General features: G+C 44.6%; 7 protein-coding genes and 1 long non-coding RNA gene across 13 annotated transcripts in view; 4 read left to right on the top strand and 4 right to left on the bottom strand.

Moving 5' to 3' along the window:
- Positions 1–11,752: 11,752 nt before the first annotated feature.
- Positions 11,753–13,429, bottom strand: LOC120700069. 2 transcript variants are annotated; one of them, XM_039984228.1, is made up of 3 exons: positions 13,112–13,429; positions 12,798–12,888; positions 11,753–12,302 (listed from the first exon to the last, which is right to left on the bottom strand). In XM_039984228.1, the coding sequence occupies exons 1-3, from the start codon at positions 13,364–13,366 to the stop codon at positions 12,028–12,030; spliced, it is 621 nt and encodes a 206-aa protein (XP_039840162.1). In that variant the 5' UTR covers positions 13,367–13,429; the 3' UTR covers positions 11,753–12,027. The 2 variants fall into 2 exon arrangements, with proteins under 2 accessions (XP_039840162.1, XP_039840163.1); XM_039984229.1 differs by having other exon boundaries at positions 12,798–12,858; positions 13,112–13,424.
- A 2,337-nt stretch (positions 13,430–15,766) lies between these two features.
- On the top strand, positions 15,767–17,192 carry LOC120700068 (zinc finger MYM-type protein 1-like). The gene is made up of 2 exons (XM_039984227.1): positions 15,767–16,484; positions 16,566–17,192. The coding sequence occupies exons 1-2, from the start codon at positions 15,826–15,828 to the stop codon at positions 17,005–17,007; spliced, it is 1,101 nt and encodes a 366-aa protein (XP_039840161.1). The 5' UTR covers positions 15,767–15,825; the 3' UTR covers positions 17,008–17,192.
- A 16,112-nt stretch (positions 17,193–33,304) lies between these two features.
- Positions 33,305–34,775, bottom strand: LOC120700066. The gene is made up of 2 exons (XM_039984226.1): positions 34,324–34,775; positions 33,305–34,167 (listed from the first exon to the last, which is right to left on the bottom strand). The coding sequence occupies exons 1-2, from the start codon at positions 34,412–34,414 to the stop codon at positions 33,434–33,436; spliced, it is 825 nt and encodes a 274-aa protein (XP_039840160.1). The 5' UTR covers positions 34,415–34,775; the 3' UTR covers positions 33,305–33,433.
- A 366-nt stretch (positions 34,776–35,141) lies between these two features.
- On the bottom strand, positions 35,142–39,752 carry LOC120700065 (serine/threonine-protein kinase STY13-like). The gene is made up of 7 exons (XM_039984225.1): positions 39,458–39,752; positions 38,734–39,133; positions 36,617–36,738; positions 36,237–36,445; positions 35,952–36,126; positions 35,667–35,801; positions 35,142–35,563 (listed from the first exon to the last, which is right to left on the bottom strand). Exons 2-7 carry the CDS (start codon positions 38,987–38,989, stop codon positions 35,357–35,359), a joined length of 1,104 nt encoding a protein of 367 aa, XP_039840159.1. The 5' UTR covers positions 38,990–39,133; positions 39,458–39,752; the 3' UTR covers positions 35,142–35,356.
- A 2,715-nt stretch (positions 39,753–42,467) lies between these two features.
- Positions 42,468–43,319, top strand: LOC120701597. The gene is made up of 2 exons (XR_005686172.1): positions 42,468–42,625; positions 42,800–43,319. It is a non-coding gene; the product is annotated as an uncharacterized LOC120701597 (long non-coding RNA).
- Positions 43,320–44,281: 962 nt separating this feature from the next.
- On the bottom strand, positions 44,282–50,296 carry LOC120700064 (methylcrotonoyl-CoA carboxylase subunit alpha, mitochondrial-like). The gene is made up of 16 exons (XM_039984224.1): positions 49,849–50,296; positions 49,326–49,447; positions 49,094–49,241; positions 48,781–48,918; positions 48,576–48,671; positions 48,369–48,428; positions 47,875–47,967; positions 47,648–47,759; positions 47,255–47,359; positions 47,038–47,174; positions 46,364–46,589; positions 46,115–46,278; positions 45,542–45,655; positions 45,209–45,451; positions 45,029–45,124; positions 44,282–44,631 (listed from the first exon to the last, which is right to left on the bottom strand). Exons 1-16 carry the CDS (start codon positions 50,224–50,226, stop codon positions 44,614–44,616), a joined length of 2,250 nt encoding a protein of 749 aa, XP_039840158.1. The 5' UTR covers positions 50,227–50,296; the 3' UTR covers positions 44,282–44,613.
- A 6,576-nt stretch (positions 50,297–56,872) lies between these two features.
- LOC120700063 (protein tesmin/TSO1-like CXC 2) lies at positions 56,873–63,708 on the top strand. 5 transcript variants are annotated; one of them, XM_039984223.1, is made up of 11 exons: positions 56,873–57,022; positions 58,024–58,193; positions 58,276–58,996; positions 59,513–59,916; positions 59,997–60,068; positions 61,257–61,437; positions 61,516–61,611; positions 61,691–61,757; positions 62,564–62,729; positions 62,822–63,238; positions 63,366–63,708. In XM_039984223.1, exons 1-10 carry the CDS (start codon positions 56,975–56,977, stop codon positions 63,210–63,212), a joined length of 2,316 nt encoding a protein of 771 aa, XP_039840157.1. In that variant the 5' UTR covers positions 56,873–56,974; the 3' UTR covers positions 63,213–63,238; positions 63,366–63,708. The 5 variants fall into 5 exon arrangements, with proteins under 5 accessions (XP_039840157.1, XP_039840155.1, XP_039840156.1 ...); XM_039984221.1 differs by having other exon boundaries at positions 62,819–63,238; XM_039984222.1 differs by lacking the exon at positions 56,873–57,022 and adding an exon at positions 57,195–57,508 and having other exon boundaries at positions 62,819–63,238.
- A 1,432-nt stretch (positions 63,709–65,140) lies between these two features.
- Positions 65,141–68,430, top strand: part of LOC120700062 — a 4,449-nt gene continuing 1,159 nt past the window's right edge. Inside the window, exons 1-5 of the mRNA XM_039984217.1 lie at positions 65,141–65,505; positions 65,637–65,702; positions 66,187–66,337; positions 66,428–66,520; positions 66,606–66,669. Of these exons, the coding sequence (XP_039840151.1) occupies positions 65,267–65,505; positions 65,637–65,702; positions 66,187–66,337; positions 66,428–66,520; positions 66,606–66,669 (613 nt within the window). The 5' untranslated portion in view covers positions 65,141–65,266. The remainder of the gene's footprint in view (positions 65,506–65,636; positions 65,703–66,186; positions 66,338–66,427; positions 66,521–66,605; positions 66,670–68,430) is intronic.

Raw genomic sequence — 68,430 nt, 5'->3', positions numbered from 1 at the left:
ATACTATAGGCACGTAGCACATGAACATGAATCAATCTAGTTATCACTTTGAGGCTCTCAAAAAATTTCTTCAGTGGAGACTTCCTTGAGCACTTGTAGAGATATCCAACTTATCGGCGGAAGACCTTCAACCCTGGGAAAGCGGCGTGGGCTCGAAACCCTCCGCCGCGGCTTGGCGGCCCCTCCGCGTCCGCCGCCGACTAGGAGTAAAAGGCATTTGCGCTGTCTGGGGAGGCGAACAGCTCCACCCAGACTATCTCGATTCGCTTCCCCATCGCCGCCGCCGTTTAGCTGCCTCTGCGAGCGAGGTGCGGAGGAGGGGAGGAAGAGAGATTTTGGGGGACTGAATTACATATTTGCCGCCACGGCGCGCTGCCAGGGCAAAAAGCCTCCAAAACAACTTGGCCTGGCCTGTTAATAGTATGAAAACAATTTGGTCCGGCTTACTAATAATACGGAAAACAACTTGGCCCAGCCCGCTAAAATCGTACTTTCCTATTTGGGAAACTTGCTCTTCTATATGAGCATGGCGATCTGGAGCTTTGGAGGGAGGTTTCGTTCCTGCAATCTTTGCCCTCGTCTGTCTGTCGCAGATGCAGAAGAAGATATCGTTGGAGAAAGTTGGAGCAGTTCATGTACGTCAGAACTCAGGCTGCCATCTGCTTGACCCTTTTCTTATTTTCTAAAAAAGGAAATTGTATGGGTCAACTGCTATTAAACACTAATGTTGAACTCATTCTGGTGGCTTATTCCGAACAGAGGGATTAATATCCACAATCCCATACAAATCTTACAAGGCTGCCGTCACTGTATAAAAACCTTCTGTCCACGGGCCAAAAGACTTCAGGTCTACTACTTGTAACCTGTGTCCAACTGATGGACCGGAGGGGAAGAATGAAGGAGGCTTGACTAGCTATGATGCATGCATGGTTAGTGTTGTTGGTTTGAAACCTGCAGAAGAGCTAGCTAGGTCTTTGCTCTTCACGGCAAATTTTGCTACAAATCTTGCTTAAAGTTTGGGCCCGAGGCATTGATTTTTCTTTTTCTTTTTAAAAAAAGCTTTCATACTGGACGATGCAAAGTTAAATTATGGATATACTGCAGAAGACACTAGCTTCACTAAAATACAGCACTTCATAAGAATAAAGTTCATGTTCTAAAAAAAATAAATGGCAATATGGTTCAGTAGATTCTGTACTGGATGTTTGTACTAGGTGGACAAATCTCTAAAAGCCTCAACCATTTCTTGATTACTTCCTCGTGTTCTCCATAGCGCCATTAGGGATTTGAACTGCGATCATCATGGGTAAGCATACTATAGGCATATAGCAGATCAACATGAACCAATCTAGTTATCACTTTGAGGCTCTTTGGGCACTTGTAGAGAGATTCAACTAATCGACTTCAAGGAAGCTTGCCTTGATTTCTCCAAGTAAATATGTTTTAGTACTACTCTGCTAGCAGCTAGCTTCAGATATTCAAACAAACAACATAGTTCAAGAGAAACCATAATAAGTGAGTACATTACAAAACCTTAAACACCCTCAACCCCTAAGAGTAACCAACCTTATTCAACACTAATGAAGCATGTTGCTGGTATTGTTTTGTGCAGCAAAATACATTAGCTTCATGGGCAAGACTTCTATGAGCAGCCATTCCATCCTCATGTCCATTGGAAGTGCCATAAGTGCTCTGAATAGGCGATCGCTACGGATAAGTAGACTATAGGCCCTCAGCAGATCATCTCGTGCCAAGCCAGGAATCTCTTTGAGCGCCTCAAAGATTTCTCTAGGGGTGGCTTCCTTCGGAGCTTCTAGCAGGCGAGATTCAGCTGAATTTAAAGGATTTTGGAATGATTTGGTGTCCTCCTCCATTTTAGGTGACTCTGGGGAAGCCTGAAGTGTTCTGGGGTCTACATATAAAAGAGTCACAAATCAGAAAGTACACACAATAGATGAAATAAAATAATCATATTCAACAATCTAGCTAATGCACGACATCAAAAAACACATGATAGAAACAAACAAATGTTTCGAGATGCCATTCTTCTTGAACTCTATAGCTGAAAACATGGGAATAAGAAGGAAAGGTCTTTGGTAGAAATACATGGGAATCAGAAATCAAACTTGCAAACTTCTGCTTCCCATCATTTGAATTTCAATTCATTTTCTTACTGTGAGCAAAGTTCGGTAATTTTATCTCCGTATATGCTCTAGGATATGGGCAATATAAAGACTTCAAAGCAAGGACAAGTGCCAACATGCTATAATCCATCTCTAAATTTTGCATGTCTCACTTGCAACTTCGTGTACCCACTCACAAAGCATGGCTAATGACCACATGGTGACAAAGTTTACTATACAAATAGTACTTGTATCAAGATCTATGGTCACCACACAAACACAAAGCAAGATGTGTGAGCAGCAGGTTCTACTACCTGTATTCTTTCCAATTGTGGATAAGCTTCCATAGTGAAATTGGCTAGTGTCTTTAGGGAAGAGCAAGTGGAGTAGAGTTCAAATCCTAGTTCCTCACACTTGTTCAGGCGGGGTATTTAATATCTCTTCATAGCCTACATCATTTTTTTATTCTTTTCCAAGTGCTATGACCACTTTTTTATTTTTTTCTCATCGAATTGGGCTACAGAGTATTAAGAAATCTATTCCTTTCCTTTTTATTAATGAATCAAAGATGACCATTTAGGTGAAAATTTTTTAGAAACTAGAATCCTACAAAAATAGCATAAATCTTATGCCTACTCCCTATTCCAAACAGGGCCTTGAGTGTTTGGGAATCAAAGCAAATAGTTTTTGCTCCCTAAACATTTTACATGGATCCATATTCCAAATCTATTATCATCGCATTGATAATAGAAAAAAGATTAGCTACACACAAACTTACCACCATAAAGGTCAATGATACTCCTCAAACGGGCGCCGATCGGCATCTTCTTGGAAGATCACTGGCAATGTAATGATATCAAGGGGTTCGGGATTGATTTACCTGACCTTTCAGGGGATGGGGTGGGGGATTCGTCAGATCTACTCTTCGGATCAGGTGCTAACGAAAAGAGGGATAGGGAAAAGGGGTGGATAGAAGTGATGCAGGCAGCAACACCGAAGTGGCAATGGATGAAGCACGGATTTAGGTGGGGCGGAGGGGTTGAGAGGATGGCGGCGGCGGCGCAGGAGGTAGGTATGAGGGTAGGGTTGGGTGAGATATATAGGAGCAGCAGGCCGGGGCGGATCCAAAGGGTGGGCCGGGTGGGCCATCACCCACCCTAATGAAAGAGCATCTAGGCCCCTAGTGGGTTTTGGAGTATTGATTGACAACACGATTAAAGGACTAACTTGTTTGCATGAGATGATGAACATATATTTAATTTGTGGAATGATATAGCTCATGTATTGCAAGCAAAAGTGTATGTCCCATTGGCAATCATTGTATGTGACAAGCTAGAATGAGAAAGAAAAATGAAAGAGTAAGGTAGTCATGTATGATATGAAAGCTCTAATATTGTGTTGAAGCTTGTTAATTTATGAGGGACTCAAAGTGGCAAGCAAAGTTATAAAAGGAAAATTGTGAGCAAGGTATTCATGGTTGATATGAGTGCTCAAATATCTATAAAAGGCTTGTTCAACTTGTGATGGGATTCATACGACAAGCAAAGGTTATGTGAATGAGACATAATATGTTGTTGTATAGTCTCAGGTTGGGATGACTTGTCATATGAGATGAATATTGTTGTACAAGGGAAGCAACCAAGAGAAAAGTGAATGAGACATGAGTTGATATGCATATGTTGTCTCAAAATTGGAAAGCTTGCATACGAAATTAAATGGTGAATTTATATTGGTAAAGAAAATTTTATGCATGACACAAATCAATGAGAAGTTCAAAATGGACGGTTAGGATGAAGGTAGAGATGACCGAAAGGCGTGTTTCAAGAGGCTACACAAGTGACGGCTTGGGGGGAGCAAGGAAACCGATACGGGTCAAAGTACCAGAGATCCTAGAGTCATGGAGAGCTCTATGTTGAAGAGTGTCATTATTTGGAGAATGGAAGTGACTTGTGAATCAAAGATGGATTTCATTCCTATATGAAGCAAGATTCAAAGTCACTAGCTCAAGCAGGCATGCTCACTGAAATTAAGGAGGTTGACAACCTCAAGATATTGATTGAAGAAGTTCGGCTTGATCAAGACATAAAAGCTCAAGTGTTGTGTATGTCATTTTATGTGAACTTGAGTATAGAATGCCGTACTATCAAGGGGGATGCAACATTAGTGGTTTGACATAAACAAAAGTGCTCATAGCTATCCTATGTGAGAAAAATCAGAGAGAAACACTTGGGAGAAAAATACCTAGTGTGACTGGTCTGATCGGTCCAGCCGACCGGTCTGACCAGTCGGGTCCAACAGCTAGTTTATTTGAACCGACCGGTCTGACCAGTCTGGGGGACCGGTCTGACTGGTCTAACACTGACAGAGCAACGGCTAGTTTTTGAGAGAGGGGTATTTATACCCCACACCCTCACCCATTCGTGGTTGCTGATGCCATTGTGATTCTAAGCCATCTCTGAGCCGTGAGAGCACTTGAGAAGTCCTCCCCAACCTCTCTTTGTGAGATTTGAGTAAATCAAGATTAGATCCTTGAGTTGGGTTGAGTGAAACCTTTGCTAAGAGAGCATTTGAGCAGTGAGAGCATAATCCCTAGCTTGAGCACTTGCGGTTGCGTCGCCAACTTGGTTGAAGCATTTGTTACTCTTGGAGGGGAAACCTCCTAGACGGCTAGGCGTCGCCGGCTAGCTCCCAAGCTTGTGGTGAGCAGCGGCAAGTTTGTTGCAGCAGTGATCGTGTGTCACGAGGACACATGGTCATATAGTGGAAAGGAGGAGATAGCTTGACCTTGTGGTCACCATAAGCTTCCTCAACAGAGAGTAGGATTCAGACGTGGTGAACGTTGTGAATCTAAACTTTGGTGAAACAAATCTCTGTGTCTCCTTTGCATCATCTTCATTTGGTTTGCCTCACACTTGTGCTCTAGCTTTATTTGTGCTTCCGCTTCGATCTACTCGATTGTGTTGTTTCTGTGTGTGCAGGGTTGTGAAATATATTCATTGACATCTACAGAAGCACCACACCAAGTTGCATTTGTGCTAGAGCTCGTGAAGGGGTGGAATAACACTTTTGTGCAGGATCTGTGTAGGACCGGTTTGACCGGTCTGCACAACCGGTCTGACCGGTTGGGTTGGTGATCTGTTTCTAAGTCTAGGACCGGTCTGACCCGTCTGTCCGACCGGTTGGTGACTGACATCTGTGTTAAGTGTTTTGATCTGCAGGATTTGTTTTAAATGCCTATTCACCCCCCTAGGCGACATCAAGCGATTAAGGTCCTTTCACCTAATAAATAGCCCAACAAATATATTAATAGTCTTGTATTTCATTAGCTTATTATGTTTGTTGGGGGGTGAGGAGGAGGAGGAGATGTGGTGTGTTTCAACAAAAACAGGCCAGGCATAGCAAAAGAAACTTGTTAATACATGATAGATATGTAGTGGCTCCATTTTATAAAAAGATGTTGTGTTGGTTTCAATTTATTAAAATGGTTGTGATGGTCTGCTTTATTACACAAAAGGGGGGATAATTCATAGCTCTATGTTCCATAAAAGCTAGAAAACCCGCATCTAATCATCACTAAGCTAAAGTTGATAATAATAGAGATTGTTTGGATCCGGACACATTTTATGGATTGGAATTTTTTTCTTGTGTCCCAGTGGACTCTACTACTAGTAAGAACGCGCGATCTAGTGATGATAAACTTGTCACAAAATTGCTCCGAGAGAATTGTGGCTTTATTTACCTTAATGAAAATTGTTTTAAAGCTACAAATAGTGTGTGTGTGTGTGTGTGTTTGTGTGTGTGTGGTGCTCAATTTTTTTAAAAAAGTAAATTTCGAGTGAAGCTGGAATGAACATAAATACCCCATATCCAGGCAAATTTTCATGAAGGTAAATAAAGCTGAAAACTCCATGGTTACTACTACATTACACATGTACTAGGTAAAGGCCCGTGCGATGATACGGGCATGTAATTATTTCACTGCTGCTTTTGTAGTTAAGTTCATAAAAATTGGAATTACGGATCTTTTACTTTCTCATTGCTCCTAGCTATTTCTCATTGAATCACGTACAGGCATGGTGCATATGTACTACGATGTTCATCAAGATTTTGCGGTCTATGGAATTTCTTCTGCTGCCACACGAATACCCCGACAGGGTTGGGTACGGGGCTAATTTTTTCCCCGGTTTGTTGTTCTAGCAGACAAGCCTCCCCTAGCTCTAGAGCCATATGGTGTTGACGCAGACACTAAATTTTTAATAATGGTAGAGATGTGCTTTTACAAGTTCCTACATAGGCTTTGGAAATGTTGTGAGATGTGTGCATGCTTTTAAATTTGTATTTATGAAAACCATGGCATTTGGGGAGCCGATTTCTCTGTTCTTTCTTTTTTTGAAGAAAACATGTTGAGTGTTAAGTTGATCATGATTAATAATGTAGTATGATTAGGGCCTCATGAGGCCTTCCTGTAATCAGTGCATAAGAGCTCTTTGGCGCTGATATCTTTACAAATTTTGCACTACAGAAAGATCAGGAACGCATGCAATGACCTCGACAGAACGCAACCCATGATTGCCCGCTGATGTGTTGCAGTGTTGGGGATCGGCAGCACCCTGACCTCAGCAGCGATCTTTGCCGGGTGATTATGAACATCAGAAGGAATAGGGAGCAGAAGAGAAGGTGTTTGTCGAAAATGACGGTGCTCCACTGATATGACGAGCAAGTTACAGTGTGTGTTTTTTCTCTGTCGAGACCTGTGTTAGTAATTCCCTTTCTAGTGATGCAATGCAAGGGTGAAAAGACTAATCGTTTGGCAGTCAGATGATCGGCGGCCGCGGCGTCTCCCAGCAGATGTCGAACACGTTCTCCGTGCTGTGCAGGGCGAAGAGGCGGTTGCCGCCGATGGCGCCGCGCCGCCGTTGCTGCACGGCGGCGTGGACATCAGCGCGTACGTGGTCGGCACCGCTGAACACAGAGATGGTGTCGCCCGTCGACGCGAACAGCTGGCCGCCGTGCGCGGCGAGCTTCGGGTAGCAGGTCTTCTCGCCGCACGCCTTTATCTTTCCGCTCATCGTCAGCTTGCTCCGCGATCTCCAGCTTGGCCACCATGATAATATGGTTGAGGAGAAATAAACCGTACCAGATGTCCTAGGCTGGGTGGACCAACCTCTACACTACAAGCCTCATTTGCCTCCGATTTCCATGAGAGCGAGCAACCATTTCTTGATTCCTTCTTCATGCTCTTCCGGAACGCCATTAGGGATCTGAATAGGGTAAGCATACTATGTTGGAATAAACCACGCCATTGTGTGGCTGTGGCGTGTGTGTGTGTCGGGTCCGTGCCGGAAATATCGCGTGTGTGCGCAGGAGGCGTTCGCGTTCGAGTCTGTTAGGTCTGTAGGATCGATCGAGTCCGTAGTTAGGGTGCTCGCTAGTGCACAAGTTCGTGCTTGTGTTTGGGTCCAGCCAGTGGCGGATCGACGATTTGACCTTTGGGGGGGCTCATCTCCCTTCTTCTTCCTCCAGCCCCCCCTTTCTTCTTCCTCCCTCCTTTCTTTCCCCTTCTTCTCCCTCTTTCTTGCCTCTACTTTCCATGAACGAAGGCGCATCAGGTTGGTTGCCGGTGTGGCCGTGTTTCAGGGTGCGGCGAGCTCGTGTGCGGCGCGTGCTCGCCTGTCTGTTGCAACCAAGGAGGACCGAATCTGTGAGAACCGCCCAATTTGATACTATTTTAAACGAACCGCCGGTCATTATCATCCAGATGAGAGTTAACACGTGCTTGCCGGAGAGCGAGCCACGTGCTATCCCACATCTAGAGACACGAATAACCGACACGTCATTCATCCAAAATAATATCAAATCCGGTAGTCCCGGTATGTGCTCCAACATACGCCCAGAATCAACATATGCACATACCGTTTACAATCGAATACATCACCAAGAATCCACAAAGAGCAGTTTTACACACTTAATATTACAAGTTCAATATAGGTGGGTTTCAAGCTTCACTTATAAGACTTGGGCTCACGAAAGTCATATTAAACAGAAACATAAAGTTTATTGCATTTACATACTCTCACGGAGTTCAGCTATGATAAAACATACTTAAGATGATGATGCCTTGCTCAAGGACTTCACCACAGCCACAACGACCTACTCCTCCCCCGCGTTTGGATCAGCGGGGTAGAAGTGGCCGAACACCACTTCCGGCTCACCTGCAACTAGGTTTAGAAAGCACCCTGAGTACAAAGGTACTCCGCAAGACTTACGCGATTAAATAAGCAAGGATCATGCATTGGCTCAAGTAAAAGCTTTAAGGTTAAGTAATTATTGCATAAGCATTGGCTCTCTACACTATCACCTATCAGAATTAATTACTCTTGCCCACCCCAAACACTTTTAGTTGATTAAGAGAGTAACATAATACTCAACAGATCATTGACAAGACATGAATCCAAATCCAACAATACCGAAACTCTCTAAGAGAAATTCGGCGAACCAAGAGCTTACTCATATCCGAGATCACGGCAATTCGAATTGATTATAACCTTGCAAGGGTGTACTACTTTACCCACACGACGCGAGGACCATGCGACTCACCCAACCGATCACGTCAACCGTTCCCAACAAGGCTCGATCATTGAACCTCACACCTAGATTACGAGTAGAGACTTAGTTTCACCAAGGACATCTCTAAACTTTCCTACACATAGGTCCGCCTGGGGACACACTAAGCCTCTCTGCATAGCCCGTAGCCACGTATCTAGGACTGCACATCAATGATCAAGTCAAAGAAGGTAATTGGCTCATCCGTTCCATTATATTGGATATGTGGTAGCACAGAAAGGTTCTCAAGGCCGATGGCATCCACTCGGTCCTTAATCGATCCAAGCGGACTATGCCCATGTGACTTCATTCTCTAGGCCCTACCATTCCGCTCGAATCTTGGTACTACCAAACTCTACTTGCCCCAGTTGCTCAAGTGCGATCAAGGATAATCAGGTAAGTGTGATACTCCAAACCATTCCTTTCTCGCAAGCAATTTATTATTCTAAGCAGGGCTAAGCTTCTAGTCAAGTTTAAGTGAGTAACTGACTAATGTGTGGCAAGGACATGTTGAACATTTCAAGGAAGGATAATGCATCAAAGTAGGTACAAGCATGCAATACACACATAATATATATAACCATACCTTACCCGGTGAGATAGCTAAACTAAATCAAATTAAATAGGTGCAAGGAATATGCTTAGCTGCTTGCCTTGGTTAACTTCCGGCTCGACCACGAATGGGATCCCGGGTTCAAGCTCGACGGACTCGGTGGGCTCTTCGGGTTCGACCTCCGACGGTTCGGTCACTATAATGCATGAATGCGATGCAAGAATTAAGAAATGAACTAAAAAACAAGAATAAATCATGAAATAATTTGAGCATGCATAGAAGCAAACAAGGAACTCATGAAAATTGGTTTTGCAGCAAAGACATTTTCCTATAATTAACCATAAATATGTGAGTTTTCAGCCACTCTAAACAAGGTAAATCAGAAAAGGAAATCAAACTGAACTAAACAAATCCAAGAAAATTATCATGGATACCAGGAATGAAAACAAAGCTAACAAAACTAGTTTTGCCATTGTATCACTTTCCAACAAGAAGTTCTATAATAAACCGTTTTCAGACAAAGTATAAGAAAACAAACTAAAACTTTGATAAACAGCAAGGAACCATGTGAACAAGTTGCACCACTGAAAACTACACCTCACAAGGAGTCTAAAAAAATTTGGTTTGGCATTTTTCGAGCAGTACACAAATAACTAAGCATTAAACTCACTTTTGCAAGATAAAACTATAAATAAATCTACAGAAAGGTAACATACAAAACAATATTTTTGTTGAGTAGATCTAAGCTAGAGGAATCCAACAAAATAAGTTTCACAATTTTTGGAGCTATACATGAATTTCTATGGATTTTGCAAGATTGCAGAAATATAAACCCTAAGAAAACCCTAGCTAAATCGCTAGGTGCACCCGGATCCCACACACGTAGGCGCTTACGAGTGGGGCCCGCTGGCCAGCGGCCCACCAGCCCGAGTCAAGGCCGACCAGGGGCCTTGACCCGCGGCAGGTGAGGGCCGGATGAGGGCCAAAATCGGAGGAGGAGGGTGAGAGGGAGCTGCTCCCGCGTGGAATCGGCGAGGGGCTCACCGAGGGCGGCGAATCACGGCGGCGGGCGGCGAGCATAGCTCGGGGCGGCGCCGGTGGTGGAGGGGAAGGGCTAGGGTTTGGGGCGGGGAGCGAGGCCGGCCGAGCGCGGATAAGGAGAGGGCGAGGGGAAGAGTGAAGGGGCGGCACGGCTCGCGAGGATGGCCGGCACATGGCACGGAAGCCAGGGTTGACCGGCGGCGGCGACGCGTGCGCGCGGCGCGCGGAGGAAATCAGAGAGAGGAGAGGGAGAGGCTGACAGGTGGGCCCGGCTTTGGATTTTTATTTTCTTTTCTTTTTTTTCTTCTGGGCTGTGACAGAGTCAAGGAGGATCGCGGCGGCAACGTGATGGGCACCACTTGGCTAGCGGATGAGGATGGAGGCTGGGTCTTGCGTGGAGTTCGTTGCTCAGAACGTGGAGAAGGCCGGGTCGCCAGGAACGTGCGTATGTGGGCGCAGTACTCGCCGGAGTGTGGTGGCGTGGGAGCTGTGGTGTCTAGGTCTATATATGGTCTTGTAATCCTTGTGTTCTAGGTTGAGTCAGTCCATTTTATCAATACAGGCCGTGTGGTGCCCGGGGCGTTCGTCTCCATTGTTGTGCAAGTGCACTGTTCATCTTCTTCAACCTCTGTGCAGCGCGAGTGTGTGGCGTGAGGAAGAGAGCGAGCTGTAGGCTAGACTCCAACCATTGTGTGGTCGCCGGATCGTTGTGTGTGGTCGTCGGGCACATGCACGTGGTCGCCGGATCGTTGCGTGTGGTCGCCGGGCAGTTCGTGGTGGTCGCCAGGCAGCAGCCGGTGATCGCTGGGCTTTCTGACATACTAGCTATAGGAGCATAGCTGATCAAGATGGACCAACCTAGGTATCACTTTATTTGAGGCGCTTAAAATTTTATTCAAGGCAAGCTTCCTTGGTTGGGCACTTGTAGAGAGATTCAGCTGACTTTAGAGGAGCTTGAAATGATTTGTTGATTTCTCCAAATAAACGGAGAAGCGTATTTAAGTAAGCATGCTCTACTGTTAGCTTCAAACATGTAAACAAATACATAGTTTAGGAGAAACCATACTAGGTGAGTACATCATCATTAGAAAACCTTAAACATGGTGCAACGAAACTTGTTGTCGAGTTCCATTAGAAGAGGCTAAGAGATCTCAATTAGCTATCTCTGACATGCTGTCTCGAAGCCTCATGTGTTTCCAATTTCCATGAGCAGCCATTCCTTCCTCATGTTTTGACAGATTTAGTTCTTAAAACTTATCAAAAATTTTTACAGTAGGGATCGATGTAGCATCAATATCTAGATTTCTTCTCATATTTCTTACACAGTTAATTATCACCAACACATTCAGCCGCCATCAAGTGGTCCTACCCCAAGAACACCCTCCTCTGCCCCCCACCTCTGCATGTTCCCACAAAATAAACACCATTGTAATTGAAGAGAATAAAGGATGTTTCCACACATTCTCACGAATAATCAACATTACACTTGTGGAGAATCCGCAGTAGCTAACGACATTAGAGTTAGACGTTGCACAACTAGTAACATACAACTAGGAAAGAACCACTGAAACAAGTTCCCTAGAAACACCATTACATTAATATGCATGGTATGCAGGGCAAACTCAACAAGTCTCACTTGTTCCCGAGTTCCATTAGAAGGCTAAGAGATCCCAATCGGCTATCACTAGCATGTTGTCTCAATAAGCCTCATGTGCTTCCAATTTCCATGAGCACCCATTCCTTCAACATGTTTTTGGGGAGTGCCATAAGAGATCTGAACTGACGATCATCCCGAATAAGCACACTATAGGCTTGCAGCAGGTCGGCACGGGCCAATCTGGGTATCCCTCTCAGCGCCTCAAAGATTTCTTCAGGGGAGGTGCTTTCTGGCACCTGTACAGGTTCACCAGACTTCAAAGATGCTTGAAGTGATTTGTTGACTTCACCAAGCATGTGGAGAAGTGCATCTTCTTTCTCAATATCTACAAACAGTAAATGAGCACAGTTAGTCCTAGTGGACACTGCAGCAGAACAAATACCTCTTTACTTTCTCTATTAAGTCCATATATGCTGCAATTTATTTTCAGAGTTGTCATTCAGTTTATATTGTGCAAAATGATATTATCCCGTTTACACATCTCAGGAAGCTGCTTGTTAAGGATAAGTGACATGAAAAGGCAGAAAATGAGGTTATTAAATTATATTTTTGTCACTAAAAATGAATCTGTTGTAGTGGATGGATGACCAAATTGAAGCTCTGATAAAAGCTAGATCCATGACTACGCATAAGCGAAATTGGAGTTGGATCAAATCTTATCTTGGTGTTGCTTTTTTGTTGGTTTAGTTGCTGGCAAGGATCAAAAGATAGAAAGGGGACAAAAACTGATAAATCAGAGGAAGGTGTGTCTGCTCATCAGTGAATTTGACCCGTCTTGGAAACCAATCATACAAACAGGCCCCAGATGTGAAACTCATACCAAGCTTGCGTGATTTCTTTGCAGCGGATGCAGAGGTACCTTCCCCTTCGCGCTCATCTCCCTGAAACAGGCATTCCCCGACATCATCAGCCTACAGACAGCACGAAGAATGGGCTCAGATTTCCCTGAATAATGGAACAATGCAGCTCAAAAAAAAGGGAGGGGGGACGAAACCCACGCGCACACCTGAGGAACATTATGCGCACTGAACTCCCACAAAAGCACCTCCGCAAAGCTAATCGATTCATAATCAAACACCCCAGCTCGATTCAACCACACACGAAAACACATGAGCGGGCGGCAGGCGCACGTACCTTCGCGGCAGCGCGCGTCACCCGGCCGGGCGCCCCGTCACCCGCGACCACGCCGGGGCAGCACTCGCGGCGCCGCTGCTCGAGCTTCCCGCGCAGGCCCCAGAGCCTCCTGGTGGGGTAGGGGGGCCCACGCCGCTTCTCGGGCCTCGCGGTCGGGGACGCGAAGAAGACGTTGGCCTCGCGGTCGGGGGACGAGCGGGCGCTGGTGAAAACCTCCTGCCAGTCGATCTCGATCCGGCGGCGCACGGGCGCCATCGCCGCCCATGGCTTTTTAGTTTGCGCCGTCGCCGCCGATGGCTTTTTTTCTTTTTGACTTGCAGTTATGAGGTTGCCGTGGATAAAGTTAGTATAATTATTATATATTCAATCTACATGATCAAATCACGAAGAGGGAATGATCGGGCTCGTATACGGGGTATCCATCTATCAATAACATAGGCGGCGAACCATCTCCTCCGCCCACGACTTGATCACATAGATATATACAAATTAACACACGGACACCAATACGTATCTGATACTTATATCAACTTTGTCCGTATCAACACGACATAATTGCCTTGTATGAGTAGAGTACTATGTATTCTGTCGGCCACTCGGGAGAATCGATTGTGAGGCTCGTCAGGCCCGTTACTACTCCCTCCTTCCCAGTTTATAAGGCATACACGTATATCAAGATTCAAACCTTCTTATCTTTGACCAATAATTTGACTATTAAATTTTTGTTTTTATAATGCAAATTTCATATGATTGGATTCATAATCAAATATAGTTTACAATGATTATAAGCTTATAATCAAAAGTGATATAATATATGATAAATAAATGGTCAAAGTGTTGTTTAGAAGACCGTGTCATGTTCCACCATGCCTTATAAACGGGGAAGGAGGGAGTAATATGGAACCCTACTATTGGCCCGGCCTGTTAATAATACGGGAAACAACATGGCTCGGCTCGCTAAAACGTACTGGAGCATAGCGGGTTTGGAGTTTTGGAGGGAGGTTCTTCCCATCTTTGCCCTCGTTTGTAGGAGGTCCGACTCAGCCCAACCCGAGCCTGGGCTAGCCCGTGCACTATCTGATCGGGCCAGACCTGGCACAACCAGACTAACGGGTCGTGCCGTGCTGCTCGTCGTGTCGCATCCTTTGCCCAAGCACAAGCCCAGGAACACATTTCGTTTAGAAGCACAGGGACTCCGTCGTGCCCGTGTCATCCGCCATTCGCCCTGCCGGCTGTCGCTGCCGCCACTCCAGACGCCACCCAGCCGCCGCCTGGCCCTGCCCTCAGCGCCATGCCTGTTGGCCGCCACCCGCACCTGCTGGCCGCCGCTCGCGCCTCCCGACGCCGCGCCCGCTAGCGCCATCCACTGCGCCTCCCGCCTGACGTGCCTCTAGCCTACCACCGCTGCCCGCACCTACGGACGCCGCGCCCGCCGACCGAGCCTGCTGTCCCCGTCGCACCCGCCGGCTGCGCCTGTTGCGCCGCTCGCCGGCCGTGCCTGCAGCGCCGCTCGCCAAAGCTCGGAGAGGAGTGGAGGCCCGTTAGTAGGGAGCAGGGAGGCGGTGGAGGAGAATCGACCAAGAGGATATGAGAGAGAGAAGATGAGGAGTGGCTAGGAGTTAGGGCATTAGTAGGGAGCAGGGAGACGGTGGAGGAGAATCGACCAAGAGGATATGAGAGAGCAGGGGCGAAGGCAGCGGTGGGTCAGGGGGGCTCGAGCCTCCCCTACTCCCACCGGAGCCATAGAGCCCCCCTAGAGCCCCTCCATGGATTTTTGGTGCTAGATACAAGTGAAGGAGGGGCTAGACGGAGGTTGAAGACGACCAGGCGTTGGGTTGCTCATTGCTCACGAGTTGGGCCGAAATGTAACATGGCGGCCCATGAAAATTTGTAGCCCAAGGCCCAACCGCACAAATAGTAAACCGGTCAACCCTAATCCAATCCCAATCCCATCCATCGTGCATCGGGGGCTCCCAGGGGCGGCGGCGGCGCACTTCGCGCGAGCGCGACCACTGGCCGGGGGCGTCGCGCGTCGGCGTCGGCAGGCACACACGGGCGCGGCGAGCCGGCGAGGCCGCGATGGGGTGAGCAGAGCTGCAGAGAAGCTAGGCGCCAGCCGCCAGGCGGGCTAGGGCCAGGCGCCGCGCGCGGCAAGCGGCAGACCAGCTGGGAGCTGGCCAGGCGCGGCGAGCGGCAGGTGGCCCGCGCCCCGCGGCCAGGTGCGGCGAGCGCTGCGCTAGTGCGGCTGTGCGGCCGTCGCACGCCTGCATGGACGAGCGCTGCGCGGCTGCAGACCTGCAGTGTTGCAGCTTGCAGGGCACCATGCACCTGACCAGAGGCCAATCAATTAGGTGAAGTGAACAATTTAATTTATTTTTTTACTTAGCTTTTTGTCTCATTATCCGTGAGTTTATGATTCAATTTTCATTTTCAATAATTCAACATATTTGATTGGTATGACAGATTTTAGAATGTCGAAAAGAACCATACACACATACTTTTCAAGTTCAAGTGCTTCAACTCCACATACTAATGAGGGCACATCTCAGTCAAAGAAACCTAGAGCAGAGTTTAGTCAATCGGACTTAATTGGGGACCCTGGAAAGCGCAAACCTATTGATGATTATCAACCTAAAATTAGAGATCAATTAAAGAGGGCATATGCTTTGAATGGACCAACTCAACCTCGTGATATCATATTTCCTCGTAAATGGATGAGTGGTGAATTTAGATCTTTTCAGAAGACTTGGTATGATGAGTTTGATTGGCTAGAGTATAGTGAGTACAAGGATGCAGCTTATTGCTTGTATTGCTATCTTTTCTTTAATTCGGCAAAGCCTGAAAAGTTTGGTAGTTCGGTCTTTGCACATCAAGGTTATGTGAATTGGAAAAAAGCTAAGGATACTTTTAATAACCACAATGTTTGCAAGACTCATGTAGAAGCTAGGCTAAAGTGTGAAGACTTTATGAACCAAAAGACAAATGTGGGTAGAAAATTAGTTCAAATTAGCAAGGAGGAAGAAAAACGTTATGAGATTCGATTGACAGCTTCCTTAGGTGTTGCAAGATTTCTCATAATGCAAGGGGATGCTTTCCGTGGACATGATGAGTCTTCTACTTCCCTTAACAAGGGTACATACAGAGAAATGATTGATTGGTACAAAGATAAGGTTGAGATAGTGAAGGAGGCATATGAAAAAGGTTCTAAAAATTGTCAAATGTTATCTCCTGATATACAGAAGGATCTTACAAAAGCTTGTGCAGAAGAAGTCACGAGTGTCATCATGGATGAGATTCGGGGTAAAAAATTCTCAGTGCTTATTGATGAGTCTCGAGATGTATCAATAAAGGAGCAAATGGCAGTGATTCTAAGGTCAGTAGTTGCATTTTTGTGTCTAAGTTTTTACCTCTATTTCTACAATTATACTAACACATACTAAAATTTGACATGCAGGTTTGTGAATGATGAAGGGAAAGTGATGGAGAGATTTCTTGGACTTCAGCATGTTCAGAGTTGCACAGCTATTGCATTGAAAGAAGCTTTGGTCCGTATGCTTTCAAGTCATAATTTGTCAATCTCTATGCTTCGTGGGCAAGGGTATGATGGAGCTTCTAATATGAGAGGTGAATTTAATGGGGTGCAGAAGTTGATTCGTGATGAGAATCCTTATGCTTTCTATGTGCATTGTTTTGCCCATCAATTGCAACTAGTGGTTGTTACTGTTTCAACATCTAGTGCAGATATTGCAGATTTCTTTAACTATGTTCCTTTAATAGTCAACAATGTGGGTGCATCTTGTATGAGAAAGGATGCTTTACTTGCAAAGCATCATGATGTGTTGCTAGAAAAGATTGAGAATGGTGAGATTATGACCGGAAGAGGTTTAAACCAGTAAATTAGCCTAGCTAGGCCTGGAGATACTAGATGGGGTTCACATCTTAAAACTTTGCTTCGCATTTTGGTGATGTGGGAGGCTATCATAGATGTCCTTGAGATAGTGAAGAAAGATTCTATTAAACCAGCATGTAATGGTGGAGCTTTAGGTTTAATTGGAAAAATGGAGAGCTTTGATTTTGTGTTCATCTTGCATTTGATGATAGAATTATTGAGCATGACAGATATTTTGTCACGTGCTTTGCAAAGGAAAGATCAAGACATAGTTGAAGCAATGCATTTGATAATGGATGTGAAAGATGGCTTGCAGGATATGAGGGAAAATGGATGGGAACCATTACTCAAAAAAGTGAAAACTTTCTGTGAGAGGAATGAGATTGAAGTGTCAGATATGGATGATGAAATAAATGTTAGAGGGACATCTAGACGTAGAAAGCAAAAGGTAACAAACATGCATTACTATCATGTCGAGATTTTTCTTGTCGCCATTGATGCCATCTTGACCGAGCTGAATCATCGGTTTAGTGAAACTAGTTCAGAGTTATTAGTATGTATGGCTTGTTTTAACCCACGGAAGTCCTTCTCTAATTTCGATGTGGATAAATTTGTGAGACTTGCTGAAATTTATGCTGAGGATTTTGATATTGGTGACCTTACTGTTTTGCCAAATGAACTTAAATCCTTCGTCAACCGTGCTAGAAGAACTCCAGAATTCCTTGGATGTACTGAACTTGGAAAAGTTGCTGAAATTATGGTCAAGACTAATATGAACACATCTTATCAGCGGGTTTATCGTCTCATTGAGCTAACCTTGATACTACCAGTGGCAACAGCTTCAGTTGAGAGGATATTTTCAGCCATGTCCATTATAAAGACAGATTTGCGTAGTAAAATGGGTGATGAATGGCTCAATGACTTGATGATATGCTATAACGAGAAGGAGATATTTAGAAAGATTTGTAATGAAAAGATCAAAAAGAGGTTTGAAGAGATGAAGAAACATCGTATGTTATTGCCTAAAAAATTAATGGTAAACTTTGTTCTATTCTAAATTCACAATTTTGATGTCCATATATATTTGATTAATTAATTATGTCTATTTCTGTAGATTGCTTCTTCGGATGAATAATGGGTGTCACCGTCGGGCGGCGTCTATTAGTTTCGTAATTTGGCTTTTCGGTATGGATAAACCGCATTCTTTAATTTTCATGCTGTATTTTGTGTTTTTTATTGTCCATCGATGTTTTAATATAAGACTACTTCAAACCATTATATTTGTCTTTCGTGAGGTGTCGTAGTGGTGCTATGTCGTTGTGGCATTTTTTTCTCAGCCCCTCCTAAATTTTTTCCTGGCTTCGCCACTGTGAGAGAGAGAAGATGTGGAGTGGCTAGGAGTTAGGGCGATGGGAGATATATTTGGCGAGTCATTGAGACTGTGAGAGTGGAGTATTATACGGGTCATTAATAGACTGAGTTTAAATATTGGGCTGGGCGATGTTGCCCGCCGTGCCGCACCGGCGGCCCAAGCACGGCAAGCCACACCGGGTTGTGCCGTGCTTGAGCCAAACCAAAAACTCGAGTCTCAGAGCACAGGCCAAAAACTTAGGTCTCGGGTCGGGCTATTGGACCTCGGGTCTTATGGCCATCTACACTCGTCTGTTGCTGATGCTGAAGAAGATACCGTTGGAGAAAGTTGGAGAAATTCTTGTCAGTCAGAACTCAGACGGCCATGTGCCATCTGCTTGACCCTTTTCTTGTATCGGTCAACTGCTATTAAACACTGATCTTGAACTCATTATCCACAATCCCATACAAATCTTACGAGGCTGCCATCACTATATAACAACTTTTTTTAGTAGAACTATATAACACCTTCTGTGTCTACATATGTGCCAAATGATTTTCAAGTCTGCTAGATGTTCCAACTGATGGACAGAAGAGGAAGAATGAAGGAGGCTTGACTAGCTACGATGCATGCTCACAACATCCGGCCGGTAAGTGTTGTTGGTTCGCAGAAGAGCTAGGTAGGTCTTTGCTCTCCACAGTAAATTTTGCTGCAAATCTTGCTTAAAGTGTACGTGGGAACGAGGCATTGATTTTTTTAAAAAAAAAGTTGTGCTACTGGATGATGCAAAACTATGGATATATACCGCAGAAGACACTATGCTTCACAAAAATACAACACTTCACACGAATAAAGTTCAGCATGTTCTAAAAAAATAAATCGCAGTATGGTTGAGTAGAATCCGTACCAGGGCAAAAAGCCTCCAAAACAACTTGGCCTGGCCTGTTAATAGTATGAAAACAATTTGGTCTGGCCTACTAAAATCGTACTTTCCTATTTGGGAAACTTGCTCTTCTATATGAGCATGGCGATCTGGAGCTTTGGAGGGAGGTTTCGTTCCTGCAATCTTTGCCCTCGTCTGTCTGTCGGAGATGCAGAAGAAGATATCGTTGGAGAAAGTTGGAGCAGTTCATGTACGTCAGAACTCAGGCTGCCATCTGCTTGACCCTTTTCTTATTTTCTAAAAAAGGAAATTGTATGGGTCAACTGCTATTAAACACTAATCTTGAACTCATTCTGGTGGCTTATTCCGAACAGACGGATTAATATCCACAATCCCATACAAATCTTACAAGGCTGCCGTCACTGTATAAAAACCTTCTGTCCACGGGCCAAAAGACTTCAGGTCTACTACTTGTAACCTGTGTCCAACTGATGGACCGGAGGGGAAGAATGAAGGAGGCTTGACTAGCTATGATGCATGCATGGTTAGTGTTGTTGGTTTGAAACCTGCAGAAGAGCTAGCTAGGTCTTTGCTCTTCACGGCAAATTTTGCTACAAATCTCGCTTAAAGTTTGGGCCCGAGGCATTGATTTTTCTTTTTTTAAAAAGCTTTTATACTGGACGATGCAAAGTTAAATTATAGATATACTGCAGAAGACACTAGCTTCACTAAAATACAGCACTTCATAAGAATAAAGTTCATGTTCTAAAAAAAATAAATGGCAATATGATTCAGTAGATTCTGTACTGGATGTTTGTACTAGGTGGACAAATCTCTAAAAGCCTCAACCATTTCTTGATTACTTCCTCGTGTTCTCCATAGCGCCATTAGGGATTTGAACTGCGATCATCATGGGTAAGCATACTATAGGCGTATAGCAGATCAACATGAACCAATCTAGTTATCACTTTGAGGCTCTTTGGGCACTTGTAGAGAGATTCAACTAATCGACTTCAAGGAAGCTTGCCTTGATTTCTCCAAGTAAATATGTTTTAGTACTACTCTGCTAGCAGCTAGCTTCAGATATTCAAACAAACAACATAGTTCAAGAGAAACCATAATAAGTGAGTACATTACAAAACCTTGAACACCCTCAAACCCTAAGAGTAACCAACCTTATTCAACACTAATGAAGCATGTTGCTGGTATTGTTTTGTGCAGCAAAATACATTAGCTTCATGGGCAAGACTTCTATGAGCAGCCATTCCATCCTCATGTCCATTGGAAGTGCCATAAGTGCTCTGAATAGGCGATCGCTACGGATAAGTAGACTATAGGCCCTCAGCAGATCATCTCGTGCCAAGCCAGGAATCTCTTTGAGCGCCTCAAAGATTTCTCTAGGGGTGGCTTCCTTCGGAGCTTCTAGCAGGCGAGATTCAGCTGAATTTAAAGGATTTTGGAATGATTTGGTGTCCTCCTCCATTTTAGGTGACTCTGGGGAAGCCTGAAGTGTTCTGGGGTCTACATATAAAAGAGTCACAAATCAGAAAGTACACACAATAGATGAAATAAAATAATCATATTCAACAATCTAGCTAATGCACGACATCAAAAAACACATGATAGAAACAAACAAATGTTTCGAGATGCCATTCTTCTTGAACTCTATAGCTGAAAACATGGGAATAAGAAGGAAAGGTCTTTGGTAGAAATACATGGGAATCAGAAATCAAACTTGCAAACTTCTGCTTCCCATCATTTGAATTTCAATTCATTTTCTTACTGTGAGCAAAGTTCAGTAATTTTATCTCCGTATATGCTCTAGGATATGGGCAATATAAAGACTTCAAAGCAAGGACAAGTGCCAACATGCTATAATCCATCTCTAAATTTTGCATGTCTCACTTGCAACTTCGTGTACCCACTCACAAAGCATGGCTAATGACCACATGGTGACAAAGTTTACTATACAAATAGTACTTGTATCAAGATCTATGGTCACCACACAAACACAAAGCAAGATGTGTGAGCAGCAGGTTCTACTACCTGTATTCTTTCCAATTGTGGATAAGCTTCCATAGTGAAATTGGCTAGTGTCTTTAGGGAAGAGCAAGTGGAGTAGAGTTCAAATCCTAGTTCCTCACACTTGTTCAGGCGGGGTATTTAATATCTCTTCATAGCCTACATCATTTTTTTATTCTTTTCCAAGTGCTATGACCACTTTTTTATTTTTTTCTCATCGAATTGGGCTACAGAGTATTAAGAAATCTATTCCTTTCCTTTTTATTAATGAATCAAAGATGACCATTTAGGTGAAAATTTTTTAGAAACTAGAATCCTACAAAAATAGCATAAATCTTATGCCTACTCCCTATTCCAAACAGGGCCTTGAGTGTTTGGGAATCAAAGCAAATAGTTTTTGCTCCCTAAACATTTTACATGGATCCATATTCCAAATCTATTATCATCGCATTGATAATAGAAAAAAGATTAGCTACACACAAACTTACCACCATAAAGGTCAATGATACTCCTCAAACGGGCGCCGATCGGCATCTTCTTGGAAGATCACTGGCAATGTAATGATATCAAGGGGTTCGGGATTGATTTACCTGACCTTTCAGGGGATGGGGTGGGGGATTCGTCAGATCTACTCTTCGGATCAGGTGCTAACGAAAAGAGGGATAGGGAAAAGGGGTGGATAGAAGTGATGCAGGCAGCAACACCGAAGTGGCAATGGATGAAGCACGGATTTAGGTGGGGCGGAGGGGTTGAGAGGATGGCGGCGGCGGCGCAGGAGGTAGGTATGAGGGTAGGGTTGGGTGAGATATATAGGAGCAGCAGGCCGGGGCGGATCCAAAGGGTGGGCCGGGTGGGCCATCACCCACCCTAATGAAAGAGCATCTAGGCCCCTAGTGGGTTTTGGAGTATTGATTGACAACACGATTAAAGGACTAACTTGTTTGCATGAGATGATGAACATATATTTAATTTGTGGAATGATATAGCTCATGTATTGCAAGCAAAAGTGTATGTCCCATTGGCAATCATTGTATGTGACAAGCTAGAATGAGAAAGAAAAATGAAAGAGTAAGGTAGTCATGTATGATATGAAAGCTCTAATATTGTGTTGAAGCTTGTTAATTTATGAGGGACTCAAAGTGGCAAGCAAAGTTATAAAAGGAAAATTGTGAGCAAGGTATTCATGGTTGATATGAGTGCTCAAATATCTATAAAAGGCTTGTTCAACTTGTGATGGGATTCATACGACAAGCAAAGGTTATGTGAATGAGACATAATATGTTGTTGTATAGTCTCAGGTTGGGATGACTTGTCATATGAGATGAATATTGTTGTACAAGGGAAGCAAGCAAGAGAAAAGTGAATGAGACATGAGTTGATATGCATATGTTGTCTCAAAATTGGAAAGCTTGCATACGAAATTAAATGGTGAATTTATATTGGTAAAGAAAATTTTATGCATGACACAAATCAATGAGAAGTTCAAAATGGACGGTTAGGATGAAGGTAGAGATGACCGAAAGGCGTGTTTCAAGAGGCTACACAAGTGACGGCTTGGGGGGAGCAAGGAAACCGATACGGGTCAAAGTACCAGAGATCCTAGAGTCATGGAGAGCTCTATGTTGAAGAGTGTCATTATTTGGAGAATGGAAGTGACTTGTGAATCAAAGATGGATTTCATTCCTATATGAAGCAAGATTCAAAGTCACTAGCTCAAGCAGGCATGCTCACTGAAATTAAGGAGGTTGACAACCTCAAGATATTGATTGAAGAAGTTCGGCTTGATCAAGACATAAAAGCTCAAGTGTTGTGTATGTCATTTTATGTGAACTTGAGTATAGAATGCCGTACTATCAAGGGGGATGCAACATTAGTGGTTTGACATAAACAAAAGTGCTCATAGCTATCCTATGTGAGAAAAATCAGAGAGAAACACTTGGGAGAAAAATACCTAGTGTGACTGGTCTGATCGGTCCAGCCGACCGGTCTGACCAGTCGGGTCCAACAGCTAGTTTATTTGAACCGACCGGTCTGACCGGTCTGGGGGACCGGTCTGACTGGTCTAACCGGTCTGACTGGTCTAACACTGACAGAGCAACGGCTAGTTTTTGAGAGAGGGGTATTTATACCCCACACCCTCACCCATTCGTGGTTGCTGATGCCATTGTGATTCTAAGCCATCTCTGAGCCGTGAGAGCACTTGAGAAGTCCTCCCCAACCTCTCTTTGTGAGATTTGAGTAAATCAAGATTAGATCCTTGAGTTGGGTTGAGTGAAACCTTTGCTAAGAGAGCATTTGAGCAGTGAGAGCATAATCCCTAGCTTGAGCACTTGCGGTTGCGTCGCCAACTTGGTTGAAGCATTTGTTACTCTTGGAGGGGAAACCTCCTAGACGGCTAGGCGTCGCCGGCTAGCTCCCAAGCTTGTGGTGAGCAGCGGCAAGTTTGTTGCAGCAGTGATCGTGTGTCACGAGGACACATGGTCATATAGTGGAAAGGAGGAGATAGCTTGACCTTGTGGTCACCATAAGCTTCCTCAACAGAGAGTAGGATTCAGACGTGGTGAACGTTGTGAATCTAAACTTTGGTGAAACAAATCTCTGTGTCTCCTTTGCATCATCTTCATTTGGTTTGCCTCACACTTGTGCTCTAGCTTTATTTGTGCTTCCGCTTCGATCTACTCGATTGTGTTGTTTCTGTGTGTGCAGGGTTGTGAAATATATTCATTGACATCTACAGAAGCACCACACCAAGTTGCATTTGTGCTAGAGCTCGTGAAGGGGTGGAATAACACTTTTGTGCAGGATCTGTGTAGGACCGGTTTGACCGGTCTGCACAACCGGTCTGACCGGTTGGGTTGGTGATCTGTTTCTAAGTCTAGGACCGGTCTGACCCGTCTGTCCGACCGGTTGGTGACTGACATCTGTGTTAAGTGTTTTGATCTGCAGGATTTGTTTTAAATGCCTATTCACCCCCCTAGGCGACATCAAGCGATTAAGGTCCTTTCACCTAATAAATAGCCCAACAAATATATTAATAGTCTTGTATTTCATTAGCTTATTATGTTTGTTGGGGGGTGAGGAGGAGGAGGAGATGTGGTGTGTTTCAACAAAAACAGGCCAGGCATAGCAAAAGAAACTTGTTAATACATGATAGATATGTAGTGGCTCCATTTTATAAAAAGATGTTGTGTTGGTTTCAATTTATTAAAATGGTTGTGATGGTCTGCTTTATTACACAAAAGGGGGGATAATTCATAGCTCTATGTTCCATAAAAGCTAGAAAACCCGCATCTAATCATCACTAAGCTAAAGTTGATAATAATAGAGATTGTTTGGATCCGGACACATTTTATGGATTGGAATTTTTTTCTTGTGTCCCAGTGGACTCTACTACTAGTAAGAACGCGCGATCTAGTGATGATAAACTTGTCACAAAATTGCTCCGAGAGAATTGTGGCTTTATTTACCTTAATGAAAATTGTTTTAAAGCTACAAATAGTGTGTGTGTGTGTGTGTGTGTTTGTGTGTGTGTGGTGCTCAATTTTTTTAAAAAAGTAAATTTCGAGTGAAGCTGGAATGAACATAAATACCCCATATCCAGGCAAATTTTCATGAAGGTAAATAAAGCTGAAAACTCCATGGTTACTACTACATTACACATGTACTAGGTAAAGGCCCGTGCGATGATACGGGCATGTAATTATTTCACTGCTGCTTTTGTAGTTAAGTTCATAAAAATTGGAATTACGGATCTTTTACTTTCTCATTGCTCCTAGCTATTTCTCATTGAATCACGTACAGGCATGGTGCATATGTACTACGATGTTCATCAAGATTTTGCGGTCTATGGAATTTCTTCTGCTGCCACACGAATACCCCGACAGGGTTGGGTACGGGGCTAATTTTTTCCCCGGTTTGTTGTTCTAGCAGACAAGCCTCCCCTAGCTCTAGAGCCATATGGTGTTGACGCAGACACTAAATTTTTAATAATGGTAGAGATGTGCTTTTACAAGTTCCTACATAGGCTTTGGAAATGTTGTGAGATGTGTGCATGCTTTTAAATTTGTATTTATGAAAACCATGGCATTTGGGGAGCCGATTTCTCTGTTCTTTCTTTTTTTGAAGAAAACATGTTGAGTGTTAAGTTGATCATGATTAATAATGTAGTATGATTAGGGCCTCATGAGGCCTTCCTGTAATCAGTGCATAAGAGCTCTTTGGCGCTGATATCTTTACAAATTTTGCACTACAGAAAGATCAGGAACGCATGCAATGACCTCGACAGAACGCAACCCATGATTGCCCGCTGATGTGTTGCAGTGTTGGGGATCGGTAGCACCCTGACCTCAGCAGCACCCTGACATCAGATGATCAGAAGGAATAGGGAGCAGAAAAGAGAAGGTGTTTGTCGAAAATGACGGTGCTCCACTGATATGACGAGCAAGTTACAGTGTGTGTTTTTTCTCTGTCGAGACCTGTGTTAGTAATTCCCTTTCTAGTGATGCAATGCAAGGGTAAAAAGGCTAATCGTTTGGCAGTCAGATGATCGGCGGCCGCGGCGCCTCCCAGATGTCGAACACGTTCTCCGTGCTGTGCAGGGCGAAGAGGCGGTCGCCGCCGTTGCTGCACGGCGGCGTGGACATCAGCGCGTACGTGGTCGGCACCGCTGAACACAGAGATGGTGTCGCCCGTCGACGCGAACAGCTGGCCGCCGTGCGCGGCGAGCTTCGGGTAGCAGGGCCGAGGTCGTCGTACTGGTTGATCACGCACGCCGACCTCCCGTCCTCCATCGCGACGGCGTGCTTGTCCTCGAGCGACGCCGGCGTCGGACCACGACCACACGACGCTCTTGTCCCGAAAGTCCAGCAGGCAGATGGAGTCAGTCCGTGGGATTGCGGGAACATGGTGGCCACCATGATAATATGGTTGAGGAGAAATAAACCGTACTAGATGTCCTAGGTAAAAAAAAATCTCTTCAAATAAAAGGATGAAACAAAAAATCTGGAAGCAAAAATTAGGATCAGACTCGAAAATGTAAAAAAAATTCTGAACAAAAAAATTTCAAAAAAAGAACAACAAATTTATGAAATAATAAAAGTTTTATCTACAACTTTTACAAAAATATATAAAAAAAGAAAAGAAAAAAAATTAGTTAGCAACCGCTGTGCTCACCGGCATGGCGGACGAGCGCCGTTGCAGCTGCTTTAGGCTGTGTTGTGCTCTCGCCCGCCGCCGGAGTTCCAGCCGCAGCGCCCTGCTCGCCGCGGGAGATCTTTGCCTCCTCGCTCTCTGTGGACTCATGCCTGCTCGCATCGATCTTCACCTCGTCGCTCTTTGTTGGCTCGCATCTGCTCGCATCCTCCGTAGGCTCGGGATCCAGCAAAGAGAAAGAGAGAGCAAGAGGAAAACGAAAAGTAACCGGAGAAGAAAGGAGGAGGCTGGCCCCTGGATGGATGAGGATGAAAGACGATGGGAGGAGATAAGATCAGGGTTAACCAAACTGGTGGGAACCCGGTCAAACCGGACCGGCCCGGTTACGGTTTAGGCTGGTATCAAACCGACCCCAATTTAAATTCAAATTTGAATTCAAAAAAATAAGAATTCCCAAACCGGTCATACCGGCTGGTAAATCGGCCAAACCGGCCGGTAAATCGGTCAAACCGGTCTACCGGCTCCAATTCAAAATTCGAATTTGAATTAAAAAAATGAAAAATTCCCAAACCGGTCATACCGGACGGTAAACCGGTCATACCGGACGGTATACCGGTCGGAACCTGTTGCACATGCGATTTTGAATTTGAATTCAACCGGTTTCTACCGGTTTCCGGTCAAACCGGTCCGGTAAACCGTTACCGGAGGGCGGCGGTTTGGCTAGACCGGTCGGTTTTGTAAACCCTGGATAAAATGCGGGGGAGTTAAAAAAACACAGGTGTGGGGCCCACCATGTGAATTTGGTCGGAGTCTCTCACTCAGCAAACGGTGTGGGTTTAAATGGGTTGGGTTTTGATGTGGAGTGTATTTGGGTGGGTTGAAATAGGTTATATTAGTTAATGGGGTAGGGTGGAGCAGGTTCTATGTAAATGCGAGTTGAGTTGGGCTGGGTTGGGTTGAAATGGATTATTTGTGTAGAGCCGGACTCTGAAATTAAAACCTCGCGTTCACACTCTAAAATTTAATCGAAATTGACCGAAATTTGTTGGAGATGACTCAGTATGACTGGCAGTTACTCTGTGCAAAAGTAGTGTGGCTAGACCTACATATGGGTCACATGTCAAGAGCCGGACCCTAGAATTAAAATATCGTGTTCACACTATAAAATTTTATCGAAATTGACCAAAATTTGTTGGAGATGATTCAGTATGACTGACAGCTACTCTGTACAAATCAGTGTGGCTAAACCTACACATGGGCCCATGTCAAGAGCCGGACCCTAGAATTAAAATATCACGTTCACACTATAAAATTTTATCAAAATTGACCGAAATTTGTTTGAGATGACTCAGTATGACTGTCAGCTACTCTGTGTAAAATAGTGTGGCTAGACCAACACGTGGACCTATGTCAAGAGCCGGACCCTGCAATTAAAACCTCGCATTCACACTATAAAATTTAATGGAAATTGACCGAAATTTTTTAAGACGAGTCAGTATAATTGGCAGCTACTCTGTGCAAAACAGTGTGACAATATCTATATTATAATTTTTTTTTTGAGAAACGGGTTTTTATTGGGTTGTAACCATAGTTTGGTTAATAGTTATTACATTATAAACTCAAATGTTTGGGTTGAATTGGTGTGTGGTGGTGGTGGTTTGGAGTGGAATGGGTTCATATAATTTTTCTCATGAGAATGGAGTGGTGTGGATATAGTTTGGTTTACAACCCGTTTGTAGGGTGAGGCGTCTCCACGGATTGCTCGACCGGTAGTTCGCTTCCGTCCGAGTGACCGTAGAAACAGTATTGGGGGCAGGAGACCTTCGACCTTGGGAAGGCAGCGTGGCTTCGAAACACCCCGCTGCGGCTCGGCGCCCCCTCCGCTGCCGCAGCGGGCGCCGACCAGGGGTAGAAGGCATCGGCGCGGTCGGGGGAGGAGCTGTCGCAGTCGAACAGCTCCACCAACCAGTCTAAATCGAGTTGCTTCCTCATCGCCGCCGCCGTTCAGCTGCCTCCACGAGCGAGGAGGGGAAGCGGAGATATTTTGGGGGATTACAGATTTGGCGCCACGGCGCGCTACCAGAGCAAAAGGTCTCCAAATTTCCCGCTTTTTTTCTTTTTAGTACTGGGCGCGTTGTTTGCCGCCTGGGTCTGGGAGAATTCGATCATGAGGCTCGTTAGACGGGGGCTCCTATATAATTTCTAGAAGATGTATAAGCTATGCATATATAAAGCCTATTAGATTCAAATTAACTTCAACATTTTTAAAAAAATAAATCAATATTTGAAAATAGTAGATTCAATATTTTTTATAGACTATTTCAACATCTCAAAAAAATAGATTCATCAAACTAAAATCTAGATCAACATTTTTATCAATTCATCTTCTTCTCCGGCGCCGGCGCGGAGAGGAAGCGGCCGCGCGCGGCGCAGCAACAGCACAACAGTCGTGGCGGTGCTGAGCGGCGCAGCGCAGCGGCGGCGGCAGCAGCGCGCAGCAGGTGCGGCGGCGGCGGCGGCGCATGGGAGGAAGGAGGAAGAAGGAGGAAGGTTAGGGTTGAGTAGATCTAACGGACGAGATGGTCTGCACGAATCTCAAACACTAAAAGATGGAGAAGAAAAAATCTTCCGGAAGATATATAGAATTTCCGACGTCAGACCCGTTAAAAATATGGAAAACCACTTGGCCCGGCCTGTTAATAGTATGGAAAACAACTTGGCCCGGCCCGCTAAAACATCCATTCCGATTAGGGGAACTTGCTCTTCTATGAGCATATGGCGATTTGGAGCTTTGGAGGGAGATTCTTGCAATCTTTGCCCTCGTCTGTCACAGATGCAGAAGAAACTACCGATGGAGAAAGTTGGAGGAATTCCTATCAGTTAGAACTCAGACTGCCATGTGCCATCTGCTTGGCCCTTTTCTTGTATAGGTCAACTGCTATTAAACACTGATCTTAAACTCATTATCCACAATCTCATATAAATCTTACAAGGCTGCCATCACTATATAACACCTTCTGTGTCTATATATATGTGCCCAGAGATTTTCAGGTCTGCTAGTGTTCCAACTGATGGACCGGAGAGGGAGAATGAAGGAGGCTTGACTAGCTATGATGCATGGCTCACAACATCCGATAAGTGTTGTTGGTTTAATTTGCAGAAGAGCTAGTAGGTCTGTGCTCTTCACGGCAAAATTTGCTGCAAAACTTGCTTAAAGTGTAGGTGGGCTCGAGGCATTGATTTTTTTTTTTTGAAAAAATCTTTCCTACCGGACGATGCAAAATTGTGGATACACTGCAGAAGATACTAGCTTCACTAAAATACAGCACTTCATAAGAATAAAGTTCGTGTTCTAGAAAAAGTAAATGGCAATATGGTTGAGTAGAATCCGTACTGGATGCTCAACTTGTATGCTGGATGGACAAATCTCTAAAAGCCTCAACAATTTCATGATTCCATCCTTGTGTTCTCCGTAGCGCCATTAGGGATCTGAACTGTGTTCATCACGGGTAATCATACTATAGGCGCGCACATCAACATGAACCAATCTAGCTAGTTATCACTTTGAGGCTCATAAAAAATTTCTTTAGTGGAGACTTCCTTGGGCACTTGTGGAGAGATTCAATTGATCGCCTTAATAAGCTTGATTTTTTTTCTTGATCTCTCCAAGTAAATGTAGAAGTGTATTTAAGTAAATATATTCTACTACTACGCATACTCTACTAGCTAGCTAGCTTCAGATATGTAAACAAATAATAACATAGTTTTTTTTTATGGAAAAACATATAACATAGTTCAGGAGAAACCATAATAGATGAGTACATTATTATTACAAAACCTTAAACACCCTCAACCCATAAGAGTAACCAACCTTATTCAACACTAACGTTATGAAGCATGTTGATGGTATTGTTTTGTGCAGCAGACCACAGTCGTTTCATGGGCATGACTTCTATGAGCAGCCACTCCATCCTCATGTCCATTGGAAGTGCCATAAACGCTTTGAATAGACGATCACAACGAATAAGTCGACTATAGGCCCTCAACAGATCAGCTCGGGCCAAGCCAGGAATCTCTTTGAGCACCTCAAAGATTTCTCTAGGGGTGGCTTCCTTCGGAGCTTCTAGATGAGGTTCAGATGAATTTAAAGGAGCTTGGAATGATTCAGTGTCCTCCATTTTAGCTGACTCTGAGAAAGAGGCAAAAGAGGCACAAATCAGAAAGTAGTGCACACAACAGATGAAATAAAACAATCATATTCAACAATCTAGCTAATGTACGACGCCATGAAACACATGATAAGGGCGTACCCAGGGCGTACCCAGTGCCGTAGGCTTCTCGCACTGTGCAGGGTCTGGGGAAGGGTTGTCTTTAAGCCCCAAGCCTTACCCACACAAATGTGCAGAGGCTGGGGCTCAAACCCGGGACCTTCCAGTTACAGACGGTAGGCTCTACCGCTGCACCAGGCCCGCCCTTCCCATGAAACACATGATAGGAACAAACAAATATTTCGAGATGTCATTCTTCTTGAACTCTATAGAAACTAGACATGGGAATAAGAAGGGAAGGACTTTGGTAGCAATACATGGGAACCAGGAATCAAACTTGCAAAAATTTTTATTTCAACCATTTGAATTTCAATTCATTTTGTTACTGGGAGCAAAGTCCAGTAATCTTATCTCCTTGTATGCACTAGGATGTGGGCGATATAAAGACTGCAAAGCAAGGACAGGTGCCAACATGCAATCCATCTGTCCAAATCTTGCGTGTCTCACTTGCAACTTCGTGTACCCGATCACAAAGCATGGCAAGTGACCACATGGTGACAAAGTTTACTATACAAATAATACTCGTATCAAGATCCATGGTCACCACATGAAACACAAAGCAAGATGTGTGAACAGCATGGTTCTACTACCTATATTCTTTCCAATCGTGGAGAAGCTACCATAGTGAAATTGGCTAGTGTCCTTGGGGAAGAGCTAGTGGACTAGGGTTCAAATCTGTCCAAGTGCTTTGACCGCTTTTTTTATTTTTCTCATGGAATCTATAGGAAATTAAGAAATCTATTCCTTTCCTTTTTAATGAATCAAAGAACGACTATTTAGGTGAAAAATCATTAGAAACTAGAATCCTACAAAAATAGCATAAATCCTATGGCTACTTCCTATTCTAAACAGGGCCTTGAGTGTTTGGGAATCAAGCAAATAGTTTTTGCTCCCTGAACATTTTACATGGATGCATATTCTAAACTGTTATCTTCGCATTGATAATAAAAAAAAACTACACCCAAACCTACCACCGTGAAGGTCAGTGATACTCCTCAGACGGCTGCGGATCGGCATCTTCTTGGAAGATCACCGGAGGGGATGGGGTGTGGGGCAGGGGGGATTCGTCAGATCTAGTCTTCGGATTAGGTGGTGATATAAGGAGGGATAGGGAAAGGGGGTGGATAGAAGTGATGCAGGCAACGGCACCGAAATGGTGATGGATGAAGCACAGATTTAGGTGGGGGTGGAGGGGTTGAGAGGATAGCGGCGGCGGCGGCAGGAGGTAGGTATGAGGGTAGGGTTGGTTGAGATATATAGGGGTAGCGGGCAGGGGTGGATCCAAAGGGTGGGCTGGGCCCTAAAAAATAGCCCAACAAATATATTAATAGTCTTGTGTTTCCTTAGCCCACTCCCAATGGGAGTTTCATAGGGGTTTCATGCACATTAATTAGCATGCCATGTAGGATTATATGATGACATGACATACAATTTAAGAAAAAAGAGAAGAAACCAGTTTCATCTAGACGAAACTCTCTCTACACAAATATCAATACTCTATGAGTCTTGAAACTAAATGTAATATAAGCCATAGGAAACCACAATATGAAACTATGCACTGGGAGAGGTAGTTTCAACCATTGTTTCATAGTCTTCTTGCTTATGTGGCTACCTTGAAAACATCAACATGAAACCCTTCACTGGGATTAGCCTTAGAATCTTCTTTTCTCCTGACAAGTAGATGACCATGTTGTGGCATTGGAGGTGGTGTCACTAATGGTGTGAGATGTGAATAGGATCGAGTAGGGTGTTTCATTAGCTTATTATGTTTGTTGCAGGAGGGGATGTGGTGTGTTTCAATAAAAACAAATCAGGCATAGCAATAGAGAAAACTTTTGATACAGAATAGTTATGTAGTTGCTACATTTCATAAAAATGGTTGCATTGGTTTCAATTTATAAAAATGGTTGTGATGGTCCGCTTTATTACACAAAGGGGAGGGATGATTCATAGCTCTATGTTCCATAAAAGTAAGAAAACCCGTATCTAATCGTCACTAAGCTAAATTTTTTTAAAGACCTTTTTTTGAAAGCCGTCACTAAGCTAAAGTTGATAATGATAGATACTGTTTGGATCCGGACACTTTTTATGGATTGGAATTTTCTACTTGAGTCACGGTGGACTCTACTACTAGTAAAAATGCGCGATCTAGTGATGATAAGCTTGTCACAAAATTGCTCTGAGGGAATTATGCCTTGATTTACCTTAGTGAAAATTGTTTTAAATCTACAAATAATATATAGGTGGTGTTCAATTAAAAAAAAAGTAAATTTTGATTGAAGTTGGACTGAACATAAATACCCCATACCCAGTCCATTATTGTGCCGAGCCTGATCCCGATTTTAAGTGATACTCCCAAAATTGCTTCGAGAGAATTTCAACGTTTTGACACTTTCCCCATCGAGTAGACCTGCAACCTCAAAGTCTGTTCATCAAAGGAGCTGAGAAAATCCGATGGAGAAACACCCGGCCTTCGAGGTGCTCAACACCGGCTGCAGCTTGCCTGTCCCCTTTACGTGTTTCCGTTTGTGTCTCCGAACACGTATAGCCCATTGATTGGTTTTCCCTCTTTGAACCACGCGATCTTATTTTTCTGTTCACAGCCAAATCAAGGAAAAACAAAAATCGTCAAGCCAAATAAATTTATCCGGAGGAAAATTCCTTGATCTGAGAAGACGAAACCGCAAAATAGAAATCATCACTGCTCTAATCGTGATCTTGCAGGAGGAATCAAGGTTGTGGGAAACGTCGGATACACGAACGGGAGACACGCAAAGGGGACAGGCAAGCTCCAGCCGGCGACGACGCCGCGGAAGAGCTTGATCTCCTCGGCTATCTTAGCGACATGTCCAGACACCGACAGGTCGATGCCGCCGCCGCCATTATCGCCATGATGCTGTGGCGCCAGTTCTCGGATCCGGACGTCCACCGTGGCCTCCATGGCTCTGGTGAGGCGCGCCCAGCTTATGTGCACCGCCCCGCCGCGGTCGCCCCGTATGCGCCAGGCGGCCGGCTCGTCGACGCAGGTCTTCTCGCTCAGGACGGGGACTCCTCCGCCCCTCCCTTGATCCTCACGTCGTACTCGATCGAGCATGACGCGGGCCTGCATGTTGACGCCCCTCTTGGGGCCGGGCAGGTGGACGAAGGGGTCGGCGCGGAGGTCCGGGATGACCAGGGGGTCGTCCCGGCCGCGGTGGAAGACGTAGTTGCGGAGAGGGTCCATGAGGTCGCGGATGGCCATGAACCCGTAGAGCTCGACGGGGCCGGCGGCGGCGGCGGCGGCCGCTGGCCTCGGTAGCCTGGCGAGCTTGACGGAGAAGATCTGCAGCATGGGGCCGCCCACGTGACGTCCGCAGCTGGAGCCGGACGTGGAGGTCGGCGGCTCCAGGCAGTCGGCGTTTGGAAGCGTCAGCCTCATCGCCGGCATGGAAGCTGAAACCGATCGATGATATTAGCTGACGTGCATATAGCAGCAACGAATTAAGTGGGGAAAAAGACAGAAAAACAAATCGATCGTTAGACAGTACAATAAAAAGTGGATTTGGGAGCGAAATTGAGTGTGATGAACCCTAAAAGGTGGCTACTTACTCTCGCCGGTGTCTTCGAGACTGAAGAGCCAGAGGAACAAGTCGGCTCTGGACTCGTAGAGGGATCCGTCGCCGTGCTTGCTCCTCTCCATCACCGCCACCGGGTTCACGCCCTCTTCCTCCTCCTCGAGATCACCCTCTTCCCCATCTGCTTCGACGAGATCATCCGCCGCCGCTTCTTCCGTCGCCTTCCTTTTCGTGGCCTGCGACGACTCGCCACTGGCGTCTCCATCAACACGCTCGGTCGATGCTAAAGGGTTTGGGATATGCTTTGCTAGGGTTTGATCTCTTTTTTATTTGACCCTCTTCCCTGGTCTTTTACAATCCATACGATTCTATACCCGATTCGATTCCGTTTCGCTTCCCTTGGTGGCATTTGGTCCATCGGCGGATCGGATCGACAAAATTGCAAGGTGAAAGCCTGAAAGGTTTGCTGGCTGGAGGCGCAGGCGCATGGCAATAATACTAGCCAATCCATACACTAATCAGTTTTTTACAGCTCTTTAATAAGGCAAGAATTTTTTTTATTTGGTGATAATTTCCTAGTCCTCCTATATATGAATAGCACACTGCACACATGCGCTTGAAATTTATCATTTTTCATAAGAATTTTATTACAAAATAATTTTGCATTCCAACTTGTGCTATAAAGTACATCTATGGATGCACTATGGATAGATATGCACATGTGCACTTCGGCAATAAGGTTCCCATACATACGCATTCACCCTGTTCTCCCCAGAGAAATCCATAACAGATTAATAGTGAATTTTGTGATTTATTTCCATAAATAAACAATTATAAGAATGCAACCACGAATTAGTCCAAACTCTCTGTATTATGGACTTCTCACTGGTATTCACATCACTATTAAACAAAGCGTCAACCATAACAAGGATTGTCAAGCTATCTCCAATCAGAACAGCCAAGGGGCCATTTGGTATCCAATGACAAAACTAACAGACGACCACATTTGGCTCCAACATATTGTATGGTATCGACAAGGAGGGGAGGAAGGCTACAAAAGTTTGTTTCTAAGGACCCCGGGCTCTGAAGAAGCACAAGCACCCCCCTGCCTGGCCTTCCGGTATCATGCCGCCGCCCTTGCTCGTGTCGAGGGCCTCCAAGAGCCGCACCACCTCGTCCATGTCCGGCCGCTTATCCGGGTTCGCGTCCCAGCACTTGCGCATGATGTTCGCCATCGCGCTTGGGCAGCAGCGGGGGATGTCCGGGCGCAGGTTCTGCGAACACAAAACCACTATTCATTTATTCTGCCCAGTACATGTTCAGTACGTGGGTGATAAAAAGAGATATCTACAGTGAAGTCAGCAACTGAAAACGAACCTGATGGACAACAGCAGATGAGACGTCTGCAAAACTGAGGTCTGGATATGGCATGTCACAGCAGTATATTTCCCATAAGCATATGCCAAAACTGTAGACATCACACTTCCTATCGTATGGCTTGCCTTCAAGGACCTGCAGACACCAATAGGAAAGGAACAAATAGTTACAGAACAGAAATTATTAGCTAAGACTGTAACAGAGTAAAACACTTAGCCCAACAGAGAAAGGAATGACAAAGAAGAGCATTTGTTTTGTACAAATCTTAGACAGTAAAGTAGATACCTCTGGGGCCATGTAGCCAAGTGTGCCGGTTGCACCTGTCATATCCTTTGGATTCTGAGCCTCAACACGGGCCACTCCAAAATCAGCGATTTTAAGGTTCCGTTGAGTATCAAGTAGCATATTTTCAGTTTTAACATCCCGATGAACTATCTTTCTTGAGTGCAGGTAGCTCAATCTGCAAAAAGAACAAAAGAAATGGTCATCATAAGATTTAATATAAGGAAATGCATGAAAGCAACTTTACCCAACTCCTGAACAAAACAGGGTTTTATATAGCTTGCTTACCCTCTGGCCAGATCCAATGCTATCTGAACCACAACCTTGTATGCAAGCTTCCTTCTCCTGTTCTTTATTAGATATTGTTTTAGTGTTCCACCAGCAAGATATTCTACCACAACACAACATGCTCTTGGCGGCAGCTCAGTGCGCGCACCACTGCTAGAACTATTGGCTGGAATCTTAAGGTCTGCAGTACCCATTGATGCACCAATGAACTGCAAGAAAGAAAGTAAAGAGTAAACAAACTATGTAAGTGGACCACAAGAAGAAAGCTACTACTGAAGAGCAAAGACAGCACCAAAAAGTGACAGTCCTGAATAAACATTGCACAGAAAGTCCCCAAGGGTGTCACATACTGCTAAAACACACAAAGCTGAAATGTTCACCTTTGTAACATTTGGATGGTTGAGCTCATGCCAGACCGCAACCTCCTGTTTAAATGATGCTCGCAGTTTAGCAGTTTCAGCTTCCGTTGCAAAGCCATCTTCACCCCAATCCAACAGTTTTACTGTAGGTATCATGAGGGGGGAAAAAACAGAGTGAGCTAAAGCACATGAGAAGATCAGGACAGTGTTATTGCACTTGCTATTGATAATTTGTTAAATATCGGACTCAACAGTAATATAAACAATTTCATATAACTTCATCAATTTGATAATATGTTGTTCAAGAAAGCTATCCATTTGTCTACAAGGCTAAAAAAGAGGTATGGTGACAGATGTACAGCATCTCGGTCCTGTGTAACAAGAGAGTTCAGGAACAGGACAACTGAATAAGCTGAGATCATAGATGCAACCAAAGCACAAAGCAGACACCTAACGAAATGAAGTTATCTTGGCAATTTCCCTTCTCTCACAAGTATTTTAGGTTTTAAGAATTCACGATCAGAACCTCGAGTAAAAGAAAAACCTAAATCCACAAACGTGCAATACTTGACACACATAAACTAGTGGAAAGAGATAAGTCAGCACCACATAACCATAGCACATCACTCGAGTAAAAACGCATATATGACTACACATTTGACACGTGTAGACATGAGAGTTCTATTTTCCATAAAGAACATATGTGTCGGTACCCCAGGACTGGGGTATCCCCTCTTGCTGTGTCTAGGCAGGAGCCTTGTGGTTATCCTTGACTACGTCCGAACAGCCGGAACCCCGCGGTCCGGAACCCTGTTCACCCAACAACGGTCCCGGACCCGTCCCCTGGCTGGGAAGGGTCTGGGGGCACCACGTGTTCGGGAAAAGCAGGCGCTCAGCCCGAACAGCCGGAAGCTCCGGACCTTCCGTGGAGGTCCGGACCCCCGCGGAGTCCCGGACCCCCCATGGAGTCCCGGACCCCTATATAGTAACCGGACCCCTCACTAAGGGAAGGAATTGACACCCCGCCCCGGGGAGGTTCGGAGCTGCCACGTGTCTGCAAGCACAGACACGTATATAAGGCCACTTGGTCTCCATACTAAAGATTCACCTTCCACTGCATTCATTGCGGTAGGTGGGCGTCCGCATTGATATAGCAGAAGCCGAGACAAGTCTTTGACCAGGGGACACTATTGATCGCGTATTACCAAGACGTGTAGTGGAGCCGCTGGCGCCGCCCACGCCGCGCCTGCCAGTCTGCCATGACAGATGGACACGACGGCTCGGCTTCACCCATTATGACGCCTACATAATAGCCTCAACAGGCCACGCCGCAAGCTACGTTTCCCCAACGGACACCTTGCTGACGGGACAAGAGAAGAAGACCTCCTTGAGTCAGAACGCCAGCAGGGCATCGAAGCAAATCAGAGAAAAGATTCACAACTACTGTAGACATTTAAGTACTCTGCGCAGTATGCTACATAGTCGCGTTGGGCCCACCTGTCGGGGCCTCAACGACCAATGTATCCGCACCCCTTGATCTATAAAAGGGAGGGCGCCCGCTAGAAGGAGGAAGGGCTGAAAAAAGGCCAAGGCCCGGCAGAGGATAGGTTCATACACAACCAAGAACAATACTTCTCCCAGTGGATGTAGGGTATTACGCTCCGGCGGCCCGAACCACTCTAAATCGTGAGTTCATGTGTGCTTGCCTCCGTGCTAGATTAGCCTAACCGCCTAGTACTTCCCCGAGTCCTCCCTCACTGGGAATAGGCGGGTGCGCTCCGCCACCCGGCTGTGGGTACCCTCAAAATCCCACGACAATATGGAACATGAAACACAGCGGAGCCAACTATTTGCTAGAACAGGTATCCAATGATAGAAGAGGAAAAGGAACTATAAATATTCAGATCACATAATAAGAGCTAGCTTTTCCTGTTAATGGAACTAGGATATTCCTGTCACGGAAAATATTTAAGTCCTAGCTGATGCATTCATGTACATGTGCCAATTGAATAGAATTACGTCGTCTAACCAAAGTAAACCATTGAACTTTTACTGGAAATCTAGAATTCCAAGACTGAATAATTTCATCTCATGTGGCCGGACACCCGAAACAAAGAACAATGAGAAAAACTGGGTACCTGCGACATCCTGCCCATCGTACGTGCCGCGATACACCGTGCCGTAGGTGCCCTGCGCGATGACGTACCGAATCTCGAGCTTGGCGAGGTCGATCTCCCAGTCCTCCCGGGGCCCCTGGACGGACTTGCCCTTGTGCTTCTCCCAGGTCTTGGCCAGCTGCTTCTCCAGCTGGAGGTCCAGGCTCTCCAGGTCGATCTTGTCGGCCCGCACGTAGGCCTCGTTCTTCGCCGCCGCCGACGCGCCGCTCGACGCCATCGCGGCCGGGACCGGCCTCCGACTTCCAAGAACTCAACTTTCCTCCCTTGTCGGAGACTTGCAGCCACCACAATGTTGGATGGAGCAGCGAAGCTCTCCACAGGACCTCTCCGCCGTCGGGGGCAGAGGCCAAGGTCGCAAATTCTGCAAACACAAACAGGAAGGCAATGGCGTAAAGGGGCGGAATTCACGCGGAATCGAAGGAAGAGAGCGCATAAAAATCTTGGGACATGAACTTAGGTAGGACAGTCCCAATGCAGACTTACTTATAGAGCCTAAACCTCGAAAACAACATCACAAAAACTATACTTTCTCATGCAAAATGTATTACTTTAGTTTATATGGTTCACTTGTCTCTCTCACGTTAGGGAAAGATTCGGATTTGGATTTGGCTGCAACCAGACAGACTAGCTAGCTCTGATAGGAGTAAGGGGGATTCCTCCGGAGCAAGCGAGGGCGTGTGCTTACCAGCGGAGGGAGGAGGAACCGGTCGCCAGGTCCGGTGGATCTGCAGCTCCAGCTCCAGTACCAGGGAGGGGACAGAGCAGGATGGCGAGGAGGTCTGGGAGTGAAGCGGGAAATTCGAGGTGACGCCGCTCCGGTGAGGGGACGCTGTGGGACGAGAGAGGCGGAGGTGGGAGCCGGGAGGACGTGGCTGCGGCGCCGGCGAGGCGGGTTTGGTGCGAGGATGCCGAACGCCGGAGCAGGCCAGCAGTGCAAGACAGGAGTTCCAAAAGTTTGGCCCGTGGTGTTACCGATTGTCAGGACTGAAAAGGGGAATTTCCAGCAATAAATGACAAGGATTAAACCACGTTTTCAACATTGATATATGTGGCTTCCCAGCCAAGGGGCGCGTCAGAACAGAAAAGGAATTTAATCAAAACGAATTTCTTTTCCTTTTTTCCCACGAACAGAAAAGGAATTTCTTTTGTTTCTATAAGAGAAATAAAGGAATTTAATGTGCCCAAGGCGGGTGCGAGGGATAGGAAGTGTAATCTTTTACATTTCCTTCATGTGTGATGGTAGTGTGCTGCTCCCTTCATTTTAAACTATAAGTCACTCTAACTTTTTTGAAGAGTTAAAATATTTCAAATTTGACAAAATTTATATAATAAAACTAACATTTATGATACCACATAAATATCATTAATAAATATACTTTTATTATATATCTATTCGGTGATATAAATTTTGTAATATTTTGATAATTTTAATTAATATAAAATAATTTGACTCTTCAAGAAAGTTTGCATGATTTAAAATTTGAAAAGTATATTTTCTTAAATTTTATTTATAATCAGTTACATTGCATCGCATTGTTCATTTTTCAAATGCCACATATGGAGGTTAAAAGGCTGCAAATGCTACTAGGTCATGAGGAAAAGTATACCCTTCTTGATGAGCAGTATATCTAAAACTCTGATATCGAGTCAACACGCAATGATCGTTTCAACTGGATTTGACGTGGAGCAGCAAAGTCAAAAAATTAAAAAAGGTCATTCGGGCAAAATGTTTTACGACACCTTAAATGACGCTTCTTGTTTGCTTGTACGTCTGCGGGATCAAATCAAGCTAGGCCTATCGATACAAATAATGTTATCATCTCCAAGCATGACGACACGTTGACACAGGTACTGGCGTTTTTATACATGCATCCCATCAAGCTGGCCACATTTACAAACGGTTGATACTTCCTGGGATATTATTTACTTATCAGATTTGTCTTAAGTCAAATTTAACAAACTTTAATCAAATTTATAGGAAAAAATAATAATATTTATAATACTAAATTTATCTCATTAAATCCACCACGAATTATATATAGATAGTGCATATGTTGGATAGTATAGTTGTTACTATATTTTTCATTAGACATAGTCCAAATTAGTCAAATTTAATTTAGAATAAATCTAATACGACATATAAATAAAAACGAAAGAAGTATTTGAGTGACTAAATTGCGTTAAAAAAACTAATGATTAATTGCATGTTACGGAAATTAAATTATGCACCTGTGTGCTCCTACCTTCCGGGAGCATGAGCTCAAAATTTGCATTGCATATACTCCATCTATTTTTATTTACATGCCATATTAGGTTTGTCTTAACTAAAGCTTTGTAAATTTTGATCGAATTTAGAAATAATAATATTTATAATACCATATTTATTTCTGAATCCGCCGTAAAGTATACGTTGATAGTATACTTGTTGGGTAGTATAGTTTTTGCTATATATTTCTATAGATTTAGTCAAAATTAGTCAAATTGACTTAGAATAAACCAAATATGTAGTAGATAGAGAGTATAATCGTCCTCTTTCTCTCTTCAAGACTTCAACTAGAATCCATGGTCGCCACTTGCGATGTCGTAAGATTGGACATCTTGAACGACACGTTCCACGGCCGGCCGGTTCTTGTTTGACCATCGCGGATCGACGCGAGAGGCGTCGCCGCCACGCACGCCAGATAGGCCCTCCTGCACACGTGCGGCCGGGCTGGAAACCCCGAGGCCGAGCGCATCAGATAGGCCCTCCGTTGCTTCTACTCCGTAGCTACGTACGTATACATACGCGGCGATCCGGCCATGTACTGTGCACACGTCGCAGTGGTTCCGTGCATGCCCGCCGGCCGGCCGGCGGTGCCATGTCTGACCGAGTGAGCGTACCGTCGCTTTCGTGCTGCTCCAGGGGGACTTGAACTCTGACGCCTCCGCCGCCGCCGTGCACGACACTCACTAAATTGATTATACTACTTCCGTTCCAAATTGTAGTTCGTTTGATTTTTTACTTTAAATTTAACCACTCGTTTTATTCAAAAAAATTATACAAACATTGCCAAATTTAAGTTATTTTTGAAGATTTTGTATTAATAAAGTAACTCACAACAAAAGAAATGATATTTTGCATAAATTTTTGATTAAGACAAGTGCCCAAACTTGATGTCTAAAAAGTCAAACGACCAATATTTTAGAACAGGAGTACTAATTGTACCAGCTGAGTTTTATAAAATGAAACTTCAATCTCATCACATTAAACTCTCTCTCATTTCTCCTCATAAATATTGCTAAATCAGCAATTTTGCTGATGAAACATGTTATTCAATACTCCCTTTGTCTAAAATTATTAGTCATTTTAGTTTCTCTAGATGAATAATTTTTGTTATGCATCTGACATATCTCTCGTGTCTGGATGTATAGTAAAATTAATGTATGTAGAAAATCAGAATGACTAATAATTTAGAACAGATGGAGTACTTATAAAACACCTGTTGAGACTTCTAAGACTGACATAATAGGAGGTTTGCAATTTGCTGTCCAATATTCCGAAAATAAGATGGATATCTGGGCAACGGCGGAACAGGGGCCGTGCCCCCCCCCCCCCCATGCAAAAAAAAAAAATTAACACCCCCTGTTGTTTGGAAGCCCAATGTCCAGTTAGCAACCCAGCCCACGTTGCAATCCCTAGTAGATAGCCCAAACAAGCAACGAGCTGCAAGCGGACGCCGCCGCAGCCAGACGCGCCGCATGGTCGCAGTGGCGCAACCGGGCGCCGGCCGCCGCCATCGCTATTGGCTCTCCCTCCCCGCCGGCAGGTGAAATCGCGAGCCTCGACGACGCCGGGCCGGAGCATTGTGCGGAGGTAGAAGGCAACCTGCAGCAGCAGCAGGCACCCTGCACCATCCCTTTCCCCAATATATTCCTCCAATCCTTTTTTATTTTCTTGATTAATGCAAGGAATGGATTTGTAGGCTGTACAATCGTGTGTAGCTAAGCTAAAAATTATGCCTTGACCTTGATCCCTTGACCTTTTTAGGAAATCACGGCTAAGTCAAAAAGAAAGACACAGACACTTCTTTCATTTTACAAGAAGATTGAAGGTGCAGTTGGGGATCTACAAGTACAAGGGCAAGATGATTTGGCTGATCAGGATCAGAACCCTCAATCTAATGAAAATGTTGTACTTGAAGATGAGGCTCCAAGCAGGCAACGACAGAGCGTGCATTTTCAGCAATGAAACTTCTCAAGACAAGACTTCGCAACAAAATAGAAGATGAATTTCTAAGGAATTGCATGTTAATCTATATTGAGAGGGAGATTGCTATTAAGTTCACGACAGATTCAATTATTGATGATCTCTATGCGAAGAAGAACCGCAAAGTTCGACTAAAATGAAATCGTTTGTTTTCACTAGCCCACCCTTTTGTAAAGTGTAGCTACCTTTTGTAATATGGTTCCTGGCTGCATGAATGAACAATGAAAATTTGGTGTCAACTGTCAAGTACACCTAATCATTGTATTCTCCATATCCAATGAATATATGTTGACTTACCGTGTGTTTGGTTGGAGAGCGGAGCGAGCCGGGTCGGAGCGGACCCGTCCTCGCGGTTGTTTCGATGGAAGACGGGAGGGTTGGGTTAACTCCATAAGGGAATATTCCGCCCAGATGCGGGTTGGCTCCGTCCTCCGAAAAGTGGCGGACGGAGCGAACCCAACTGGGTTCTGTCCTCGCGCGCGCCTCCGTTCATCACCTTCGTTCGTCGCTCGCGGCCGGGACGGTAGGAGCCGCTCCAGCTCGCAACCGCTCGGACCGCCGCCGCGCCGCCCGGACCGCTGCCGCCTGCCAAGCCCACGCGCCGCCGGCCGGCTGCCAAGGGTCACCGGATCTGGGCGCACGAGGAGAGGAATCGAGGAAGAAGAAAGGGTTCGGCGAGGGCCGCGCAGCCCGGCCGTTGGCGGGGCCCGATGAGCTGCGCGCAGCCCCCCGTCAGGCTTAGGAAAAAGATGGGAGAGAAAAAAGAAAAATGTGAGAGGTTGACAGGTGGGGTCCATTAGTGGCAAATGGGACCCTCATTAACGGTGTTATCATGCCATCCAACCCGTATTCCTAATTCCTTCAACCAAACATAAAATGGGTTCACTCCGTCCCCAAAATCAGAAGTGCAACCAAACAATAGATGGGTCGATTCCGTCCCCAAAAACCGGGTTGGATCCAACCCAACCCATTGATCCCGCGACCAAACACACGGTTAGCCTCTTGCCCCCCCCCCCCCCCCTCAAATATTTTCTGGTTCCGCCGTTGTATCTGGGTGCTGAACCTCCAGCATCAATCGAATTTGCACGTATCCCATCTCTAAAGAGAGGGCCTTCAGGGAAGTATCTAGGAGTATAAATGTAACTCGAGTATTTCAAAATGGTTCAGCGCAGATGTAAAAATACATGTGGCAGTATCTAACTATTTGAGAGAGTGCATCGATCGCGTGGTCGAGCTGGAGTTAGATGGACGGATGGATGCGGATGATTCTTTTTTCCCCTCTGATCGGATTATGGATATGCAAGATACCCCAGCAGCATCTGAAGGAGATGAACGTAATAACATTGTGCGTGCCTGCCGCTGGCAGAAAAACTAATCGGCTTCCATTTGCTTATTCCCTTTCATCATTTACAATGCGACACCAGTTTCATGTACACTACACGTAATGGAATTGTTGGGCGAATGTTGGGTTCGACCGGATCGGGCAGGGAGATAATGGCCGAGCTGGTTGCTCGCCCGCAGATGGATCCCAGATGTTTATTCCTTCAATTTTCTTTCCTATCTTATCTCCACGGCAGGACTGTATTCGCTCCATCTCAGTTTGCAGAGTTGTCCTGGAAAACAGGAAAATGTAGATGAGGAGATCAGCTGAGTTCTAAGCCTGCACTGCAAACAGACAAAAAGAATGCACTCTTGGAAAAGCTTGGGTATTCCAATTTGTGGATGAAAGATCAGCGCGCCTTTGAGCACAGACTGAGGGAACATGGCTGCAGATGCCTGCGGCAACTTATGCTGCACCATACAAACGTCCAACTCCCATCATCTAATGATTTCTACACTTCCATTGTAGTTAATGTTCTAAGTTGAATGCCTTCTTAAAAGTTTGATTGCTATTGATGGTCTCTCTATTCTCTAGTGACGATGAAACTTAGGCTAACATGTTGTGACTTGTGGCAAAAAAAAAGGGGTCAAACTTGAAGCTTTCCAGGATCTAATAAAAAGACTACATACCTTGATTGTGAAGAGGACACTGGAATCGAAAACTTGTTGGCCAGCAGTGACCTTCAGGCCCTCTACATATCCAGCACGCGGCGCCTTCACCACATGCTGAATAGAGTAAGATAGATTTTAGCGTTCATTATTGAGCTGGCCAATACTTCGAACATAATCAGGAAGATTGTTTATCCACACCTCCATCTTCATTGCTTCCATAACCATGACAGGCTGTCCCGCCTCCACCTGTGCCCCATCTTCAAGCAAAACCTTCACAACCAAACCAGCCATCGGTGCCAGAACACTGCCTTTTGGATGTGACTTCCCCTCAGAAGCATGACTAGGCTGGGAGCTATCATCAGCTACGTGCTCAGCTCTCAGAGTCTGTCTATAATGGTAGTGGTGCTTCCCATGCCAGATGTGTATATGTTTGCTATTATCCTGCAAGAAGGTGAAGAATTTAGGGAGGGTATTGCATTCATCTGAAAGTATTTATGCACCAGTTCCCTGCGACAAAAGTATCAGGTTAACCTTTGAATAATAAGCTAGAGTCACATCAGTTTGCAGACCAGCAGCATCTACACGAAAATCATGGCCACCCTTGTGATCAACTTTGACATCAAAACCAGAAGTGCCCTCTTCTGTCTGATCAATAAAGAAATATAATTAGCGAAGAAATTGATCCAAAGGAAAGGTGATTGTATAATTGTATGCTACAGCCCATTTGCTTAGTCTTCTTAGTTGAAGTCGGTTGTAGAAGTCCATATGGTGGAGAACATACATTATACTGTCCTGTCTCCGGTGTCACAAGGTTAAAACCAATTTCTAATGGATTAAGGAATAGTCGCTTCCACTAGTTATGTCATATGAGTTATCCTGTCAAATATTCTTCGTTTTGACTATCAATTATGTAAAACCATCAGGTTGGTCACCTGAATTTGGTTTACTAGCTAGGTTCACTATACAAAAAATAAGATGGGTGTGTTGCATGTGTATGTGCTTATTCACATAGTGATAACCATTTTTCTGACATAGCTTCCATCAACCCAAGTTCAAATATGCAAAAGGTACTTGAAAGGTATTTCTGTCAGTGTATATAATCACCTCGATGAAGTAGGTTCCATCACACTTATATGTAACGAATAGTTTAAGCAGTTTCTCACTGAATCCATCATGTTCTTCCAACTCCAATTCCAGAAGTTGCCTAGCAGAGTGATGCATCCTAAAAGGTATATTATTGTACCATACAGACAATGTCTTGTCAGCTCCTGAAAAGTATGTATTGTATGTCATTAACAGGTCATATCAGCAAAGGTGTTGTTGAAAGGAAAAAAACAGTTTAGTCTAACATACGTATTGATTCTTTAGATGTAATGTGATCCTTCTTGCAAAGGCACGCAGCAGCCAGAATTGCACCAAGCTCAGCTACACCATGTGATTCACCTGAGGCCTTTGTAGAAGTACTCAAAAGATCATCTTTATAACGCTCAATGAAATGCGTATCGACAATGCCTTTTTCAAAGGCACTATGACTTGCGAGTTCTTGGAGAAAACCAACATTAGTTGGCAATCCTGCAATCTGTTTATTCATAAACCAAGGTTGACAGGAGGTTCTTATTAAAATGACTGGGATTCTATTTCTACACTTCTGAAGTTTCATGAAGTATTTATTCATAAAAGATGTACAAAGCAGTTTACTATTAATGGAATGTCACTCTTCAGAACTATTGAAATGTTTAGTATGTAACCACCACAGAGAAAGTGTATGCTGAATTTTGTATGGTATATAGGCAAAAGCATCGCAGAGGAATAAAGACAGCATCCGAATTCGTGAAATAAACTAGCAATATAGACTAATTCTACCAAATTATGCACATGTTTGTAAAATATTTTAAGACGACTAGAATTACAATTAAATCACTGTGCACAAGGGTGGCTGGAAAAACTAACTATTATAGGTAAAGACAAGATGCAAATAGATAATGCATCAAAAGCTCTGCTGCGTCATTCTGGTGAACATTTCATACCTGAAAGTTTGACAAACAGTTCTTTAGCTTGACTAGTGCAGCACTGCGACTTTCACCCCATACTACAAGTTTGGCTATCATGGGATCATAATGCATGCTGACAGTATCTCCTTCTTCAACTCCAGTTTCAACTCTTACTGATCAAGAATATGTTACTTGTGCCATGCTGAAATCTAATTGGTAATACAACAGATGATAGCACATTTCTAAATTTTACCTGTTGGGGCCAAAGGAACAGGTCTGTAGTGATGTAAGGTTCCTGTTGCAGGAAGAAATCCTCTGGGAACATTTTCAGCATATATCCTAGCTTCAAATGCATGTCCTAAATCAAGGCACACAGGTAATTAAGGAGTATTCTGACTTCAGGCAGCGCCATTAATAAAAAGGCCAATGTGTAAACACATTCCTTAAAGAGAGAATCTGAGAGTGCCCAAGTTATTTTGCACAGGAAAACAAAAGAATCCTAATATGCTTTTAGAGAATGTTCTGATTCCTTACTAGACAAGATGGATAATGCTGTTTACAGTCAGAACGAAATATAGTAGTATTAGTAGCCCAGAACAGCTAATAAAGTTTTGGATGACAGCAGGAATTCCTGCTGAGGTAGTACCATTTAATGGGACCTGTTCCTGTGATAATGGTAGGCGTTCTCCATTTGCAACACGTATTTGCCACTCCACAAGATCTTGACCAACAATCATCTCTGTCACTGGGTGTTCAACCTTCAAAGATTGATTCACAAGGTTGATTTTGTTTTAGCAAGAGGGTCAATCAAGTACTGTGCACAACAATATGAAAGATACATGAACATCTTAGATGATCATAAATATATAGTACCTGGAGTCGAGTATTCATCTCCATAAAGTAGAATTCTCCAGATAGAGTGTCCACAATGAACTCCACTGTTCCAGCATTGTAGTAACCAACTGCCTTCAACACAAAGAATCCAATAAGTGACCTTGTATATAAAATACAAATGTTAAAAGGAATAACTACGAAAGAACACGTCAAAGAGGGAAACAGAGGAAGAACCCCTTGTTCTGACAGGTAACATAGAAAATGGTAGGTAGCTTGCAGCTGTGAAGTATTATTCCACAAAAATTGGATGAGACAAAAACAATACATTTAAGTTCTAATTGAAATTCATGTGGAGTAAAAAATTGCTTGCACATTTGCCATTCCATATATTGTTATGAAAAAATAAGTTGACAAGTTGACATCTAGTGTGTATATAGGATGACATAATAACTTAACCTATGACGATAGGCTGGAGATATCAAACTCGTCTCGTGCATGACTTAATCAAGGCATTTATACTCGGAAGCAATCACCTTTGCTGCAAACACAGCAGCTCCACCAATATGAGACCGAAACTCAGCTGTAACATTTGGCTGCACCGTATATAAACAGAAAGCTGATTAATGATTCTATTTGAAGCAACTTTAAGTGCAATCAGCAGCTAATAAAGCCTTGGAGCAGCCTCAAATAGATTTTATGAAAACCAAATTTCAGGGCAATAACAGCAAACAAAGCCTTACAGCTGGAGCTTCCTCGATAATCTTTTGATGCCTTCTTTGTAGACTGCAGTCTCTCTCATAAAGGTATATTACATTTCCATGTTGGTCTCCGAATACCTTCAAACAGCAAATTAGTACCACAAAAAGACAACAAGGAGTCATTGCATATGCACATTTTTTTTGAAAAAAAAAGACTGGCAGGTCCAAAAAATCAATTGAGTTTTACCTGGACTTCTACATGTCTGGGTTGAGTAATATACTTCTCAATCAATAGCGTGTTTACACCAAATGATGCTGCAGCTTCCCGTTGAGCGCTCAGTACAGAATCCACAAACTCATCAGGCCTCTGAACAATCCTCATCCCCTTAAGAAAGGATATAGGATGAAATGGTTATAGACGCTAGTAAAATAGGTCATGCAACTACAGTGCAAGCTTCCCTCGATAAAATGGAAAATTCAACAACTACAGGGAACCTAAAATTCATATGCATTGCAAATTACCGCAAGCATTTTCCTGTGGGTGAAACATTTCAGCATACCTTGCCCCCTCCACCATGGGTAGGCTTGATCAAAACTGGATAACCGATTTTATCAGCTTCAAGTTTTAACAGTTCAATGTCTTGTTCAGCCCCATGGTAGCCTGGAACTAGTGGCACTCCAGCAGCGCCCATGATCCTCTTGGATGCGCTATGTTTTACTAATTGTATTTAGAATGCATTGTTCCAAACAAAAAGAAATGACAATGAGCACAGCGGACAGGGAAATGTTTACCTCTTATCACCCATATCTCTAATTGCAGATGCCGGCGGTCCAATGAATTTGAGCCCCTCAGCTTCACAGAGCTGCGCAAAATCAGCACTCTCTGAAAGAAACCCATACCCCGGGTGGATAGCCTGCACGAAGCACACAGAAACCAATGTCTCAGAAATACTCATACCTGCAGGGCTGCATCGTTCATGGCTCACACTTGAACTTTCGAATTGTTTTCTGATGACACTGCTCTCATGTATATCTTCACGAAAATGTGATCCTAACATCCAACGCTATAGCAAAAGGCAACTCGACACAGAGCTTCACATGCTGGCTAGTGTCACCCACAGTGGAATGTTGTGGCGGGGGGCTGCTAATTTCAAGTAACGTAGTACTACTGCTAAGTAGCGTCTACAGAGCAATGATGTTGTGATCAATAAGCGAAGTTGGGCACGTTTCGCCTCCGCAGGCGAACTGGTGAACTGAGACTGACAGGAAGCAGCTACGCGAGGCAGGGGTGGGTGGCGGGTGGGGGCGACCGGACCTGGGCGCCGGTGCGGTGGGCGGCGTCGATGATGGCCTTGGCGTTGAGGTAGCTCTCCCTGGCGGGCGGCGGGCCGATCCTGACGGCCTCGTCGGCGGCGCGCACGTGAAGCGCCCCGCGGTCGGCGTCGCTGTACACGGCCACGGTGGCGACCCCGAGGCGCCGCGCGGTGCGCATGACGCGGCACGCGATCTCGCCCCGGTTCGCCACCAGCACCTTCTCGATCCCCGCGCCCGCCGCCGCCCCCGCCGCGGCAGGGGACGGGGCGGAGGAGGAGGAGGAGAGGAGCCGCGCGGCGAGGAGGAGCGGGAGCGGGGGCACGGGGGTGGCGGGGCTCCCGCGGCGGCGGAGGTGGAGGCGGAGCAGGCGGGAGGCCATCGCGCTGCCGCGGTGGTTGGTGAATTCGAGCAGCGGAGCGTCTGAGCGATGGAGCAAGGCGGAGCGGCGCGGCGACGGGCCGCGGGATCCCCCCAAATTATTCGGCTGTGTTTAGTTCGCGAAAGAGTTTGTATTTTGGTACTGCAAAACATTTCGTTGTTATTTAATAAATAATATTTAATTATAGACTAATTAAATTTAAAAGATTCGTATCATACTAATTAGTTAGATTGTGTAAATAGTTATTTTTTTAACTGCATTTAATGTTTTATATATGTGTCAAAAAATTCGATGTAACAAATACTATAGAATTTTTTTTTGAACTTAACAGGGCCTGGGAATGGGCGTGGTTGGTGGGCCCTGCTGGATAAGGGTGGTGACTGGTCGGTCGGACGGGTCATGAGGGAACGTGTCCCGGACGTCTCTCTTCCTTCCTTCAGGCGCGTGTCGAGGCGGATGAGCACGGCCGTTGTGGGTCAGTGGGTGTGTGACTCGGACGGACTCACTCGTGTGTGCCGTGCGGCCACTCTCAAAGTCACAATGGCTCCCCTAGGATTTTTCTTTTTTTTTCTTTTGAAACGGAAGGCTCCCACAGGATTTTTACTAGCGGGAAAATAAGATGAACCAGTTTTTTATCTTATCTAGATGAAATAATGAGTCATCATATAATAAGATACGATAAGAGTTTATAAAATTATAACAATAAAATAATATGCGTTTTGAAAAGTGATGGTCCGAAACACGTTGGATTTCAATATTTTCATCGGAATGAGATATTTGCATCTTGGGTTATTCATACCTAAGCAATTTTTTCTTTTGGTCCCCTGTGAACCCTTGGATCTCACCAATACAACTTCCATTTCAATCGTGTCAACAAGGAGACTAGCTTGTGTTCTTTGCGCATCTCGTTGCCAGGAGTGATATCCTGACGAGCATATATTTTCTCTGTTTCAAAATATATGTTGTTTTGATTTTTCTACATTCATAGTGTTGTGCTATGCATCTAGATATAAACATATGTCTAGATACATATCAAAAATATATGAATCTAAAAAAATCAAAACGATCTACATTTTGGAACGGAGGGAGTAGCTAGTACCAACTGCATATAGTTGTATGGTGATACCTGACAAACAATTTCTAATTTGTTTCCACATCCAACTGCATATAGTTGTATGGTCTAACAGTATTTTTCTCGGTCCGTGTGACAATTCCGGTGCAACTTTATCTCTTCCTCTCATCTTTCTGCTCTCTTTCGCCAACAAACTCCAAGTCAGAAAAATTGACACATGCTTACTATGTAAGACTGAGTCCAACAATAGAAAGCAAAATATGAGAGGCATTCGGCTGTTTGCGTAGCGCACAGTGTTTGCCCCACGAACGCAAAAAATTGACTATCCAACAGCGCGGACGCAAAAATGCCGCGCTCCTCCTGCCGCGCTCGCGCTCGCCCCCGGCCATGGACTCCACTGCCGCGCTCGCGCTCCTCCCGGCCGCCGCGGCGTACCTCTACCTCGCCGCCCTGCGCCGCCACGGCACCAACAACAACCTCCCGCCGGGGCCCAGGGGCCTGCTCTTCTCCATCCGCCTCGGCTCCAAGCTCTGCGTCGTCGTTCCGGGGCCTGGAGCCGCTCCGGCCACCGCGGCCGCGTTCCGGGGCCTGGAGCCGCTCCGGCTCCCTGACAGCGGCACCCACGCCGAGGTCAAGGGCCTACGGGACCTCGGCTTCACCTTCTCCAACACCGAGGAGGACGGCGAGGAGGAAGCGGAGGTCAGGAGGCCGATTCGAGGCGGGGCATGGCGGCTCCTCCGTCCCGGCGGCGTCCAAGGCGAGGCGGAGGGGCTGCGCGCGGCGGCCCGGCCGCGTCCTGCTCCCTGTCTCCCCCTGCGCGCCGGCCCTGCCTCCCTCCCGCGTGCCGGCCCCGCCTCCCTCCGCGCGCGCCGGGCTCGGCCTTTGCCTCCGCCGCCGGGAGGCCCCGCCGTCGCAGAGGCGGACCGCGCGCCGTCGGGAGGCCGCGCCGCCACCTCCCCTGCATTCCCGCGTGGCGAGCGGTGCGGACGCGGAAACGGGCGAGCGGGGCGGCGCGTCCTCCTCCCCTGCATCCCCGCCGTGGCGAGCAGTGCGGACCCGGACGCGGGGCGGGTGGGGCGGCGCGTCCTCCTCCAGCGCGACGGCAGCGACGGCGATTTGCATTTGAGGAGAGAGGAAGCGTATATTTGCACCATCTCTCCCCAGCGACGGCAAAATGCCTCGCGTGGTGCCTCACCTGTTGGAGGCGGCGCCGCGCGCGCACAGTAGCGACGGAGATGCATTTAAGCTTTTGCCTCGCCGATTGCCTCGCCTGTTGAACTCAGTCTAACGCATCGCATTAGAGCGAGAGCAATGGTTCAGCCTGCACGGGCGAGATAGATTCCAGCCTGGCTGGGCAGCAGCATCGATAGTAGGGCTGCAGTGCATGCAGCCAATCAAAAGGAGGGCAGCAGCACATACATACAGCGAATGGAGTGCATTCCACTCTCTCTCCATTTCTCTCTACGCCAGCAGTGATTCAGCCGGCTTGCAGCTAGTCATAATACTTGCTCTTACCCGATGAATTCCAGGCAACGCACTCGGCACACATAATCTTTTTGCGATCCACACACGCCTGTTTGGTTGGTTGTCATACAGCCAAGTGATTCCATCTGTGCGCAGCTATTAATGTCGATCAAGATGATATTAGATACCTGCTGCCAAACACTATCAAGATCTCTTCTGGATTGCTACCAATCCAGTTATCCAGCCACCATCTAAAAGATAAATCTTTCTGTATCCAGCCTAGCTTGGGTAAACCAATCAATGAGGTGAATCCCAAACACCCTGTTCATGCAGTTTTTAATCCTCCTTCAAAGGTAAGAGTCAGTTGCTAGCTTATGCATTTAAGATATACTAGTGTAAAAGATATGTCTTCGACAATTACAGCTAGATACTAGCTCATATATCTAGAAAGATCCATATGTTAACCTCATACTATAATTTTAGAAATATGAGTACGAGAGATCCTCCATATGGAAAAAGCTGATGCGGCGAAAAAGCAGAGGCCTTAAGCCATCCAATCCAATCGGGTTTCTTAAAGAGAGGTGCCTTCTCTGCGCATGAGAGCGTTTTGCGGGTACGACACAATCCCCAGCACGCCATGTCGTCTGGAGTGCGCTGCAGGTCGCCCGCTGGTGCTCCTAGCAGGGGAGCAACTCTCCATTGCACGCCAAAAAGGCTGCCTTGCTGGTCAGCGCCAGGATTCGCTCATCCGGTCAAGCGTGAGAGGGAAAGGGCCGGGACTCAGCAGAGGCTGGATGGAGCTGCTGGTTGGTGGACCTTGCAACGATATTGGCCCCATTGTGAGCTGCTGTGGCTAAGGAAAAGGCGTCATGGCTGGGTCTGCGCAAGGGCAACCGCCGACGTGACTGCCGCACATCGGCTACTCTCCCTACGCACCGGCCCTCTGTTTTCTCATCTTCGCTAAACGGTGGGCCATCGATGAGCATACTCCCACGGCAGTCAGAAGTACCTGAGAGAAAAAAGAAACGAAGAGGATGGTAGATAGGGTAATGGAGCTCTCCAGCCATAGGCAATCGATCGTCACCCCCTCACCTGAGTGTTCCATCCCGTCCACCAAGAGCGCACGGCATGCTTCGCCACTCTACTGCAGACGCGCGTGCGCTCCCTCCTCTCTCTACTATGTGGTGACGCGCCGCTCCCGTACGCACTTGTGCCCCCTCCCTCTCCTGGCTGATGCCGAAGCTATCTCATCGGAGCAGTCACCAGAGGTCGTACCATCCCGTTGGCGCCTACCGGCCCTCGCCCCATTCCTACTACACTCACCGAGATAAGTACCTCCTCCCTTCAACGCCGCTCCATTTTGCCGCAACCTCAAACCCTAGCGACAGCTTTGATTTGCTCTCTTCTTCCCTCTTGTTCCTCCACCTTCCCAGACAAGAACATGTAGATCTGTGTGCTCCGCATTTTTGTTGTGCTTTCCTTCTTGGCTTCTTCCCTCCTGCCCTATGGTGTTTTTTATTCTAATTTTGTCTTGGCATAATTTCCAATTTTTTGATGGGGCTAACTGTAGGCATGCTATCCAGCGATGGTGCCATCTCATCCAAGAGGGTGAGGGTCAAATAGCAGCACGAGGAGTTCAGGCTTTTCAGGTAGGTTCGTCTTATCTTCCTTGATTTTTTCCCCGTCTAGATGTTGCAGTCCTTCAATAAGTGTGGTTATGTTTTTTATTTCCCTTTGTTTGCATGTTGAGCTGAGTAGCGCAGAAAAAAAAGATCCCTTACCGAATTAGGTTCTTTTTCCTTCAACGAGCGAGTCTGCAGAGGGCGTCTTAGGTACTGTCTAAAACATGATTATTTAGTTTTTGATGACCACTCTGAATGTCATTGGCATACATTTCACCCACTTCTTGCTTCACCTTGACAAGCTCCTTTGCTGTAACTTGACAGTTCAGTGGTTACAAAATGACATTCTGGTATTGCGATAATACTGTTTGTTTTAGCCCTATATTTTCTTTGGTGATCTAGGGACTCTTTTTCTTGTTTCTCATCTGATATATGTGGTTGTTGCCTGCAAAGTTGTTTAGTTCAGAACTGTATGGTTAGGCAACCTTACTTATATTGCCTCATGTTTTATGATATCAGTAGGTTTGGAAATTTGCTCTTTTAATAAAAATCAAGTTGATGTCTATAGTGTAATTATCTGGATATCCCACCTTAACAAGTCAATGGTTAGAGTTTGGCATGAAAGGTCCATTTAGTTTAGTTTTATAGATCTGGTATTACAAAGTGACAGTAACCATATTTTTGGAAAAAGGAAAGAGACTGATAAATGCAACAAGACTACTCACTATGTCAATATATGTATGTTCAGTATTGTTTGATGTAATGATTCTCCTTTTGGCTGGTTATTTTTTATTTTTTTCTTCTTGCAATGTGTCCTTGTCCTGCAATTACTCTTCCCCATTACCGTTTCTAGATGATTCACAATTCAAACATGTATAAATATGTTTTGTAGTCTTCTCTTCATTTAAACAGATAAAGGGTACATGGAAAACAGATAAATTGCTTTTGGTTGAAACTATTGTTGTGTTCTTTCTCATAGAATAAAACTGCTTATTTAAGCTAACTGCATTCCTTTTATGTTTCGTAGTGAAATTCCTCAGTCACTATGTATTTAGTTTAAGATGTTTGTCAAATCCATTGTTCCCTTAGTGCAGGCTATTTGTTTTAATCATAACTACTTTTGGTTCCTGCTAGATGTTCTGAAGATTTGAAGAATACAATAGAGCATCCCAAAGCTTGTGATTCCTGTTTTGACTTTTGGATTGTCAGCTTTATCAGATCACTTGTAGGGCAACATTTCCAGTTTTAAGGTGAGAGCACCACTCTGAAATTGTTATAAATCTCAATTTAATTGCAAACCATGTCAGAGTTATCTTAAACCCTTAATAGACTATTGTCGGTAATTAACATATATAGCATCACTCTTCTGTGCAATGACCAAGCAAAATTATCCACTTTAGCTTTCAAAATGCAATCTGTGCAACCAACAAGCTTAGTGCTCAGCATTTATGTAGTGACTTCGGAGCTAAAGTGAGCTGAACGCACTCTTAGAAAATATAAGAAGTGTGACAATTGAAGTAACATAAAAACTTGACTGTTTTAAAACACTTTGACAGTGCAGTGCATCTCAGGAGCTATGACAATTGATACTCACCGAACTCAAAAACAGATGCACTGCACTATTTATTTCCTTGTGTAAAATTAAGACCACGTCATGCTGAATGGAACTTGAAAATATTGCCAAATGCTGTGATCTTGACTGATTTCAAATGTAGCAAAGTACACATCGATTGATACCAAATGATGCAATTTCTCAATTTAGTGAATGATGCTTCAAGTTAGTTTTCATGATAATAACCTTTTCTGTTTCAGGTTTATTGTGGCTCTTGGGGGGGGGGGAGTGATGCATGTTTTTATGGAGCCTTATCCACACCTCCTCGGCCAATGCTTTACAGACTTGCAGCCTATTGAAAATCTGCAATCAGATCATACATACGACATGAAGTCAAACACACGACATCTTTAGCAATCAGATCAAACATATTAGCCGTCTCTGATCAGGAAAACAGGGGCAGTCTAATTTCTATTTGTTGTATGCCTGAGATCTCTTAGGTGTAGTCATATACCATGCATTAATGTTTCAGTCCCTATTATAATATAAATACTTGGATATGTTTTATACCCATTTTTAATATATTTAAACCTGTGGTGAGATGTGTATGGTACTATTGCTAAGGATAGAGCGCATCATGTTCTAGTGTATCTAAAGCAAGGCCCAACCGCAACTGGGCTGTTGCGGCGGCGGCCCAGGGCCCAGGCGTCCCCCGCTCCCGTTGACAGGTGGCCCTCCTCCGCCGCCGCCCCCGAAAACCTGGCTTCCCGCCCATGGCCGCCCCCTCGAAACGCGACGCGAGAGGTTGGGGGATGGCGTGCCTGGTATACCACTGGTCGTCGCAGGCCCAGTTCCGTAAAAATTAGGACTAGTGCGTGTGGGGGGGTCTCGCTCGCTGCTGCCTGCGGCTTCCGCTACCCATCGTCCGTGGTGGGTAGTAGTAGTAGTAGACCAGGAGGAGGAGGAGGAGGCGGCGGGGCGGGGGGAGGGGAGGAGGGAGGCCGATGCGGGAGGCTCCTCGCGGGGTCGCCGGACCAGATGGACACGCCGGATAGGCCCCGCGCCGGCGCCGCCGCCGGGTTCGAGGTGCGCATCTCGCGACCCCCCCCGGGCCACCAATTCCGCCGATTTTTCTCGGGTTTTACTGGGGGGGGGGGGGGGGTTGGTGGGGGTTTTCAGGGGGGATCGGGATGGGGGCAGCTCGTGGGTTTGGTTGGTGGTTGGATTGCTCGGGCCGGCGGCGGGCTGGCTGGCTGGCCGGCCGGGGCGCGGCCGATGCGGAGTTGCTGCTCCACTTCCGCTTGACTTTTTTTGCTTGATTTGTTTCGGGGGCGGCGCATTTCGGGCCCCGGTTGGGGGATTAGGGTTCTGACGCGCATCGCCGCGGCTTTCGGCTCCTAGAGGGGCAAGAGCTTTTGGGGATTTGACCAGCCTTGTGAGACCTTGTACGCATAGTTGGGTGGACCAATTGGCTTGTTGATTTGGGGAGTCCTGCGGGGGTGCCTCCGTGCCTGTCCGCCTGGAATGTCGCCTCGTTTCCGCGAGATTTGGCAAGCTCCGATGCATGCATTGGTGAGGAATGGAGGGGTGGAGGGGTTAGTTAGCAACGCCACAGCCCAGATCCGCGAATGCCTGCTGATTTGACCGATTTTGTAGCATTTGCTGCCCGTTGGTGTCCGTGGGAAAGCTGTGTTCTCCAGAGTTTGATGCTGTTTCTGCCACAGGTTGTGTATTTAGCCTGCCATTGGCTCTGCATTTAGCTTGGGCGTGTGAGTCTGGTCGTGCATATTGCTAGGTCGTGGAGATGATTTGCTTGCCAATTAGGATCTGTCTGAATCAAGTTCCTCGCTTCGTTTCCTTCTGCAACTGTTACATGTTCTCAGACCTGCTACATTGGCCAATGCGCAACTGGTTGACATTCTTTTTTTTTTTTGGATTGGCCAATGCGCAACTGGTTGACATTTTTTTTGGATGATGAAACAACTGGTTTGGTATTTGGGCACCTAAGCTCACTTTAATACTTGTGATGTTTTGATGAAATGATGATCTGCCGCTTACTGTTTCTCACTGGGTTTTGCTGCATGCAGGATTCTCCTGTCTTTAATTTCATCAACAATCTCTCGCCTATACCGCCACCTAAACCTTCAGACACAGCACATAATGTGCAGCTATTCAAGTCATCGGACTTGGCACCTGTTTCTTCAATCTTTGCCTCACCACATGTCAATCCAGCAAAGGAACCTAAAATTCTGATCAGGTGCTTATACATTGTTTCCTAGCTAATGTCCAGGTTTACCTACCTGTCTTCCTGCCTTATAGTTTGTGTTTCGTGTTGACAGGGATGATTCTGTTCAACTTCCTCAAGATTTGCACTCGCCCAACAGTGTCAGGACGCGTGTGGGATCCACAATCACTTTTAGAATGATCAGATGTAGAGACATTGTGTCAGAGAATTGCAACATCAACTGTCGCCTAAACGAGGCTCCTATTGATTCTTCGGACCATACATCAAACTCTGAGAGCCAACTGCCTCAATCCATGCAGAATGGTGTGGGCAGTGTTGAAAGTGACAAGGATCAATGTGCTGACGGTAAAACAGACCTTACCATATCTCAGGAGTGTACGGACTTAGAAGGTATGAACCTTGATGAGAGTGGCCCAGACAAAATGGATTCATCACATTCTGGGATGGATCTTCATGAAAGCCAGCTTTCTGAACAGAATAAGGATGAGGCCGTCGCGTATAATGGGGATTACATGATTGCAAATCAACCAAGTAGTGATATGCTGACATTAGGTTTGCCATTTGGAACAGAAACACAGTCGGTGAATGATACACAGAAAGCTGATAACTCCGACTCTGGTAAATCCTTGTTGAGTGAAGAACCAAACTATTACATCCAAAATTCTGCGCATGAGCCTCATCTTTACTGGACTGGGAGAGTGGAAGGGGCACCAGTGGATTATACCCCGCAAGCGCTTCCTGGTGCTATGCAAAGTCAGTTGATGCCATGTAACAAGCTCAATGATCCCCAAGATTACATGCCGACAGAGCAAAATGTATGTATGCTTCTTGTTATCATCTAGCTTTGGATATATTCACATATTACCAATGCATAGTCCCTCCATTCCACTTCCAAATTATATGTCGTTTTGGCTTTTCTAGGTATGTAGCTTTAGAAAAGCCAAAATGACCTATAATTTGGGATGCAAGGAGTAGTAGTAACTAAGTGCTAATTGATCTATTTTGAATGTAATAACCACTGGGATATATTTGTTTATATAAGTTATTAGGCACTCGGGAACTATATATAGCAGAATGGATTTCAGCAAATCTGTGTTGATAGGCAATCATTCCGCATCCCTTGTACATTTTTTGCTCCCAATTGCACAATTTTGCGTTCACATTTTAACCACATTATCATAAGTATTTAACTTTCTTTACTTCATAGTGCTGTTTTTAGTAAAACTAATTTTGCATAATGGTTTCTTATTTAATTATGCGTGCTGATTTTACTTAAGTATCAATGTTTTTTTTCTCACGGTTATAAAGGAACATGTTTTCTGCTCTTGCAGGGTTTGTCACAGCATTTACGTGGCATGCGTAGGCGCAGCCTTTTCAACGAAAAGGCTGGGGCTAGTAATAAAAGTGTAGATAAAGCTTCAGATCGTCATTCTGTAAATTCAACTACCCCCAAATGCAAAACTATTCATGGTGACATCAACTCAAAGCCTCTGAGAACCCCTCCGTGTGCATTGCCTGGTATTGGCTTGCATTTGAATGCCTTTGCTGCGATACCAAAAGAAAAAATAGTCTGTCGAGACATCCAATCTAGTATAAACGAATCCAGTAATTTGCCGTGCCCTGCTGGATCTTCTCCACCGCCTTTTGAACAAAACATTATAAAAGACGAGTTTGCTCAAAGAACTGATGTTGCGAGCGCCGAACCTTCTAGTCAGGGTAGTCCCAAGAAGAAAAGGTACCATGTCTATGCCCCTCATTTTAAGTCAACAGCATTGTTCTGTTGGAAAATTCACGAAATGCAATAGTACTTTGCAGGCGCAAGTTTGATAATGGTGATGGTACTTCATGCAAGCGTTGTAGCTGTAAGAAGTCAAAATGCTTGAAACTGTAAGGTTCCTTGCACCTTTTATAAATTTGTCACCACCTATTGCATGTGACAAGATTGATGAATAAGTGAAATGAGTTTGAATATTGGTTCCTTTGAGGTATCAATGTATGTTAAAAGTGCTGATCTTTGTTAGTAATTCTGGTTAGGATTAAATGACTGATTATTAGTCTATTCATGTTTTTTATTGACTAAGATGTAGGTGTATCTGTCACTATTACTGTTTTAACTTTTAAATGCTTTTAAGCTTTGGATATAAAATTAAACAAACAATAACAGTAGGACCTTTTCAAGTTGGGTTAGGCTACAGATGTGATCCGACAAGAGCCACTAACAATAGGCTATAGATTATTAATGAAATCATGGTTCTGTCTATTGCTCTATTTCTTATTCAAGTGAAGTTATTGCTTAGTGTTCAGGTTTTGTTTTGCAGTCATCTTGCTACTTGGTCACCTTGTTTATTCCTTAATTCATGAACTAGTTAATTTTCAACTTTTGAATTCACAGTTTGCATGAGTAGCATAGACAGTTTTGTTGATTTCAGGCTTGATACATCCCATGCTGTTAGGCACTCAACTGAGAGGGGTTGGGCAGTAGGAGGAAATATGGTAATTGAGTTGTTTTGAATGGTGTATGTCCATTAGCTAGTGAAACTTGATTGTCTGGATCATTCTTTAATGAAAGAAAAACATACATTGTGCAACATAAGCAACTTCGTTTGAGATTGTTTGTTTATTGGTCAAGGCATTCCTATCTTATTTAATCTAGATAAAATGAAACAACTGTCCCAGTCATTAAAATTCCTGCCATGCTCTTCATTGGCCAGATGTTCTAGTTTTTTCCCTCTCTAGATGGTTCAGTACTTAACCTAGTGCCATTCTACTTCAAGTCCTGGCCATCCGACCTCCAATCTCTACTTCTCTTTGATGGATTTTTACCCTGTTCTTTCAAGACATTAACCCATTTCAAGAGTTACCCATGTTCTTTCCATTTTTTTTTTAAAATATGTATTCAAACTGATATTTTATCTGGTTTCACTTCTCTTCAATGAATTTTCCCTGTTCTGAACTGGTTGTAACGCTTTTCCTCTTTTGAAGGGACCCTTGTTCTATTCCCAACAAATCACACTATGAAAGATTATCATCTTTATTATTTATCATACTAATATTTTTTGCGTAATTCTCGTGTAGTTACTGTGAGTGTTTTGCGGCTGGAGTATATTGTTCTGAACCTTGTACATGCCAAGGCTGTCTAAATACCGAGAGTCATATGGAAACAGTTCTATCTACTCGACAGCAGATTGAATCTCGCAATCCATTAGCATTTGCTCCTAAAGTAATTCACACATCTGAGCCTGGCCTGGAATTAGGGGTATGAGCCACTACCTTTATTGCAGTTAGTTACTTCCTTTCTCCTCTTTTGCTAATATCACCACCTTCAATATTGTAGGACTTCAGCAACAAAACTCCTGCTTCTGCTCGTCATAAAAGAGGGTGCAATTGCAAGAAGTCGTCGTGTCTAAAAAAATACTGTGAATGTTTTCAGGTTCTAGTTCCTACCATGATTTAGTACTTCTTTTCCTTTTGGCCCCTTTGTATCTGTCTTATTTTTACTCCTCATCAAGGGCGGTGTGGGATGCTCCATAAGTTGCAGATGTGAGGGCTGTAAGAATGCTTTTGGAAGAAGGGAGGGTGAGTCAAATCCAGCTTCATAAGTTTCTTTTCTTAAAAAATAAGCTGCAACATCAACCTGCATGCTGTAAAATCATAGCCGCATCTATGCTGTCCTTTTCAATTTACAAATTACAAAAGTAGCTAAGAGATCTTCCAATTACAGTACTAGTAATAGCTTCACATAAAAACCTGTACTCAATGAATTTTTTGTGAGCTCATGTTTGACCTTTCAACTTGAAAATGTAATATAATATATTCCCTCTGTTAGTTACCTATTAAGAAAAAGCAAAAAATGAACTATGCACCTATTAAAGTGTTTGTCTCCTAAATAACCAAGGTCACGATTTGCATTGGTAGTGGTATGGTGCTTCAATTTGGAGTTGTGGCCTTTGTCTGATCTACAAAAAAAAAAAAGTTCTGCTGGAAATGGCCATATAGCACTTTCAAACAATGTCATATCCATGGTGCTCTGATTATTGTAATCGTGTGCTTCTGTATTATTTTCAACAGAAGCTTTACTCCTAAATATATATTTCCCAAGATTAGCTTGGGCTCTTATGATGGTTTGCTTGTTTCAAGCAAAGATGCTTGCATTTAGCTATATCATTATAAAAGGCTGCACTAGTGGTGCATAGAGCACTGAGTTAGCAAATAATAATCATTGTAGTATTGTACTTGATCCACACTTTTGGTTATTATATGAAGTTATTGACTATGGCTAGCTTAGCTTATTTCAATTCTTGTTTCAGCAACCATGTCCTAGAATTTTCTACCCATAAAAAGCTACCTTTTTTCTAAGGCCTCTTTTATTAACTTGATTCAAGGGGTTGCTGCGTTAAGCATAGAGGAGCCTAAGGAGGCATCAGAAGAAAACAACGCTTGTGTGAAAGAAGAAAAATGTGAAATCGATAAACAGCTTGTTATCTACCAAGCTGCTGATCTTGCCCCTGCTGAGAATTTACTGACAACACCTTCGATGGTGGAATGCAGGTGTGTATGTCAGATCATACATTTGCACATCTGTTGCTCGAATCTTACCTCTTATATAGAGCACTCAGTTTTAAGGCATTTTCTCTTAGCAGGCCCTTGGCTTGTCTTCCACCCCCAAGCTCCAAGAAATCAAGCTCCGAGAAGCCACGATCCTCGACGAAACAGGTTGGACATCCTTCTCGGCTGTGCAACTCTCAAGCTCCTCTGAAGACCGATATGCTGCTCTCCCAGTTCGGAAACTATGCAGAAATGGTTCTTGGAGATAGCACATCAGATACCCTAAAAGGGAATTCATCTCCTCAAACTTCTGTCAAGGTTGTGTCTCCTAATAAGAAGCGAGTCTCTCCGCCACGGATGGGTACTGGACTGTCTCCAATCTGTAAGAGTGGCAGGAAACTGATTCTCAAGTCCATACCTTCTTTCCCTTCCCTTGGTGGTGACTTAAACAATGAGGATCCAAAGAGCAAGACACCAGCATCTTGAAAATTCGTGATCGTTTGGCACTTGTGGTAAACCCCTTTGGTTCTTGTTTGTTTTTTTCACGAGGACAACTTTGCTTCTCGTTTTCTTTTTACAGTTGAGATGTTAATCCTTTCCCGATCTCAACCTGCCTAATTTATCTCTCTTCATGTACAGGCTCATCCTGTCGGTTCCTGAGATCCCCTACTGGCTGGCTGCATCAGAACTATTTATATGATACTCTATTGATGAACAACCAAGCAAGTTTCGTTTCTCCTATTCTGCTTAGTTCTTGATCAACCATTTTTATGTAATGTTGAATAATCCACTGCCTGCTGTCCAAAGTCTGGCATTTGGTCTGCTGGTAAATTATGTTGAGGCCTCGATGCCCACTGTTGTCTGTCTGTATAATTCCATGTTATTTATGTTCCAGAGACCCAAAACTATTTAAGACTTCTATGTACCCGGGATCAAAATGTGAGAACTTCATGTTGCTGATAACCAAACTGTTAAAGACTTATTTATCTTAGGTCAAACAAACTGTTAAGATTGGAACAATAACTCTCGATGCCTGATCCCCTATATGTTTCACAGTGAGCATGACCTGATTATAGTTTCCATTTCCAGCTCAGAGTTGTTGACATTGTAGTTTCCATTTCCAGCTAGAATTGGTGCTGCCCTTTGCACGGCATGTCCGAACGCGATAGAACCCATGGACCATGGTCACTCGTCGATGATGACATGCACCTTGACGGATCTTTTTATGCAGGATCAGTCGATCACAGACTAGATGAATCATGTAGCTTTTCTTTTTGTTTTCTATGCTCTTCGTTTGGTTTTTCGACATACTATATCAAAGTGCCAGTGCCCATTTGTCTCCTGACGATGCACGACCTAGAGTATAGCGAAAAACATAGGCACGCACACACCCGAGACGCATGCACTACCTTTTTTTTTTCGAAATGGAACAAAGCTCGCTGCAGGGGACAGTGACATGATCAAGTTCATCAATTCCGCCTTCTGTCGACCGGGCAGAGATTTTTTTAGCGCATTTCCCTTACTCCAGTCGTGTTGCTTACTTCTTTTTTTTCGAAATGGAACAAAGCTCGTTGCAGGGGACAGTGACATGATCAAGTTCATCAATTCCGCCTTCTGTCGACCGGGCAGAGATTTTTTTAGCGCATTTCCCTTACTCCAGTCGTGTTGCTTACTTTTTTTTTTAATATTCCAATCTCGAGGCATAAATCATTCGATTCAACCCTTTCAACTCAAGGCATCCTTTTTCCATGATTTTTCTTGTAGACCATATCCATCCTATCCGAAAATGCTAATAAATATCATAATAATTTTGCTATACTTCTTTCTAATCTTTATAAAAGAATAGATTCTTGCTTTCTTGGATCCAGTTTCACTTCGCCATTTCTCTTAAAAAAATGATTCTTGCATTTCACACATACTAGTCATAATGCACCTCTATCAACAATGTCCGCTGCGTAATCTCACAGTGGTTAGTGGATGTGTTTATTACCCGAAACAACGTAGTTGTGTAAAATCTAAAAGAACCACCCCAACACCAAAAACAAAGTGATAATGCCAATATTTTCCCAAGCCCTATCTTTTTTTTTATTTCTTAGTTTAGGATATCTCATTTGTCCCCACCAATTTATTGCAGTATCTAGTACTTGTAGCAGCTCCCAAGAACTTCAACATGGGATTTGGAATTTGGGCTAAGTAGCAATTTATTAGCACTCGCGCCCTGCCAAAAGAGTAAAAGGCAGCCACTTTATGCGTGTGCTAATCACGTTTTATGACCGGAAAAAGCCCAGGTCGAAACGGACGGGAAGGAAAGCCAAACCGGACCCGAGGAGAAAACCGCCGATCCGGGCCGTCCAGCTGCCACGCACGAATCTTAAAGGAAACCCCATTTCCCCAGCGGCAGCTCGCCTCGTGCCCCCTCTCTCCCTCCCCCTTCCTCCCTCCGACCCCACGCCTCTCGCGCTCTCTTTCGCCTCGTCGCCACGGCGAGCCCCACGCCGCCCCAGCCGCCGATCGGGGCGCCGGCGCCGGCGCCCCGTCCGATGGACGCGGAGGAGGGGGCCCCGAAGCCCCCGCAGCCCGAGCCCGCCGGATCGGAGCCCGACGACGCCCGCAACACGCCTCCTCTTCCAACTCCACTCCCGCCACCTCCCGCTCCCGCTCCGGCCCCAGCCCCGGTTCCAGCCCCGGCGTCCGAAGCTGCTGCTGCCGCGGCGGCCCCTGCCTCCGCGGCGGTGTCGCCGCCGGCGGAGGCGAACGGCACCTCCGACAGGAAGAAGAAGTCCGTGCGCCTCCTCCCTTTTCCCTTTTCTGCAAAGTTTCGGCTGCGCGTCCGATTTCCTCTTTTGGATCGTTGCGTGCGGTTCGCTCCGGTGCTTACTTTTCCTTTTATCTTCTTGCTGGGTGGATCAGGAGGAAGGCGGAGGATGGGGAAGGGTGCAAGACGTGCAGCTGCAAGAAGTCCAAGTGTCTCAAGCTGTAAGTTTCCTCTTTCACTCCGCGCTTGCAGTCCTCCTCATTCATTGATCACAGCACCGGATGTTAAGATGTGGCTAGTGACAGAACGAGTTTGTTTTAAGCCTTCTAGTCCAACCTCTCATAATCTGTGCGCGCTAGGATGTCTTTACAATTTTGAATCAATGCTGATTTAGTTTGCTGTAGCTAGTGAATCTGGTGTTGTTTTAGGTAGGTTTAGATCTCACAGTCTTATATTTCGAATGTATGATGATAAAAAAAACATTTTTTTTTCAAGTTCACACTTCACAGTACTGAAGTATCAAAGTGGTGCAGCTTTACTCAGCATGTTGTTTGATTACTTTGGATACAGATTTGTGAGAAGAAACTGGTTCCCTTGTTAGTTAGTTCTGAATTTACAGAGCTTGTACGCACACCTTGCTTTGTGTGTGTTGCTAAATTTAAGTTTTGTGTTGCGAGTAACATATTTTGCATTATGTTGGAACAGTTATTGTGTGTGCTTTGCTTCTGGGTCACATTGTACTGAAGCATGTGGATGTGAACCTTGTCTTAACAAGCCAATGCAAGGGGTTCCAAGGACTCCACCAGTTTTACCTCTCAAACCTGTCCAAACATTGGAGGCTGGACAAGAATCAGTGGTACGAATTTCTTCTTACATGAGGTTGTCTATGTTTATTTATACACTTCTTCATTCTTTCTTTGGTGATCCGGCTATTCACTGTCTTCAGGAACAACTTATAAGGTCTCCTATGGATCTTATCAGAAGAAAATGCACCTGCAAGAAGTCAGGGTGCCTAAAGAAGTACTGTGATTGCTTCCAGGTTCCATATTCAACTTTATTTGTCAAGTTTCATTTTTCATCATGTGTCATTTCATGGTTATGAAAACATTTCTTTTTATTTGAAGGGAGGGGCAGGATGCTCCATCAACTGTAAATGTGAAGATTGTAGAAATCCGTTTGGGAGAAAAGGTAATATGATTAAGGAGCTAGATAGATGTAATAGATTGCATGATATTAAAGTAGAGTTACTTTGTATCGGATGTGTGTAGTTTAACTCGATTGTTTGGTACCTTAGATTGCACAAGTTTCTTCCTCAACTGCCAACTGGATAGGTTTTTTTCAGTGACTCTTGCATTTTTAATGTGCTGACTATCTTTCAAGTAGCTGACCTGTCAAACATTTTCATGTTCTAACATTCTCAGGAGCAGTTTTTATTTGACAATGCGAGACTGAATGCCATAGCTCTGGATTTTGTGCTTTGGCTTTTATTAGTGCTGTTGGCAATTCTGTTTCTGCACAGATAGAAATATAGAATCAGTTAGGACAGCTGCAGAATTTTGTGCCATATCTATTGTTTTCCTTTCTGGGAGTTGCCTGCTGCATTGCATTAGATGATTTGGGACAGCTGGAGACAGATTCTTCTCAATTCCCAGCACTACCCTCTTATTTTCTATCTGTAGGGACAAGGAGTGTTATCTTGGGTGGTACGAACTGAGCATCTTGTTCACCCCTATACCTCGAGTACATATCCTAGAACCATCACCACAATTTATTATAAGAGCCAACCACATACCTTCCTCCTCTAGGCAATATGGCTTTAACTATGTGCTATTCTAACAACAGTGACTGCCAACCTCGTTGAATTGACTTATGCCCCTTTTCTAATTATTCTTGGAGCTGGGTATTCCTATCTCCAAGATTTCATGGATGCCTTGTCGCCTTAAGAACCTTGTGGTATGTTGGAGGGGCCAGGGAGCTGTGCAAGTAAATTCTTTTAAGTAATGATTTGTCATAATCTGAATGCACTTGAGAGATAAATATTTTCTTAAGAAATATGAAGTCAGAGTCAGAAACCATAGCATATAGCCCATCGCCAATTGGAATGAAAACTAGCCACTTAAATCCTTCCATGGCAATAAATTGACCTAACCAACCCTAGGTATGGCTGTACACTTCAGTCACCTATCTGTAAATGCCTGTCACCTTTTTATGTTTACCAGAGCATGAAAACAAGGATGCCATTGTTGGGATAAATTTTGATAAAGAAAATATCCTTTAATAACATTATGAGCACAAAATTATTAAATACATGTAGCCATAACACCTCTCTTGCACAGTTCTGCCATGGCTTCTTTGGCCCAATTTCACTGTTGCCTGGCCATCTCTTCTGCCCTTAGGAGTGTGCCTATCTGTCTCCTTCTGAAGGATACCAGGGCTTCAGGCTGCTTCTTTGCTTCTGAGTGCTGCTGTGCTCTGCTTCTTTACTAAAGTTCAAAAGCGCTAACTGCAAGGTGTCAATATATTCCTTGCTAAGTGTTAACTTAAGTGATACATGTGTATCCTAGGTTATGCTAGGTGACAGGTCGTGTTAATATATGGCATAATTGAATGTGTAGAAAACTAAAGTTAATAATGTATGATGAACATGGACTACCACAGCACAATAGGTCGAAGTGTTAGCATACATATTACGCAGAGCACAAGATGAGATAATATACTACTAGAAGTGCTTCTACATGAGTTGCTATTGATAGAGTAGAGGATTTGCTATGATTTGTAATGCTGTTATGCTTCCTTCTAATTTGTTTCTGTACAAGGTTTATTTACTTGGTTTCTTATATTGTAAGGTATTATTTATCATTTATATTTCCATTGCCTAGCTTACCTTGGTAAGTGCCTAGTTGACTTCATTCTAGTGACTGGGGTGTCGTGATAACACAGAACTATAGA

Source organism: Panicum virgatum, chromosome 3K, assembly GCF_016808335.1.
Source record: "Panicum virgatum strain AP13 chromosome 3K, P.virgatum_v5, whole genome shotgun sequence".
Classification (NCBI taxonomy): Eukaryota; Viridiplantae; Streptophyta; class Magnoliopsida; order Poales; family Poaceae; genus Panicum; species Panicum virgatum.
Note: the sequence above shows the minus strand (reverse complement) of the source record. Positions and strands in the feature narration are given on the sequence as shown.

What these genes read in the sequence shown, in the direction of transcription:
- LOC120700068 (XM_039984227.1), top strand. Translation starts at nt 15,826, where the DNA reads ATGAGTGGTGAATTTAGATCTTTTCAGAAGACTTGGTATGATGAGTTT. An exon ending in CAAATGGCAGTGATTCTAAG is followed by an intron (nt 16,485 to 16,565) that starts GTCAGTAGTTGC and finishes TTTGACATGCAG; the next exon opens with GTTTGTGAATGATGAAGGGA.
- LOC120700063 (XM_039984219.1), top strand. Translation starts at nt 57,565, where the DNA reads ATGCCTGCTGATTTGACCGATTTTGTAGCATTTGCTGCCCGTTGGTGT. An exon ending in TGATGCTGTTTCTGCCACAG is followed by an intron (nt 57,661 to 58,023) that starts GTTGTGTATTTA and finishes TGCTGCATGCAG; the next exon opens with GATTCTCCTGTCTTTAATTT. An exon ending in TGCTTTTGGAAGAAGGGAGG is followed by an intron (nt 61,758 to 62,563) that starts GTGAGTCAAATC and finishes ACTTGATTCAAG; the next exon opens with GGGTTGCTGCGTTAAGCATA.
- LOC120700064 (XM_039984224.1), bottom strand. Translation starts at nt 50,226, where the DNA reads ATGGCCTCCCGCCTGCTCCGCCTCCACCTCCGCCGCCGCGGGAGCCCC. An exon ending in CCCACCGCACCGGCGCCCAG is followed by an intron (nt 49,448 to 49,848) that starts GTCCGGTCGCCC and finishes TGCTTCGTGCAG; the next exon opens with GCTATCCACCCGGGGTATGG. An exon ending in TTATCGAGGAAGCTCCAGCT is followed by an intron (nt 48,429 to 48,575) that starts GTAAGGCTTTGT and finishes TATACGGTGCAG; the next exon opens with CCAAATGTTACAGCTGAGTT.
- LOC120700066 (XM_039984226.1), bottom strand. Translation starts at nt 34,414, where the DNA reads ATGGAGAGGAGCAAGCACGGCGACGGATCCCTCTACGAGTCCAGAGCC. An exon ending in TCTCGAAGACACCGGCGAGA is followed by an intron (nt 34,168 to 34,323) that starts GTAAGTAGCCAC and finishes GATCGGTTTCAG; the next exon opens with CTTCCATGCCGGCGATGAGG.
- LOC120700065 (XM_039984225.1), bottom strand. Translation starts at nt 38,989, where the DNA reads ATGGCGTCGAGCGGCGCGTCGGCGGCGGCGAAGAACGAGGCCTACGTG. An exon ending in CGATGGGCAGGATGTCGCAG is followed by an intron (nt 36,739 to 38,733) that starts GTACCCAGTTTT and finishes TGATACCTACAG; the next exon opens with TAAAACTGTTGGATTGGGGT. An exon ending in GCATTGGATCTGGCCAGAGG is followed by an intron (nt 36,127 to 36,236) that starts GTAAGCAAGCTA and finishes TTCTTTTTGCAG; the next exon opens with ATTGAGCTACCTGCACTCAA.
- LOC120700069 (XM_039984228.1), bottom strand. Translation starts at nt 13,366, where the DNA reads ATGGCGCCCGTGCGCCGCCGGATCGAGATCGACTGGCAGGAGGTTTTC. An exon ending in TGACGCGCGCTGCCGCGAAG is followed by an intron (nt 12,889 to 13,111) that starts GTACGTGCGCCT and finishes TGCTGTCTGTAG; the next exon opens with GCTGATGATGTCGGGGAATG. An exon ending in AAAGAAATCACGCAAGCTTG is followed by an intron (nt 12,303 to 12,797) that starts GTATGAGTTTCA and finishes TACTGTTTGTAG; the next exon opens with ATATTGAGAAAGAAGATGCA.